The sequence below is a fragment of the Rutilus rutilus genome (genome assembly GCF_951802725.1).
Source record: "Rutilus rutilus genome assembly, chromosome: 2".
Lineage (NCBI taxonomy): Eukaryota > Metazoa > Chordata > Actinopteri > Cypriniformes > Leuciscidae > Rutilus > Rutilus rutilus.
Window position 1 is genome coordinate 36927415 of NC_140210.1, and position 69259 is coordinate 36996673.

Genomic DNA, 69259 nt, shown 5'->3' on the forward strand with positions numbered 1-69259 from the left:
GTTAAAAAAAAAAAAAAAAAAAAAAAAAAACTGTTATTGAATTGAAGATACCTAGGGTAGACAATGGTATTAAAACTGGCTTAATACATTCAAATATTCTATTATAATTATGGACTGAAGAAATTCAAGACATGTTTTGTGGAGCTTGTGCTTTCCATAACACAAGGGACACATCAAAAATAAGGATATAAATAGTCTTTCAGTTCAAAATAAAATGTAAAAAGTAGCACTTGTTAGAAAAATACAAATGATCATTGGCATATAAATGTATTTATTTCTTCCCATTCGCTGTGTAAATTTGACAACATTAGAACTGGATTCTTTAATTGTACAACACAATTACTATTTGCTAGCATAGCAACAAAATGAAACATATATATATATATATATTTATATAAAGGGGAAAATACGCTGTAAAAACCTTGGCACGAATGAATCAATAATGCCACCATGTTGTAAAACGAGGTAAATCTGACTTGTGCTGCGAAGCATCTCTCGGTGATTATTAATATCACGTAAACATATACATGCATTTTTTTTAAAGAATTATTAAACAGGTGACAGCGTTAAAATAGAAAAGACCAAAAAGCACGAATTAAAACAATTTTAAGTTCGAAAGTGGAGATAAGTGCAATACATTCCAGCTGTGCGTTTTACTGCCGCATTACAATGCAAGGTCGAGGTTGGAGCTGTTCCATAGTAAAAGTGCTGAACTGCAGTTCATGTGTTCTGCAAAACACGCTCCTCGATTAAGAAATATAATGGTCGAGGAGTTTAGAAATAAAATAAAAAACACTTGATTTAGGTTTATGCACTTGCTGCACACACCTCAAGCTGCACGCAAGGTTCATTGTGGAAGGTCCAGTATTAAAATTCTATCCCCTATTTCACGAAAAGGGGATCCGTCACCTCAGTGGACCTTTACACTCATGCGGGTCGCTTGATTCAGTTGCCACGACGTTCACTTGAGCTTTGGAGTTGTATTCTGTAGTAGCCTAAGCAACTGTTTTAGTAAGCTTGAATCTTCCAAGACGGTAAGATTTGACATCACGCACAACGAGCGCTCATTATCACAATTGTCGCTTAAATGGCCTCGGGTAAAGTAAACGGCCACGCGTTAACTACTTGTGGCTTCAGCTCCATCTTTTCTTTCTGTTTAAGATGCACCCGGCCGTGCCGTTTTCTTTCGTCGCTCCTGGCAAAGCGTTTGCCGCACACATCACAAGAAAAGGGTTTCTCACCGGTGTGAGTGCGGGTGTGTGTGGTGAGATGGTCGCTTCTGCTGAAGCTCCGCAAACAGATGCGGCACTGGAAAGGTTTGTGTCCCGTGTGGATGCGGATGTGCCTGTTGAGCTCATCCGACCGAGAGAAGCGCCGGTCGCAGGTCTCCATCGGACACGTGAAGGGTTTCTCCTTGGCCGGCCCGGTAGAAGAGGCAGGGCTCTTTCTTACGCGATTAGGCTTCTGAGCCCGAGTGTAAGTTTGACTGAAAGACTCGGGCAATAAAGATGAATACAGAACCGAGTCTATTGTGGAAGTCGAGTAGGTTGTGTCGCAACTGGACTGGAGTTCAATGTTTGGATAAATGGACGATTTTAATAGACTGGTGGGTGGGATATCCATAACTGGGGTGGAGTAGTTAAACATGGGAGCGTTGAAGCCCTGTGTGCAAGAATCTCCAAAGCACTGCTCCTGTTTTAAAGTGCTCTCCACTTTGAATTCAGTCTCTGGGTTTGAGCAAATGGGAGAATAAGAGTCTAAAAGTTCTTTCACGTCCACCTGTTGATCAGCTTGAAAACTATTCGACATGGAGAATGCCTCTGACTGGAAGCCAGCATCCAAGTATGACTTATTGAAGGTCCCCCACTCGTAACAACTGCTCTCGAATTCATTTTTGATGACCACCGGGAATGTCGCGCTCTCGGACAGCGGCTCTGCGTCTTGCGCAGAGGAGCGAAAGTTTAAATGCGATGCAGCGGAGTCTTGGGCCTGCGTGGTGGTCTGGGAGTCCGGGTAACTGTGGCTTGTCTGTCCCGGAGAATACAGCGGCGGGGTGGTGCACGTGGAGGCCTGCGTTTGTACCCCCTCGTCGCCAAAACTGCTACGACTTGCGTTCATCGTACCGTCAGCACACTGTTGCGCATCCGACACAGGGGTTGTTGAGATGCCAACGATTTCGGTGATCATGTTAAGCAATGTTTCCGTGCTGCAAGGTGTTCCTTGAGATGTTTCCACATAGAAGCTGCCTGAGTAAGCTAAGGAGGTTGCGTAGCTTTCTTTCGGCCCCTGACAAGAGTTATACTGATCTGTACTCGTGGGCTCCGTTTTGGGGGTAATAGGCGCACCTGATATGGAGAGAAAAAAAGCAGACATGCGTCAGTGCCTTCAGTGAAATGTGCAATCAGTTATACCTATACAGTTTCGTGAGTGCCTTGAATTAACTTGCACTATATATTATATTTCATGCAGCAGTACTGAAATCTGGTCTATAATTAACAGAGCTAGAATTTTTACAATCTGCCAGAAACTCACCGTGTGCAAACTGGGCAGGTGCTGTCCTTCCAGAATCCATGAAAACATCCTGGCTGTCTTTGGAGCCGTGAGTTTCCATCCCTATCGCAGAACTGTTACAGTTCTCAAACTGCGAGTAGAAAGAATCTTGAGAGTTCAAATCCATGTTGTTAAGCATCTTTCCGTAAATGGCTTTCCAATGGCTGTCAGTCCGAACAGGTTATTGATAAGGGGCTATTGCAAACACAAGAAAGAGCAAAAATACGGATCCGATAGTTAAGTCCGTAAAGGCGTTCGTCCAAAAAAGAAATGTAAATACTTTGGAATTCCCCCTTTTTGAGATCTGCGTCAAAGTAATATAGCTCTCCAGCTATCTGTAGTGTAGATCTGTTGATTCTCACACCAACGGCTTCCCTTCGCTCGGCTTTTATACACTCCGTCTCACCGATCAGCCCTCCTCCCCATTCATTGTCTCCAGTGAGAGGATTCCCCGCTGCGTGTCATCTTCGTGACCATATATGGACAGAGGATATGACGGGCTTCCCCAAAAAAGGAGAGTTACGGTTCTGACGCTTCAACAAGTCTTTCGTTAAGTGTAAGGGAACGAGGGAGAGCCATGGCTTCAGCTATGCATGTTTCTTTGCTAATTCAAAATTAAGCCCTATGCATTAGATTGCGTTTTTAAATAGCCAACATCTGCACGCGTTCATGACGAAAATAACGCAAAGTGTTTTAAGTCACAGAATATACAAGTGTCATTTTCAGTCTGTCAAACAAAGATCAAAAATCGACATCGAATTTCTGTCAATTTCCTTTGATTTCGTTTTATAACGTCTTGTAAAACTAATTTACCACTAGACATTTCACACACTGTACAAACTTTCAAGCATAACGAAAAATTAACTTCAGCAATTAACTGACTGTTAACGTATATATCATTCAGTTTGTCATGCAAATGAATTATGAGGTAAAAAGGCATGCGGTGATATAATATGTAGCATAACGCGAGGAAAGAAACACTCATTCATATCCCCGCTTTTATAAGCAAAATAGTTGGCCTATCACCTTTATTAACTAGCTAATGCTTTGTCATTCCTTTGACCAAGCTGTCAGCACCGCAGTTCCAAAATTCCTGTTTTCCAGAACTCGAGCAGGATATATTGTAGGCTATATCTGCTCGTAGACTAGATATAATTTGACACAGAAAAGGCCTACACTTGCTGGATCATAATAAAATGAACAGAAATGAAAACTAATTATAGTGTACAAAATGAAGTAAAATGGCCCTGAGTCGAAAGTAAATATTTACCCCAAACAAGTATAGGTTGTGGAGACGCTCTGGCATCCGTCGCGCAGAGCTGGCGGTAAGAAAAGTGCACGGCTGTCCAGCACCATGGAGAGCGCCACTTGAAATAGCAGGCTACTCCATTCTACAATTATAGTTCACGGCCTGCAGTCTGTGTACGAAGCCATAGTGGTGACATTCTTGCTATGGGTTTAATATAACAGTCGAACGGAAAACGGTTTCTTTTTCCCCTTGCCTATTTTTTTTTTTTTTTTTTTTTTTTTGTCCTCAAGAGTTAAACAAAATGTAAAAGAAATGCATACAAATATACTTACAAATTCCTATTCTGTGATTAACATGGTTTCAATTTATGAATGAAAAGTCATGCAGATGTTTTAGGTAACTAAATATACACACTACTCTGAAGAAAGGTATTAAGACCAAAAAAGGTATTTTTGTATTATTTGCTGTAGTGTGTCAGTAGGAAATATTAGTTTACATTTCCAAACATTTACTTTGCCATTAATTGTAATAATCCAGTATGTACAAGGAGTCTGACAACAGCCGGTATGATCCACACGGAGATCTGATCTCACCATCATCTAGTTTTTCTGGGATTACATGAAGAAACAGAAAAAATTGAGACAGACTAAATCCAGAAGAACTGAGGCAACGTCTCCAATACGCTTGAAGAAACCAACCTGCAAAGCTAAAGTTCTGTGAAAAGTTTTAGGCACTTGTGTAAAAATGCTGTAAAGTGAGGATGCTTTCAAAAATAATGTCATAAATAGATAATATTTATCAATTAACGTAATCAAATCAATATTTGGTGTGACCCCCCTTTGCATATTAAACAGCCTTTATCCTAGGTATGCTTGCACATAGGCTAGTTTTTCAGGTAGCTTTGCAGGCAGGTTTCTTCAAGCATTTTGGAGATGTTGCCGCAGTTCTCTAGCCTGGGTTTCTCCATGCTGCCTTGCGCGCAGCGCGATTTTATTCACACTGCTAGGCAGCCTGGATACCATGGACCAGATTTTCGCCTCAGCGAGGGGACCAATCACAGAACAGGGAGGGAGCAGCAAGACGATGACGACGTCTATATGCGACACACCGAAGCAGTTTGTTTATATCTATACATACCTTGTTATACCCTCATGTTTGTCTTGCACAAACGGCAATAGTCGCTGAACGCCATCGTGTACACATAAATCTCTGACCCATCGTCGTCTTCCTGGTCGAATTTCTGTCGCTCTACATACGTCATCTGGTATAATTGAAACGACTGGCTATAGGCTATGTACAGGCGCATTTGATAGACATTCGTAGCACCCAATAAACGGCTCTGGGCATTCGTAAACCACGCCTCAAATACAGGAAAATGAACAGTTCTCCTGGAATGTTTGGAAATGTAAACTGATATTTCCTACTGACATACTACAGCAAAAGATAGAAATAACTGGCTTGGGGGGATGACAAAAATCCAGAAAATAACATTGTATGAATAATTTTAAATAATTAATTTGCATTTTATTGCATGACATAAGTATTTGATCACCTACCAACCAGTAAAAATTCCGGCTCTCACAGACCTGTTAGTTTTTCTTTAAGAAGCCCTCCTGTTCTCCACTCATTACCTGTATTAACTGTACATGTTTGAACTCGTTACCTGTATAAAAGACACCTGTCCACACTCTCAATCAAACAGACTCCGACCTCTCCACAGTGGCCAAGACCAGAGAGCTGTGTAAGGACATCAGGGATAAAATTGTAGACCTGCACAAGGCTGGGATGGGCTACAGGACAATAGGCAAGCAGCTTGGTGAGAAGGCTACAACTGTTGGCGCAATTATTAGAAAATGGAAGTTCAAGATGACGGTCAATCTCCCTCGGTCTGGGGCACCATGCAAGATCTCACCTCGTGGGGCATCAATGATCATGAGGAAGGTGAGGGATCAGCCCAGAACTACACGGCAGGACCTGGTCAATGACCTGAAGAGAGCTGGGACCACAGTCTCAAAGAAAACCATTAGTAACACACTACGACGTCATGGATTAAAATCCTACAGCGCACGCAAGATCCCCCTGCTCAAGCCAGCACATGTCCAGGCCCGTCTGAAGTTTGCCAGTGACCATCTGGATGATCCAGAGGAGGAATGGGAGAAGGTCATGTGGTCTGATGAGACAAAAATAGAGCTTTTTGGTCTAAACTCCACTCGCCGTGTTTGGGGGAGGAAGAAGGATGAGTACAACCCCAAGAACACCATCCCAACCGTGAAGCAAGGAGGTGGAAACATCATTCTTTGGGGATGCTTTTCTGCAAAGGGGACAGGACGACTGCACCGTTTTGAGGGGAGGATGGATGGGGCCATGTATCGCGAGATCTTGGCCAACAACCTCCTTCCCTCAGTAAGAGCATTGAAGATGGGTCGTGGCTGGGTCTTCCAGCATGACAACCCAATAGAAAATCTTTGGAGGGAGCTGAAAGTCCGTATTGCCCAGCGACAGCCCCGAAACCTGAAGGATCTGGAGAAGGTCTATATGGAGGAGTGGGCCAAAATCCCTGCTGCAGTGTGTGCAAACCTGGTCAAGAACTACAGGAAACATATGATCTCTGTAATTGCAAACAAAGGTTTCTGTACCAAATATTAAGTTCTACTTTTCTGATGTATCAAATACTTATGTCATGCAATAAAATGCAAATTAATTACTTAAAAATCATACAATGTGATTTGCTGGATTTTTATTTTAGATTCCGTCACTCACAGTTGACTTCTACATGCTTTGTAAGTGGGAAAACCTGCAAAATCGGCAGTGTATCAAATACTTGTTCTCCCCACTGTATACGTATTTCCAGAAACAATCACTCCATCAACTACCTCAATACAGCTAACAAACAACATAAACACAAGAAATACAGTGGGAACAACGTTAAAATGAACACCAGAGGATACTGCAACATCAGTGGGTACTACTGTATAAAAAGTACACAACCACTGTAATGGATGGCTTAGATGCTCCAGAAGTAACAGGAACTGCCATTTCATCTGCAAATCTGCCAGCCACATCAGGAAAAGGAGTTCGTTTTGAAAGCTTAAAAACTACAATTGCAGTAGGTACAAGTGCTGAAAGAACATTGAGAACTGCAGCACCAGATTCCACTTCAACTTTATGGTCTACAGCGGCACCTGGAACAACAAGGGCAGCAACAACAACTCTAATACCTAAAACAGGTTTGACTAAATATGTTATGACTATGCACTTCTGTGCAAAAGTTTGGGGTTGGTAAGATTTTTAAAATGTTTTTGAAAGAAGTCTCTGAAAGAAGTTTCAATGGCTGCATTTATTTGATCCAAAAAAAAAAAAAAAAAAAGCAGCAATATTATGAAATATTATTACAATTTAAAATATTTTATTTTAATTTTAATATACTTTAAAATGTCATTTATTTATGTGATGCAAAGCTGAATTTTCAGCATCATTACTCCAGTCTTCAGTGTTACATGATCCTTCAGAAATCATAATATGCTGATTTGATATTATCAATGTTGGAAACAGTTGTGCTGCTTTATATATATGGAACCTGTTATACTTTTTCCAGGATTCATTGATGAATGAAAGTTAAATAAAATGGCATTTATTCAAAATAGAAATCTTCTCTAACAATATAAATCTTCACTTTTTATCAATTTAACACATCCTTGTTCTTTCAACAACAACAACTAAAAAAAACCCATTACTGACCCCAAACTTTTGAACGGGTATATTCAAAAGCATTTATATATAGTATATGAATATTGTTACAAAAGATTTCTATTTAAAAAAAAATCATGTTCTTTTTTAAACTTTTGTTTTTATTCATCAAAGATTCCTGAAAAAAAGTATCACAGGTTATTTAAAAAAATATTACGCAGCACAACTGTTTCCAACACTGATAATAAATCAGCAAATTAGAATGATTTCTGAAGGATCATGTGAAACTGAAGACTGGAGTAATGTCTGATGAAAATTCAGCTTTGCATCACAGAAATAAATTACATTTTAAACTATATTAAAATAGAAAAGCATTATTTTAAATTGTAAATTTAAAAGGTGCAAGAAAAGTGTTCTCTGCTTTCATTCTTAGAGTTATTAAAACGTTTGTTTGTTTTTTGTAGAAAATTATTGTGGACTTCTAAATTGTTGTTGTTTTTTTCCACTTTGGACATCCTAATTTATCATCAACCCATGTACTGTTGTCATATCCAAAAGTGTCGAATCAGGCTAATTTCTAGAATTTTGCCTCTTCATGCAAGAAATTAAAGCAATATTGAAAGTTAAAGGGATAGTTCACCCAAAAATGAAAATTCTGTCATCATTTACTCACCCTCAAGTTGTTCCAAACCTGTATGAGTTTCTTTGTTCTGCTGAACACAAAGGAAGATATTTGGAAGAATGTTTGTAATCAAACAGATCTCGGTCCCCATTGACTTCCATAGTAGGAAAAAAATATACTATGGTAGTCAATGGGGACCGAGATCTGTCTGGTAACAAACATTCTTCCAAATATCTTCCTTTGTGTTAAGCAGAACAAAGAAACTCATACAGGTTTGGAACAACTTGAGGGTGAGTAAACGATGACAGAATTTTCATTTTTGGGTGAACTCTCCCTTTAATGAAAAATATATTTTTTCTAAGAAGGCATTTAAACGAAAATGTAGCCTAGATTTTAGAATAATAATAATAATAAAAAAACCAATTTATGTTTTGAAGCTTCTTAGCCAAATTATTTTTTACCTGGATTACAGTTGCACATGCAGGGAACTCCTACAATGGTGGCTGTACTCTCTGCAGCTACAATTCCCTGTTGCAAAAATCCAGTTTAACCTAGAAGCTGTGTTGCTGAATGTGTAAGCTGGTTGACCAGCCACTATGTTCAAAAAACAGCTTGCACTGCTGGTTCAAGATGGTCTACCAGCTTGAAACCGCTAATGACCAGCTAAACCCCTGTGCAAAACACCTGTGAAGGAAACACAGAAGGGTGATGTCCACTTGTCCTGTAGCAGGTAGGCGGAAACTATGCGAGGTCTTCAAAATCACCAGAGAACTCTAGTTTGCCCCATCCAGCTGTGATTGCCACTCTTGTACACTATTACTTTGCACAGGCCACTGGAGCACCAATGAAAGAAAAAAATAAGACATGAGGAAGAATATCTTGAGCAGTGGGCTGCAAAAAGCGAGGCACTCATTATAGCACAAGCCTACTCAAGTATCCTTAGCTCAACCAAATCTATTTATGAATTTTTTTATGGCTTATTTTTTTGTATTTATCAGCATGTGCATTAAGTATTGGCAGTTGCAGTATTTTTCATTTATTTTGGAACAGGCCTGAGTAAATAGATTGGCATGTAGATGTAACCCATTTAGGAGTACAATAGGTTTCCATAAATACATATGCACGATGACAAAGAAGCATCCGCATGCATGATGGAACTGGGTTTGGTGGTGCACGAAATATCCCTCTTATTATGATGATACAAAATCGTACTTAACAACGAGTTTGACATTTTCTGGAGGTAACTGTTCGCATCACGCTACTTTCCCCTATTCGAGGCCCTAATATACCCCTCTCCAGTGGTCTCTCCCAGTTGACCTAAACCTATTAAAAAGCTCTTCTCTTAAAGAGTTCACAACACTGAGACGCTGTTGTGATAACTGCCGAGTAGCGCTCACCTCTCGCCTCTGCAAAATGCCACGGAGCTCAGTAATGGATTTATGTAATTCCTGCACTTACCAAGATTATTACACCAAAGAAATGCAATGAAGGTAAAAGTGTAATGAGACCATCGATGTGTCGGTATTTTCAGATCGGATGATCTGAGCTGGCACTGCAATATCGACATATATCTCGAGTCCATTCAGTCACTGATTTGAGAGCTTTAAACAATCGAATTGCAAAATATATGATGTCTATAGATCATATTGGTTGGTCAAAACAAGCTCCTGTCAGTGCAAAGCATGCGAAAATAAAATGAATGCTGCATGTCTACTAAGTCTTCACTCATTTTCTTTTCTGCTTGTGATCCATCTGTTCATAGCAGCATTTTTGTAGAACGCTCAACAACACCATTAACAAATGGTATAATCGTATCCACACATAATTTGACAAATTCCCAAGGCAATGATTGAGCTGAGGGAAGAAGCAGCACTGCAAAAAAGAAAGTTTATTGCATCTATAAAAAGAAAAAAGAAGGATTCATCTAAAATATTAAGATAAGATAACTGATTTACCAATTGTAAAAAGATCTAGCTTATGGGCTTGCCATGCATGAAGTACGTATTGAAAAGAGGGGCTTTGGAGTACTTTCAAAAACGTCTGGTATAGGGTTTCAAGAGGCAGAGGAATCATACGCCCTCCACATCACATTTATGCAGTATATGTCCCATATTACAAACCCCCAACGGCACCGGATGAAGGCTCATCTTCCTCAAACCATAGCAACAATGAGAAACCGAAAAAAGGGATTGGGAGCGCCAACATCAGAGATTCCACGACCGGAAACACGACTCAATGCAAGCTTGCATCACTCTGCCAAATCATTTTTGCTTTCTTTTTCCCTTTTCACTCGCAATCCCATGCATGACTTCGCTTTAGCGCCTGAACCCCTTTCAGAAAGCATGGCTCTTTTCAACCAGAGACTTATCGCTCTCCTCCGTCTACGGAGTGTGGGAGTGGGGTTAGGGAAGCCCGATTGCACAACCAAAACCCCACTCAGCGAGCTGCAGGTTTCCCTTGCAGTTCCAGAAATACACCCTTGTGCTCGCCCACCCTTGTCCCCGGACATCCATCCTCGCCTTTCAGGCTGGGAGGGGCCGGAGCTTCGGCTTTCTTCCTGATCGTGACTGCGGAGGGTTCCAGCAGTTCCCCGCCCGCTCTGACTGACTCCCCCACATTCCCAGCAACCTCTTCTCTACTCTGAGCCGCAGCTCCAGAAGCACACCAGCAGGCCAATCTGGCTCTCCTCCAGCTACCTAGAGTTATCTAATCACAATAAATGAGGATAAATTAGCGTAGCACCACAGCGACAGGGCTCACTTCATGTTACGCAGCAGGGTGCTAAATGTTTTAGCACCCTTGCTTGTTTTGGGGATGAGGCCCATTACTTTTTCCTCAACTCCCAAGCTGCAACCTAAACCATTTGGAGAAATCAACAAACTCCTCATGCACTCGCATGGCAGTTCTCTCCCTACTGTGCAATTCGAGCAGTTAGCACAGCGTATTTCTTCAACAGGCAGGCTTCATAACGACTGACCCCCATCAAGGTGATTCAATAAAAGCCTATAAAAGAATTCATCACCTTTTCTGAGGGACAACTACAGACTGAAAAGGGATGAGTCTATTCAAACAGATTGCACTGCTGCTGCTATGAGGAAACAAAATAAGAATGTGGCGTCTCTCTCTCTCCCTTTCCTCGCTAACATAAGTAACTATGGTAACAGGCGCACTGCATGGCACTGCTTCCACAAGCTCTCCAGAAATAAAACTGTTGGGCTAAGAGCGAGCAGGTAAAGACAAAAGATCCCGGGTGCCACTATTTATAGAGGCAGGCTTACATAATCTCCACACAGACCAGCGCTGGCTGAGGGAGGTTGGGTTTTGGGGTGAGTGGCACCGGGGCCCCGGCCCTAGAATCGAGTGCGCGAGAGTGGTGTCTGGAGGTTACACTGTCGATTATGAGCAAGCTCCAAAGGCTACAGGAGGGGGAGGAAGTAGGAAAGAAAGAATCTGTACAGAGAGGGGGAAAAGATGATGGCGGATTGGATTTGATGGTTGCATTGCTAAAGGGTGAAAGCTTTACGTGCGCTTGTTGATCAGCAACTCAAGCTCCCATGGGATGCATATCAGCCTGTGGTGGTGGGAGATGTTTGCCATTGAACGTCACTGTATCAGCGATTACATCACCAACCCGACTCACTGAGGTAACAAGTGCTTATGACAGTTGGAAAGAACGCTGTCAGGGATAACAAACACAAGACTTTACCCACTGGCACTGTGAGCCACACACAGCTGAAGGCCTGAGAAGACAATGTCACAGTCTGTTAGGCTAATGGTAGTGGAAGGATTGAAAGACAGTATAAATCTAAAGAGGTTTAACTGACAAGTATTCTATAGTTGATAGCTTGTTTAAAGGCAGAACTGTCAGACCTGGCATCACAAAATAAATTATTTTGACGCACAGAGCGTGACTAAATGGCTCCCCCTAGCAGTCATGTGCCATTATTACACTCGCCACACTGTAATATTGATTATTTTGAGCTTGACTGAACGAGGTGTGAATGAACAGCTCCGTTCTTATCCGTCAGTTGATATAATCAGCAAATGAAACCTTCACGCTGCATAAAACAGGAAGCTTTGAGAATTTAATGCAATAATTGTCCCATTACGGGGCAAAAGAAAGTGTGACTCACGTAAATATGCCCCAACTACTCTAACCAATGGATGCAAATAGAGGCTCATCTCAGGATCTCATCAATGCGCAAATGGAGGAACTCTGACTCATCTATTTATGCCTGTGCGTTAGATCTCGCTAATGCTGTTTTGGCTATTATCCCATTGTACCGTGGGTCTGAGGAGAGGGAGGGGGATTGCGCATTGAATGTTTTAGTCACACTGAACAACCAAAAACTAGGAGATGCATTTCAAATGGCAACACATGCTACAATGCCCAAGGGGAATGAGAATATAAAGGAAGATGTGTGTTTGTTTCCTCTCTGATCATTCGTCAGAATACTGACGTTGCCACATGGTTCTGAAAAGTTGATGAAGTAAAAAAAAAAAAAAAATACAACATGACTCATCAACAGGCTTAAGTCTCCCAAACACTGTTGACGCAACCGAGACTATGTAAACAGAGAGATGTCAACACTTTTAAACTTTTATCTTTAACAATATACTTAAACAATGATCCATCTACAAGCTAGCCTACCTTTCCTCTTGGAGGCCTTGAAACAGTATTGCTCCATTGAAAACCTCTGAATGACAATAATACTGAATGACAATAATATATTAAAAGGTAGACTCCTCAAATAAGTAACAATTGAATATACTAATATATATATATATATATATATATATATATATATACTAATATATATATATATATTAGTACAGGCCAAAACATTACTATTTATGGAAACATTACTATTTTTAATGTTTTTGAAAGAAGTTTTTTCTGCTCATCAAGCCTGCATTTATTTGATCAAAAATACAGAAATTTTTTTTTACTATTGTGATATATTATTACAATTTAGAATAATTGGTTTTCAATTTATTATACTTTAAATTATCATTTATTTCTGTGATGCAAAGCTGAATTTTCAGGATCATTACTCCAGTCTTCAGTGTCACATGTGACATCCAGTCTATCACATGCTCCTTTAGAAATCATTCTTATTCTGATTTATTATGAGTGTTGGAAACAGTTCTGCTGCCTAATATATTTGATGAATAAAAGGTTAAAAAGAACTGCATTTATTCAAAATTAAAATAAAAAGTCTAATAATATAAATCTTCTTTACTATCAATTTAACACATCCTTGCTGAATAAAAGTATTGATTTATTTAAAAAAAAGAAATATATATTTTTTACTGACCAGTAGTGTATATTGTTGTTACAAAAGATATCTATTTTTAAAACTTTTTTTTTTTTTTACTTTTTATTCATCAATGTATCCTAAAAAAGTATCACAGGTTATGAAAAAATATTAAGCAGCAGAACTGTTTCCAACTTTGATAATGAATCATCATATTAGAATGATTTCTAAAGGATCATGTGATAGAGTAATGATCCTGAAAATTCAGCTTTACATCACAGAAATAAATGATAATTTAAAGTATAATAAATTGAAAACCAATAATTTTAAATTGTAATAATATATCACAATATTACATTTTTTTTTCTATATTTTTGATCAAATAAATGCAGGCTTGATGAGCAGAAGAAACTTCTTTCAAAAACATTAAAAATAGTAATAGTTTCCAAATAGTTTCCTTTTGGCCTGTACTGTATGTATATGTATATATATATATTTGTATTAAATTATGTTGATACCTACAGGTACTGCAGTTCAGTTGAATGAAAAAAAAAAACCCACAGTGGTCATCAATAAGAACCTGATGTATTTTACACTTCTTTATGACATTACATTAGAGACAAATCTTCAGAATTTGTAAAAGAAATGTAGAGTACAGGGCATATAAACCTTAAAAAAATGAAAGTACCAGATCAATGAATGTGAAATTTTCAGTGGCAACATAAAACTGTTCAGAAAGGAAAACGAGTGATCTATCAACTGGCCTTAAAACGCTCTCACACTGAAACCGGCTCATCAGCCCATCCTTATTAAGCCCCTTTTAATATGGCACCATTAAGTACTCTGTAAAAACAGATTGAATTGACTTTTAGCTTCAGTGTACATGAAGCAATTCAGTGAACCTCACTCTATATGTAAAGGTGTAAACACTCGTCTTCATTTGGCATGAAATTCTGACTGGACTTCTACACACACACTTACCTTATGTTCACTAATCTCTATGATTCAATGAAAACTGAGACGGTCTGCCTGAAATAGAATAAAAATACATGTAGAGACACAGACTACTTGGCAAATGAACAGACTAAAATTGTAAATTTAATTTAATTAATTGTAATTGTAAAGACACTTTGAATGTTGGCTTGACAGAGCCTCGTTTAAAAGTTCTGAAGAAACAAATTACTTGAAGTTTAAATGTCTTTAGACCTAACAAACAGAAAGAATGATATATAGATTGCAATTCAGTATATTCCTGATTCAGTAGATTCTTAATTCAACTTCCTGTGAGGCATGGTCAGTTCAACTTATATTCCAACAGTCATAATCAGTAAAAAAAAAAAAAAAATCACACAATGCTTTTAAAGAAACACCATTCATAAAAAGATATGATTTGAATATTTAAGTATGAGATTCAATTAAACTGAAGAAATATTTTATAGAAGATTTCAATTTATTCTGTCAAATGAAGCCAAACAGCAATGGACCAAAAAAAGTCTTATGGCTCTTTAAACCTGAGGATATAGCCTAATCACATTAAACCAGACATAAAATTGAAATATTTAAACAAGGCTCTTAATTATTATATTAAATGAGCAAATAAAAATAAAAAAAATCCACCAATTATCTAAATTACGTAAAAATGAAATACACTTTGTAGTAGCAAACATATGGCACCAATTGAGCATCATGATTTATCATTCAGATTCTGGCTTGCTACTGATTTTCAATACTCTTCAGCCATTATCAGTACAGTCAGAGCTGACCAGCCAGTAAAGGGGTGGCTACCCTGCCCTCTTCCAGTGCTATCACTGTACTGCTCCCAGATGTATCCTGTTTCCAGATACTGCTTGTAAACATTATTGATAAGGTTAGTCCTGAGCTCTTGGTAGAGGGTAGCTGCCTTCTCTTTGAATGGCCCTTCTATGCTGCCATAGTGGTGCAGTGCTCTAACAGCCAGATAGTTGATGTTGATCCAGATCGGTCCTCGCCAGTAGGGGGCGTCGTGTTCCGTATTCCTCTTCATGTAGAGGGGATCTGTGCGTGAGAGTGAGCGCAGGCCATAGGGCGTCCAAAGGCGTTCAGGGTCTCGAATGTCTCTCAAAATATGCTCTATTTTTTGCGAGTCTGGTGTCAAAATATGAAGCAAGAATGGAAAAAGGCTAACGTAGCCTAATGCATTCACATACTGCAGCTTAGGGGCTCTGCGAACGGAGCGAACCAACCGTGAGACTGGGAACTGGTGCCGTGGTTGTCCAGGAGGCACAAACACTTTCTCCTGCTGAAGTGAGACCGCCTGGGTGTGATTACCATAATCACTGAAGGTGTGCAGATTCTCGGACCAGTGTAGTTCGTTTAACAGATCGTTATTGTTGAGGGTACGATGGGTGTTTTCATACACCTGGTGGGGTTCCCCGAGTATTCGTGCCACATTCGCCATGATGCCAGAGGCAAGGGTCATCCAGCAATACAAGTCTACATGCCTCTCATCAGCAGATGGGTGGGAAGCCCGTGGGTAGTCGTCCAGGCCAGAGGTCAGGGTCTTGGGGTTTAAGAAAAGGTTGGTGTCTTTGTCCCTGCCTCGCCAACGGTAGGAGTTGGCAATGGGTCCGGCTTGTGTGGTGTTAAACCACTCAAACCAAATCTGCAGTCTTGGGTACAACCTTCTCAAGAAAGGAAGCATGGTCTGAGAGGACAACGACTCTGGTTGAGCATCCCGCTTCTCCAGCAACTCCTGTAGGGCCAGGAAGAGCGTGGGAGGGTTTGCGTTTTCGTTGTGCTGCACTATAAACTCGGACGGTACTTTGCTGCGTGCTTCATCATCCAAGATTTGTTCACGTGGTATCCAGCCCTCTACGTTGATAAGATCGAGCCAGTGCGCAATGACCCCCTGAGTTAACTCACTGTCCCATTTGTTGAGGAGAAGTTGATGAAATCCTTCGTCCCAAAGAAAGCCCCTAGGAAAGAAAGATCGCGATGGAACAGCCGTAAACAGCGGCCCCTCAGGGTAAAGCACAGGGTGCTCATTATAAACCGACTGTACAACAGACTGTCCAAAGAAATATCCCATGCCCCCAAGCATGTTGCTTAAAGCTGCCTTGGCAAATTCGATCTGCGACGATGTGAATCCTTTTGCTTGGAGACCAAATGTACCCTCAAACTTCTCATCAAAAGCCATCTTTCGCTTCTCCAGTTCGTCCGTAAGCACCGAGCCCACAAGTTGATTCGGTCGTTCACGGAAGCTTCCAGATTCAAACAAAACTTCAATCTGGAAAGGGGTTTGAACGGTCACCTGATGCACCACAAAATCACTCTCCATCTTGGGATCTTTCTGTTGATTCTGGTGGTTAGTGACTTTGTAAGAATCCACGGCAAAATAAGATCTTTTTTCACCTTTGGGGGGACTGAAAATAAATTTGTGATTTAGGCTGTTTTTCACTATATCTGTCAGCTTATCAAGGCCAGGGCTCCTAGTTTGCAGGAAATTATATCTGAAAAGAAAAAGAGTAAAACAATATAGTAACTTGTTAAAATAACATCAGCAAACCTAAAATGTCTTTCATTTTCTACACACCCCTCCACTCTGTTCATCTGAGCATCATATGCTACTAATAATCCTTTGTGTTTGAGAAGCAATTGAAGATTTCCTATTTGTTGAAGTGCACTAAATTTCAAAACTAAAAATGTTTTCCATGTTTTATAGCTTTGTAAAAAAAAAAAAAAAATTAATTTATCAGTAAATAGTAAATATAATTAACTTACTAATATAATACTATAATACATATTGTTTTAATTTAATATTTAATTCGTTTTTTATTCTGAATAATTATTGATGAAAACCTACATTCCTCCCTACTTCTATTGTTCACAATTATTACTTATTTATTACATAAGCTTCTAGTGTATAATCAACATAAAATACCTGGCATATTTGCCACCAGCACCTTCCCCTGCAGTGGGTTTGCCAAATGTGATCTTGAAGTTGCCGAGCTCCTCAGAAGATCCTGTCACAGAGCTCAAGCGATTTTTCTCCTCTACGTGAGCCTGCAATGAACCTTGAATATCCGTGGCAGCGTAGAACATCAGCGAGATCACAGGAGCTGAGGAAGCAATGCTCTGCCAATCAGAAACAAAGACAGATTTGATGTTATGAATTTCGATAGTGTATTATAATTCGAAAAATTATATATAAAAAAAACTAATTATATATATAAATCAGAATTAACCACTTTAACTTCATATCATATTAAAAGAAAGCTGTGATGTTATGCTGAGTTGACATACTGTCTAGCATACTCTACAGTATCTGACATTTCCACTAAAAAATTTCCACATCATTTTATATTGGTAAGAAAAAGATAGTTTGGCCTTCAATCGGTGACTGATTTAAATACCTAAAACTGTACAAGTATCAAGGTCCCCACAACTTTTTACTTATTACATTTTCAGAAATGTTCAATCATTTCTAATTACTGGAAAAATATTTTATAGAGACTACGTCATAGTGGGCACACAACCTACATTTATTACATCTCCAGCACGAGCTGGGGGGAGAACTGATACTGTGGTGACAGTGTTTATGTGTAGAGGTGCGTAATACCCTCATAAGGAGCAATTTCTTGCCGATAAAATATTTCAGAGGTTAAACATTTAGTAAGTTCCATTACCTTTTTTTGTGAATACTTTTTGTGGATATTTTTAATTTTCATGACTTCCTTGAAAGCCACAATTTAATATTTACCTTGATATTACCAGGTTTTCCATGACTGTGAGAATTGTGACCTTAAAGGGTTAGTTCACCCAAAAATGAAAATTACCCCATGATTTACTCACCCTCAAGTCATCTTAGGTGTATATGACATTCTTCTTTCTTCTTTCAGATGAATACAATCAGAGTTATATAAAAAAAAATGTCCTGGCTCTTCCAAGCTTTATAATGGCAGTGAATGGCAGTTTATGTTTTAAAGTCCATCAAAGTGCATCCATCCATCATAAAAGTTCTCCACACGGCTCTGCAGGAGTTAATAAAGGCCTTCTGAAGTGAATCGATGTGTTTAAGAAAAATATCCATATTTAGAACTTCATCGACTAAAATAACTAGCTTCCGGCAGACGGCGGTACGCATACTACGCAAGTCAACTTAAGCCACAAGAGTAACCAGTGACGCATGTATGACGTAGGATGTAGGAGCATCGTTTAGACGCCTCTCGTAGTTCAAACAAACAGGGCTGGGCAACAAACTCAAGGTCCTCCGACATTTCTCTTTAAAAATTGTCGTTTTAGAATTCGTGACTGGTGTTTTGTTTTGCTCTATCATCTGCGCTTCCGCGTTTGTCATTATGTTGTACCCGTACGTTGGGTCAGGGGTTAGTCTCCCACCGTAAATCGATGTGTACAGCCGTCTGCCGGAAACTAGTTATTTTAGTCGATAAAGTTTTAAATATGGATATTTTTCTTACACGAACACATAGATTCATTTAAAAAGGCCTTTATTAACCCCCGCAGAGCCGTGTGGATTACTTTTATTATGGATGGATGCACTTTGATGGACTTCAAAACATAAACTGCCATTCACTGCCATTATAAAGCTTGGAAGAGCCAGGACTTTTTTTTTTATATAACTCCGATTGTATTCGTCTGAAAGAAGAATGTCATATACACCTAGGATGACTTGAGGGTGAGTAAATCATGTGTTAATTTTTATTTTTAGTTGAACTAACCCTTTAATGTATATTGATTGAAGTTCTTTTTATTATTTTTATTTATTAATAATTTCACATATATGTATTTGAAATCAAGCAATATCATTATGATTATACTAAATAAAAGTGTTCTTCATGAAACCAAGAAGTGCATTTTAATTATCAAAACTCCCCAGACTATGAGCACTGAAAACAATTCATATTTGTGTTGTACATTACCCCCATTATATTACAATAAAATATCCTTATATTTAACAATTTTATAATAATAAATCAGATAATGCTGGCTTTCAAACACATAAACTGTAAGAGCATTACTCTTACGTACATGTTGTTTTGCAGTAATCCTCCACGTCCAGTCTCCACCATGACCTCCACCCATACGCTTCACAAACTCTGTGGTCAGTGTAAAATCACGGTCATGGATCTCCTGGACTCCAAAAGATACTCCATCATGCATTATCCATCCGTAGCCCTGCAAATGGTCGCCTTGCTCACAAGTGTGCCTAAGATTTGCATCCATATCAGCGAACTGACGCATCCACATTAAGCCTAAATAAATCAATAGAAAAGGCAAAATTGTAATAGCCTAACAACATCAAAAAGACACATAAAAATATAGACAGAAAGTAACTGGTGCATAAAGACAGAGTGTGAATTTAAAGCACCCCACCTGTCACAACAGATCTAGGACTTCTTGTTTTCATCCCGAAGTACACCTGAGGCCGATAGGAGCCCCAATATCTTTCAGGAGACACAGCAGGACTTGAACTATTAGCATCCAAGACCCGTGGAGAAGGGTGTAAGGTCACGACCCTCTTGGCCAAGGATGAGCGCATATAAAGGGCATAGAAGAACCAGATGAGACTGAAGATACACAAACCGATGGATATATTGATAAACACCTTCCCAATGTCAGTTTTCTTTTTCTTCTCCTTGCGTGGTGGAGCAGGTGCTTTTTCCTCCTTTCTTGGGCTAGGTAACACACCATCACCACTTGCAACCCTCTTCCTCCGCCGACCCATCTTTCTTTTGACCTGACCAAGCCGGTCCGAGGATGACAATCATTCAAATGCACCTGAAAATCACCAAAAGTCAAGAGGTTTTGACTGTTGACACAGTGATTGCAGCATAAGCTCATAAACTATATCAGTCTTATAGTAATGCATTTACGGGAATACATGCCCCTAAAATATGATTATAATGTTAGACCACCTGTCTATGACAAGATTCTGCTAATTGAATTGGCTAACTGAAAAAAAGGAATGAGGAAATGAATGAACGAACGAACGAATGAACTGATGAATGAATGAATGAGATTTAGCTCGTCAGTGTCTATTTAACGCGTCTGCAATGATCATTCTTTCTGCACTAAATGTGGACGAAGCAATGAAAAAAATCGACTACAGCAAGGCACACACAAATTATACTAATAATGACGTTACCAGCTTATGTACGTGTCAGTACTCTACTGAACATTGTAGTCAGCAGCACGGTCACTTCCGCCTTTCTTTTCGAAGCTGTCAAGCTGACAACAAACATAGATGCACGTTCAAAATAAAAGTCCTCCAGAGATTTACTATTGCTGGCTAAAGACCAAACTGAAAATTCTGTCGTAGTTTACACCTCCCGCGTTAGTCGTCAGCATCATTTCGTTCAAATCATATGTGGCTTTCTTTCTTTTTAGAGAACAACATATTCTGAAAAATGTCTCGATGTTTTTGTCCATACTAATATTTTGGATGTCATTGAGGTCCAAACAACATTGGTCTCCCTTGACTTTATATATGTATGGACCATACATATATAAAGTCAAGGGAGACCAATGTTGTTTGGACCTCAATGACATCCAAAATATTAAGTGAGTCTCAATCAGCTCTCTAGCTCCCCAGGTCGTGAATCAGTATATCACGTGTAGAATTTTCCTGCACTGGTAAGGTAACTTTTTCATATAAAAAATAATAATCCCAAGAGAATTTACACAAACTGAGAAAGTCAAAAAAGTGTTAGGTTGTGCCCCGCTCTCCCCGACCCCTACAACTAATTATATGTGCAAAGTTTGGAAAAATTAATTTATGATCTGATAACTGACCATTTTACATTTTGTAAAATACTTTGGACCACTAATAACAGACCCTGATGAATTCAAGTAAATGAATGCCCTCCAACCGCATGATGGAGGGGACACACCAGAGCTCTGCCTGTTGGGACTCCGGGTATGGAAACACCAATTTGAATGTACTAAAATGCTATTTCAGAAGCATTTGTTTACACTATGCATTTGAATGATCTTGTATGGTATATTCGTGCACATTTACCCAAAACATAATATAAGTTGATCAACTTCTGCTGGATTATTTTTAATTCCTAGTTCCTACACAACAGACTATATATTTTTTCCAGCTGGCTCTGACTGGCTCATCTCAAAGACTAAGATATTTGTTTTCACAGATGCTGATGCAAAGGACAAAGAGTTAAAAAGTATTGTTTTGGCATTGATTGAAAGCACAAAGTCTGTAGTAGGCCTATGTGTTAAAAGTTTCTTTTAATATTCTGGTTCTGTCAATAGGCAGACATAGACATTTTGCCAATTAAACAAGCTGAATGCCTGCATCTCAAAATACTATTACCTGACAGCATCACCTGTCTGTCCATGATATTATATGCATGTTGAGTAAAAAAAAAAAAAAAAAAAAAAAGCGCTTACAGCACCAACAACTACAGCAACTTTCTCTCCCTCTATTAATGCCACAAACAACCGTTCTGGGCACCCTAACCCTTTTGCATTGGTTTATGTCTTTTCACCCATCACTACAACACTAATTCTGTGGTTTTACTTTGCCTATTGCAGATGATTCATGCATTGATTAATGAAATTTTATAAATACTTGTATGATTTAACATATAGTCAAGATAATTGTAATTATAGTGTTTTTTCTTTTTTTCTTTTTTTTTTCAAATGGTAATGGTATTACATATTAGACTGACAAAAGATAAGATCATAAAAACAAGTCTGGACAAGTCTTTGTGATACAAATTTGTAAGATTATATAAAAAAAAACACACACACACACACATATATATATATATATATATATATATATATATATATATATATATATATATATGTATACAGTGAGGAAAATAAGTATTTGAACACCCTGCTATTTTGCAAGTTCTCCTACTTGGAAATCACGGAGGGGTCTGAAATTGTCATCGTAGGTGCATGTCCACTGTGAGAGACATAATCTATAAATAAAAATCCAGAAATCACAATATATGATTTTTTAACTATTTATTTGTGTGATACAGCTGCAAATAAGTATTTGAACACCTGTCTATCAGCTAGAATTCTGACCCTCCAAGACCTGTTAGTCTGCCTTTAAAATGTCCACCTCCACTCCATTTATTATCCTAAATTAGATGCACCTGTTTGAGGTCGTTAGCTGCATAAAGACACCTGTCCACCCCATACAATCAGTAAGAATCCAACTACTAACATGGCCAAGACCAAAGAGCTGTCCAAAGACACTAGAGACAAAATTGTACACCTCCACGAGGCTGGAAAGGGCTACGGGGAAATTGCCAAGCAGCTTGGTGAAAAAAGGTCCACTGTTGGAGCAATCATTAGAAAATGGAAGAAGCTAAACATGACTGTCAATCTCCCTCGGACTGGGGCTCCATGCAAGATCTCACCTCGTGGGGTCTCAATGATCCTAAGAAAGGTGAGAAATCAGCCCAGAACTACACGGGAGGAGCTGGTCAATGACCTGAAAAGAGCTGGGACCACCGTTTCCAAGGTTACTGTTGGTAATACACTAAGACGTCATGGTTTGAAATCATGCATGGCACGGAAGGTTCCCCTGCTTAAACCAGCACATGTCAAGGCCCGTCTTAAGTTTGCCAATGACCATTTGGATGATCCAGAGGAGTCATGGGAGAAAGTCATGTGGTCAGATGAGACCAAAATAGAACTTTTTGGTCATAATTCCACTAAACGTGTTTGGAGGAAGAAGAATGATGAGTACCATCCCAAGAACACCATCCCTACTGTGAAGCATGGGGGTGGTAGCATCATGCTTTGGGGGGGGGTTTTCTGCACATGGGACAGGGCGACTGCACTGTATTAAGGAGAGGATGACCGGGGCCATGTATTGCAAGATTTTGGGGAACAACCTCTTTCCCTCAGTTAGAGCATTGAAGATGGGTCGAGGCTGGGTCTTCCAACATGACAATGACCCGAAGCACACAGCCAGGATAACCAAGGAGTGGCTCTGTAAGAAGCATATCAAAGTTCTGGCGTGGCCTAGCCAGTCTCCAGACCTAAAAGCTCAAACTCCGTGTTTCTCAGCGACAGCCCAGAAACCTGACTGATCTAGAGAAGATCTGTGTGGAGGAGTGGGCCAAAATCCCTCCTGCAGTGTGTGCAAACCTGGTGAAAAACTACAGGAAACGTTTGACCTCTGTAATTGCAAACAAAGGCTACTGTACCAAATATTAACATTGATTTTCTCAGGTGTTGAAATACTTATTTGCAGCTGTATCATACAAATAAATAGTTAAAAAATCATACATTGTGATTTCTGGATTTTTTTTTTTTAGATTATGTCTCTCACAGTGGACATGCACCTACGATGACAATTTCAGACCCCTCCATGATTTCTAAGTGGGAGAACTTGCAAAATAGCAGGGTGTTCAAATACTTATTTTCCTCACTGTATATATATATATATATATATATATATGTATATGTGTGTGTGTTTTATAACCACCTATACAAATCAACATGACTGGTTTTTATCAAAATGGGCAATTTTGGATGATTTATAGATGCATCTATTTTTCTGTATAAACTTTACCATGTATGGCAATTATATTAAATATACCATATCTAATTTTGCATTTTGCATCATGCAAAAATAATCTTGCATCATCATCTTGCATCAAATAAACATGTTATGTACTGTTAAATAAAAATGTTACTAATGGAGATAACCTTTCTCATTAAATCATTAAAATGTCTCACACTGACATTTGGGTTGAATATTTACTAGAACTTATACTATAACCAGCCTTGACCAGTCATAGCTTCTGTAATAATTTGGAATTCAAAGACCATTATTTACTGTAAATGGACAACTTTACATCACACAGCAGGTTTAGTGTAGACCAAGCAACCTTTACACAAATAATTTTTTGGAGAACCAGGTGTTGTTTTCTATGCAATGATCAGAAAGCCTTTGCTTGAAGGTGCATGACTTTATTAGTATTAAAGTTGCTGACATTACATAACAGCTGTTAACAGTCTTTTTAAGGTAAAATATATACAATACTCTTTCACATTTCTTCCAATTAATGTAGAGATATTTCAAACATTTTGAAAGGGAAATCTACTGCACACTGCATGCATACATACATGAAGTCAACATGAAACTGATAGTAACCCAGTTTACTTCAGAAATCTGATGTATTTCTCAGTGAAACAGGATATTCAATGAGAAAACAAAATAAGGTACTTGATTTTATCCAAAGGGAATTGTTTGGATAATCAAAATTGGCAGTTTCAGAATGTAACCAGGTGGTTAGTGGAAAGCGGTTGAAGGGGATTTGTGATGTTAACTAGTGAAAAGGAAATGTTTTCAGAAAGCGTCCAAAATCGCATACTCTCGAGTAAGTAATTATTTTGAATAAATAATTACTTCACGGCCGCTAAAAAAGCATGTTCTATATAGTATGAATGTGTATAGTATGAATGTAATCCGAATGTATTTGCCAACTTGTCATTATCGCGTGACCTACCAGCGTCAGTTACGTCGCTTCACTGCAATTCATAAATCCTCTACCGTGGCCTCATGGGATAGGGTAAAGTGTCCATTATATGCACATTTCAGAATCTCAGTGGGAGTAGTAGGTCATCCGGGTACATTTTGCCTACATGTGAATTCAGACATACTTCATTGTCACAAACAGTTTTTTGCCTACTATATAGTAGGAAAGTATGCGATTTCGGATGCAGCCAACAAAAATGCATCTATTGTGAGAGAGATACCATATTCTATCCACTTTATTTTTCAGCGCCCCAGCCATTTGTAAAATTGAATGCATCGGGCTCCAGGTATTTTAGCTGTACAAAACAGTTTGTTATGCTGCTTGACAATGCAAACTGTTATTTCTTACTATACTGTTTTAATTTATTATGATAATGATAAATACATTGGTCTGTAGTGCAAATTGTTTTTCCTGTATTTGTGTTAATATTCTCATTATTTCTGGATAGAGGCCAATGAGTCGGATGTCTCAGAAAGAAAATAGCTTACTTCCGCATTGAAAAATAAGGTGGAAGACTTGTTGTGAAGTCTACATTTGTCCAGTAGACACACACATTCTCTGTTGGTGTTTCACCAGAATGTACTTGTGTGCAAACATCCGCCCACATCGATCGCAACCGAAAGGCTTCTCACGTGTGTGGATCTTCATATGCGTTTTGAGGTTCGACGACTGGTTGAACATTTTTCCACAGAGGTTACAACCATAAGGCTTTTCACCTGTGTGAACAGTCACATGCTTTTTGAGGTTGCTTTGATCTGAGAACTGCTTGCCACAGTGCAGGCATCTGAATGGTTTTTCTCCTCTATGGATGCTGTGGTGTCTTTTGAGACTAGACGCCTGACTGAATCTTTTACCGCAGAGTGTGCAGTTGTGGAGCCTCTCCCTGGTATGAAGTTTTTGATGCAAGAGGAGAGTGCTGGGTTGAGAGAATGCTTTTCCACAATGTTTACACATAAACTTGTCTTTCCTTTGCATATGAGGAGAATTTGACTGTTTGAAAGAAAAGCACGATGTGAAAGGGGGCTGCTCGGATTGAGAAATGCTGTTACCGTCATCAGGCATAGATAAGCCATTAGAGTCTATTGGAGTTCCATAGGAACACATAGGATCTGCACTCCCTCTGTACATCAAGAACTGATTCACAGAAGGTCCTCTGTTGCATTCAGATTCAGTGAAGGATGAATGGTTTGTAGTTACGTCTAATCTTCTGGAAACCCATGAGGCATAGGAAGGGATAGGCTGTGGGTTAGTCTCTGCTTCTCCATCACAACCTCTCTCCATTCTGGTTTCACCTGTTATGAAATACAACATGCTTAAATGGAAATTACATAAAAAAGTGAGCAAATGTCTACTAATTATGTCCCTTAATTACAGGCTCACAACAAGAATGTGATAGATTCATTTGTAAAACAGACACTTCACATCCGGTGATCTATAAAATAACCCATTGAATAAATAAAACAAATTTCTAATTACCATTGAGTAAATGTGCGCCTTCACCTCTGTCATACATTTCAGGGTTTTCGTCCTCGAGTAGATCAGGTTGCATTCCATTGAGCTGCTAGAGGAACAAATCATTGACAGTGAATTTTGTCAAATTTAGCAGAAAATGTTGTCGTTTGTATTTTTGACATACTATCGCTATACTGTGAAATCTGAAATTTGATTTGTTGGTAACACTTTACAATAAGGTCCCATTAGTTAACGTTAGTTAAAACATTACAACTAACTAACTAAGAGCAATACATTTGTTACAGCATTTTCTAATCTTTGTTAATGGTAGTTATTGAAATACAACTGTTCATTGTTAGTTCATGTTTGCTCAGGTCCAATCCAATAAACCAGTCGAACCACGAACGCGGTGCTACGTGAGCTGAACTGTGACTTGAACCTATCGACCAGCTCACTTAGCACGGCGTTCGTGGTTCGACTGGTCGAGACTGTTTTCCAAAGATGGCTCCTGCCTGTATACGCGAACTGTACTGTCTTTATAAAGTATCCTCTTATTAAACTGTCTGTACACTTACAAAGTTCTCAATGCTTCGGTTTGCATGTAGGGACCCTCATTATTCTACTGTGTTAATGTGGGGCTATTTTGAGCCTTGTTAGTGGTATTAACTAGCGATTTCTTTTTACTTACTATATGCCCTATATACTAGCGTTATAAGCTAATCAGTTTTTAGAGATAAAACCGGGTACATTCAATTATCATGAAAACACATCCCAGAGAACGGTCGACTCGGTACCTATGTGTTATTAACCCCTAAGTTCATTTTGCGCCGGAAATGTCCTTTAAATGTTGAAATGAAGTCTTTCAGAGTATTTTTCATTGTTAGTTTGTTAAATGACAGTTATCTTATGTCAATAAATGAAACCTTATTGTAAAGTGTTATCAATTTGTCTTTTAATCTGAATATACTACTATACTAAAACATAAAAAAAAGCTTACTATGAAGTGAAACATTTTATCTGTTCCCGGGAGCAAACACTCTTTCAGATCCCTATATCAAACAAAAAAGCTGTGCTAATTTTTCCAAAAAATCATGACCCTAACCTACACCTCCTTTATCCACTCTGTAGTGTAGCTTTAATGTATCCTATAATTAAACAGTGTGCTTATAAATGGCTGTTGAGATTCTCAGTTGAAACGGACTGGAGGCTTGGACCTGGAAACAGTATTCCATACGTCACGACTTAACAAGCGAGAACAAAAATTATGAAAACAAAAAAAGGGCAGTAGTATGGAAATTGTCACAGCTGTAGAAAAGCAGTTTTTGTGTCAGGAGCCTGATTTGTAAACAAAGACAGGTATATTCAAAAGTTTACCATCTCTCATACTAACCTCTTGATGGCAGTGTTGGACTGTGTCCTGGTCTATGAAGTTTTCTCTATGAACTGCTACAAAGCTTCCTGCACTTCTGTACTGGGTGTCATCTAACCAGAAAAGAAAATAATTCAGGGTACACAAAGATTAATTTCCATTTTAAATCTGAATTTCCATTCAAAAGTTTGTTGCATTTTAATCGTTTTCTCTTGGAAAAAAAAAACACACAAACAACAGATAAAATAACACTATTATTAATAGTAACATTTCTTCGCATAATTGACATTTTATAAATCAATTCCATCATGCATATGTGTAATAACCCTTAAATAAGTTACAAATAACAAAACCCCACCATACTCACCATTTTCGGCAGTCTTTGTTTCTCCCAATGATTGTTCACACCTGATATTGTCAGGTCTCTCCTCTTTAATAATGAGAACATCTGGCTCATCATCCCCTACAGACTGACAAAAATGCACAATGCCACCATGATTCCTGACACATTATTAGTGGTCACCTGAGCTCACTGATGGAGACATGCAGTTTCCTACCTCTTGATGGCAGTGCTGGATTGTGTTCTGGTCAATGATGTTTTCTCTGTGGACTGTTACAAAGACTTCTGCACTCTGGCACTGGGCGTCATCTTCAACTGCAAGGTGGATGTACCAGTAATGCAAACTTTTTCATTTATTGGTGAATTGTATAACATTATTATTTGATTTGATCATTTCTTCTTGCAATCCTTACAAGCCATATTTTGTCTTCTTGTTGACTTGAATGACATGTCAACTGATCTCAGATCCGAGCTATACACTTAACCCCTACAATAAGTTACAAAGGACAAAACAATTACACAAATACATGAAAGGCCCTGTACTCACGATTTTCAGTAGTCTCTGTTTCTCTTTCTGACTGTTCACACCTCGTGTTGTCAGGTCTCTCCTCTTTAATAATGAAAACATCTGGCTCATCACTCCCTACAGACTGATACAAATGTTGCAATGAATACTGAGAGGAAATGTGTATGGAATAGAAAATCTGAACAGAATTAGTGGTGATACTATCAACTGATATTGGCTAAATATACTATCTTGATATTTAGAGATATGGGTGGCCAAGGGCTTATTAGTGTTCAAAAGTTTGGGGTCAGTAAAATTCAAATTAATACTTTTTTTTTTAATACTGAGCAAGGATGCATTACACTGACCAAAAGTGACAGTAATGAGATTTATAATATTACAAAAGTTTTCCATTTCAAATAAGTGCTTGGAACTTTGTATTCTTAAAAGAATGGGGAAAAGTATATCAAATTATTACACAAAAATATATATTACACATAAATAATAATAATAAGACATTTTCTTGGGCAGCAAATCTGCATATTAGAATGATTTCTGAGGAATCATGTGACTGCCATTACATGAAATAATTACATTTTAAAATATATTAAAGTAGAAAACATAAAAATAAGAGACTAATTTCAACATACACACTTACAAAATATGTATGCCACATCACTCTTAAAAATGTTAATCATCCTAAAGGGATCAAGTGTAGGTTATTTCAAAGTTTTTTTTTTTTTTTACTATTAGTTTTATAGGTAATTTCAGAGAATTGTTGAGATGCTTGCATAACACAAAAGATGAAATCGGTGATAAATGGGAAAATATAAGAATTGTTTGGAAAACTTTTTGAGTGCTTTGAGATAAAGATATTGAACACAGAGAAAGAGTTAATAGAGGTTTGCAGTTAAAGGGTTTGTTCACCCAAAAATGAAAATTGTCCCATCATTTACTCACTCTCAAGCCATCCTAAGTGTATATGACTTTCTTCTTTCAGCCAAACACACAATATGAGTTATATTAAAAACTATTCTGGCTCTTCCATGCTTTATAACGGGAGTGAATGGTACATTACATTTTGAAGCCCAAAAAGCACATCCATCCATCATAAAAGTAATCAATATGGCTCCAGGGTGTTAATAAAGACATTCATTATATTATATTCAGCCATATTTATAACTTTAGAAACTATAATCAGTGGCTTCAGGTAACGGCCGTACGCGAGTCTAGTTCCAGGGGAAAAGTGACCTCTGACCCGACATATGAAATAAGACGTAAAAGTAGTGTAAGCTTAGGTGAGAGTAGATATAAAAAAATTAAGAAATAAAAAAAAAATAAGCTCTACTTGGGCTTCAAAAAACAAGGTACCATTCACTCCCATTATAAAGTTTGGAAGAGCCAGGATCATTTTTTATATAACTCGCATTGTGTGAAGTAGAAGTAAATATGGGTTAATTTTCATTTTTGGGTGAACTAACCCTTTAACTGACGATTATCTGACAGTGTACGAGGACAAAAAATAATAATACGATGTTTCTTGATAAGATTAAGGCAATGAGATGCACACTCCATTCATTGTTTATGCAGACCTGGTCAAGTCTTTCGGGCTGAAGATGTGAGTCACCGCGGTGAACTGATCCCTCTTCATCACTACCAACATTATTACACACCGAAGCGACTTTCACGCTGATTCGCCCTGGAAATAAGCATAGTAGCCTACCTTCACCGTGAACAATGAAGTTACAATAGTGGCGTTCAAAATAGTGGAGTTATCCAAACCGCTGTCACCATGTTATAACTGAATGATTCCCATTTCAATCACCCTTACCTGACACTTTTTCGTGAACACTAGTTCTGGTCATAGCAGTTGATTCGTTCATCAGTTTATGTGCTCTTCGATAAAATGAATCCCGGATTTCTATCGTTTTCAATTTCTTTTTAAGGAGGTTATTCTCCTTTTTTGTTTGTGATATTTCAAGATGTAATTCGGCATAGCTGTCCTCAACAAGTTTGCAGATTTCTGCCACAGCGGCGTTTGCTAGAACTTCCATAACTGAAGCGATTTGCGTTTGAAACGTTAATATATTTGCCATTGTGTTGAAATCAATTTTTATGACGCTAACATTAGTGAGCCAGTTCAAATTAGTGTTTGTGTACTGGTCTGGAGCTCTTCCTCAAAACGCGAAGCTGGCCACGAGTCGACAACATCCGCTTAGGATTTTTAAAATAAAAGCTCATATCCTACTAAGAAATGTTCATGTCCGCATACGTCAGATATATGGACTATATGGACGGAATATTAAAGATTGAACCGAAAAGATTCTGTTGAAAATGAATTATGAATGTGTGGAAGGTATTAGATAAATGTCAAATTAAACTTAACTGGCTATTGCGAGATATAAGCTTATTAGGTAGAGTATTCTTGACTAAGATGGAAAGCATTTCAAGATTAATCGATCCTGCATACATAGCTATTTCAAATAGAGCCATTAACAAATCAATCAGGTTAACTTTGGTTACATCTGGAGGAAGAAAACCCATTACATTAGAAGGGTAGAGATGACAAAAGATTATAAAGACGGAGGGTTAAAGCCATTGATTTTGATTCTATAAATGGGACCCTGAAAATTAATTGGTTGAAATCCTTTTTAAACCACAATCATTTTTGTGATTTTAAAGGAAGCCAACTTTTTAAAACAAAACTGTTAGAAATAAATTCAACAACATTTCTTATCCTATATTAGCTTATAGAAACTCAATTTCACATTATTTCTCAAAAGATAACATTCACATACTTAGAACCAAATATTTAAAATTCCCTCTACCTCCCAAAGTTAAAGAATTTCATTTAAAAATTGTATATGGGATATATCCATCGAGTGAATATTCACGACTTAGATAGGGCTATGTATTTGACTCAAATAAATGTTTATTTTGTGATGATTTTGAAACCACGGAGCATCTTTTTTTTCACTTTATGTATGTGGAGGCCTTATGGTCTGATATTTATGACTGGCTTTACCCAAAGATACCTCACCTCGAAGACTTCACTGCAAAGGACATTATCTATGGACTTATAATGAACAATAACAAAGATAACTTCCCGGTTAACAATATCCTCATGCTTGGAAAATTGTATGTACACAAATCGAGGTGAAACCAATGTTCTGTGCATCTCATGGTGAATTTGTTTCTTATACAAAAGCCCTCAAAGTGATAAAAAAGAAATACGCAATTAGTCTTTTTTCCACCATAGAAGAATATGATTTAAAAGAAAAACCTTAGCCCCTTAATTTAATATTTATTATATTGTTTCTTTCATGCACCTGTTCTGTATGTTTTGATGTAAAGATTTACTAACATTGCCATATTGTTTGTACATGAATAATTGTTCAATAAAAAAAAAGTAAAAAAAAAAAAGATTGAACCATATTGAACTATGCCTTTAAGGCAAGAAACTACTGTCAGAAACATTATTGTTTTTATGCACAATTCAATATTAAGATATAAGTGTTTATTTTATTGCACTTTAAAGACTGTATATTATCAATATATATATATATATATATATATTTCAAATGCATTTATTCCTTCTTTTTTTTCTTCTTTTTTTTTTTTTGCAGAGGGGGTTGTTTGGTCATTTGCCTGATTTTATTTTAAAAAAAAATTCTGAAAATCAAGGTGACTTTTATTTTTTTATCTGGTTGTTGAAAGTATTTTCTGGTTTATGGAGTGATTAAAAAAGATATCCTAAATCCCCTCTGTAAAAACTCTAATGATAACAAAATGAAACAAGAATTTTGAACCTGCTTTATTCAATGTTCAGATTTCTGTTCTGAACGCTTGCTAATTTGATAGGTTAGGTAAGATGGATAATGCTTTATTTGCATATATAGATAAAGCGTTATTTACATATGTAAACATAAATAAATCTTGTCTTAAAATAAAACCATATTATCCACTCATAAAATACTTTAATACTTTAAATAGCTTTAAAGGTAGATACATTTATTTCCACCTAATGGAACAACTGAGAAACACTGATAAGTTTGGATAATATTGTCTACAGTATAAACTACTTTGATGTACAAGACTAAGGCCAATAATAAGCAATCTTTATATTTACAATACAAAGAGGAAAAACAAACTTTTGTATTGATACATCTAGTATTTTTATTCGTTTTTGCAGTTTAAAATGTCCATGCAAATACCTTGCAGAATCTTGCAGAAGCGCATGGAGTATGAATACATAAGCAACTGTAATTCAAATGTTCTACCTTTGTCCCTTTAAATTAAAGGGGTCATATAATGCCATTTTTGTACTAAGCTAATATGATTCTTTAGGGTCTAAATGAAAAGTTTGTAATATACTTTAATTAAAAATTCTCATTAGTATTATAAGAAAACACTCATTTTACCTGGTCAAAAACAGCTCTGTTTTCAGCATACCGTTTAAGTGCATGTGTCTTTAAATGATAATGAGCTTTGCTCACCCCGCCCCTCTGTTCTGTGGGGCGTTTTGACAACACAAGTGAAGTGTTGCCTTGACAACAGTTGAGGGTATATTTCGAAGAATGGCAGCGGGAGTCTCTGATGGCTCGCTTCCACTGAGCGGTACGGTACGGTACGGTACGGAACGGTATGCATTTATTTGCGTTTCCACTATCAAAAGTTGTGAATGGTACCAAAATGCAGAACCGTACCGTACCACTTTTTGGGTACCCTTCCGTTGTGGTACCTACTCACTGCAGGACGTTGATTGGTTGACAGAGAATCATCACTTGCGCGTGCTACAAGGGGAATGACAACATTAGAAGCGCCATTTTTTAATATACAGTTTAATATAATACTACTGTTACTGTGTCACGAAATGTAATTTTAAGAGTTTTTCAGGCGAGAATGTAGTTGTTTAAAGCTCAAATCTGTGGTTTATTTATAAAGATTTATGTAAATTTGAGATCCATGCAATCACCGGGCGCTCGGCGCTCATGTACCCCGCCTGGAACAGCCTTTCCTCGGCTGGTCCTTCTGACGTTTGCCGCTGACTCTGACGTCTCTGTAGTGGTTAAACGAGATATAATTCGTCTTGTGTAGACCTAACCGGCGATCTTTGGTCTTGGGAATCTATTATTTGTTCCCTGGCCGTACTGAGGGCTAAGTGAAATTTCATAACTTTATATTTAGGCTATTTAACTTTACCGTTGTATCGTTAGACTAGAGCGCTGACTTTGTATGTTTGACTGAATTGTTTGCTTTATTTCTTATAAAGCAAATTTAAACAAATGTAACATTTAAATTAAAATTTTAAAACATTTTTTTTTTTTTACAAAAAGAGACAGGGTTTAGTTTTGTAATTTTTTATTTTATTACATTGAAAATGATCACAGTACAAATTCACATATTGCCTGAACCATATTAATAAGTTTAATATTTTTTTAATTTAAATATATATATATATTGTTATAAATAGGCTAATGTTACATGCAGTGAATATAATCAATACGCGTTACCTGAACCACATTTGTGTGACTATAATGTTTAAGATTTCTTTAAATGAAAACGTAAAGAGGCAGTGTGGTGTTTTATAACATATTTCGTTTTATTGTTGCCTAAAATGTACATACAGAGATAACCGGAGTAACTTTAGCAGAGCGAGCTGACTGACGCTTTGAAGAACGCGCTGTTCCATCAGCAGAATTACCGGACTCGCATCCTCGGGAGTCATTCTCCTGAGCTGGACTTGGCAAGTCCGAACTTTGCGTAGGCCTACTTGCAATTGAGAAACGCCTAATGTCGGCGGCGGCGCTTGGCTTCTTGTGACAAACATGCCGAGAAGCAATAACCAGATCTGCTGTATGTCATCCATTGTTGTTTATGTCGCTTTCTTCTTCGCGCGAAAATGACGTCGATCGCTTCTTTCCGGCATAGGCTACACCACGCCTATCAAGTAAGGGTACTGTTGGCAGTGGAAACGCTAGCCGATTCATGGTTTGCCGACCCGAACCGAACCGTACTGTACCGTACGTACCGTACCACTCAGTGGAAACGAGCCATGAGGAAACATCTGTGCAACCATATCAATTTGAACCGTAGTCGGAAAACAGGACGTTTCTGAATGGTTGGTTACCGTAATGTCACTTTGATCTATCTTTGTATGTACTGGCAGGCAGGGTAGTGAGGTACGAACGCTATGTGTTTACTGATGTATACGTTAGTTCATTGACAGATTGATGTTACAGCTAATGGTCATGAAAACTTTCTTTCAGTAAATGTAGGCTTGTCCGTGATGCGTAACGTTATCTATGCAGTGTTAGGTACAACTGTCAGGGCTAGCACAAAAATTTTACTGATCTGTTTAAAAAATAACCAGTCTGTGAGACTATGACAGTCAATAGGCACATAAACAATACACTCAGACAGGAGCTAATACCTTTTTCAATGTTCTCGTTTATAAAGCAGTCTGGTGAAATGATTCGTGCAAACATAAAAGCATTGACGCTGATCGTGGGGAATATTCCCTTCGAAAACAAAACTCAGCCACTGCGTCTTCAGCGGTTCGGATTTAGGAACATCAAAATGACTGCTGTGTTCGTTATTACACCCAAGAACAGAACACCACAATCGCTTAGACGCCATTCTGCTCCAGCGTATCAACAATGCGGACTATGATGACAGCTCGCTCACGAGCGAGGGCGGGTCTGTGTTGAAATGCTGCTGTCAATCAACAATCGTGGGAGGGGTGTCCGACCGTGTGACGTCACAAGATCGAACGGCTCGATTTGAGACAGGGGAAAACATATAAACACTGGATGGATTTTTATCATTTTATGATGGTTGTGTACAGGCACTGCCAACACACATTTCAGTACAACCAACTTGTAAAAGTGCATGTACCATTATATGACCCTTTTAAAATTTTCACAAGATTATTATAAATAAATACAAATAAATAAAATCAATACATTTTCATTATACAGAGAAAGTGATGAAAAGTAATTTATTAAAATAAATAATTTATAAAATAAAAGATTCATTAATATAGTATTCATTCATTACATCAAAAATTCAATGTTTAAATTAATTATATTTATGTTTTCATTGGTGTTCAGTCCTGTTTTTGCTCTCTAAATATCTCTAGAAGAGGCTGTTTCGAGTTGTGTACTGTACGTTGTACGACTGTCTTCTGTGCCAACGTCTTCTGACTGCTGCACAGCATCCACAGAGTAAACACTAAAGACATAAACAGACAAAATGAGAGTTAACATCCTGAGAGAGAACACTTTACACTTTAAAACATTTTTATTCAGCTATACGATTATAAACCTCATTTAAAAGGCAGATCTATGGATAACACATCCCTGCTGTCATGAATCTCTTCACTACCTATGCACATATTTGACATTCAATCATCATAAAACTTACGCAAAGGAGAATCCAGCAAGGTATAAGCCCGAGGACAATAGCCACAGGGACAATGATCGCCACAATCCATGCTACGTTTGTGCTGTTGTTTGAGGTTGTAGTGTTTATAACTGTAGGGTAAACTGTGGTTGGAGCAGGTGTGGCGAGAAAAATGGAGACCAAGCCAAAACCATTGATATCATCGTCCGAAAAAACATACACAACATTGGCCTCAATCACGCTGGAATTACCCCTGTGGAGAGATAAAAATGTACAATGAGAAATGAAACAAATAAATCAACTGAATTTACAGTGCATCTTCCCTCACCCATGTACCAAAAGCTACCCACTGATATAAGCAGATCTCTTAAGAATTCCTGCTCAAAATAAAGGAAAAAATTACTGAGCCAGAACTTACTTGAAATTGATATTATTGAAATTAAACTGAGTAGTTATTGTTTTATTTAGGATCTTGGACACCTGAAGAGAGCAGAAATAAACACAGATTCATTTGTTTATTACTATGGTGTGGTTAATGCCATTGAAATAAAGCAATTTTAATTTCAGGGCAAGTTTTTTTTTAAGTGTCTCTAACTTACAAATGTGTTTATATAGGTCTCGATTACTGTGTGGGTTTCATTCCTGAAATCATCTTTCTCAGACATGGATACATTGCTGATTTCAAATCCAAAGTTCAGAGAGAAGGAGGTTTTGTCGATTTCTTTTGGAAAAAAAAGCAAAACAATAATTAGCTGTGTGGTTATATGTGGATGATAAAATTTCACATTAATTACTAGAGGGCAGTGCTGGTTTAAACATCTTCATTCAAATAAAGCTGTAAAAGCTTACTACATAATGCACACCCTTTGCATACAAATGATATATTCACAACATCAACAACAAAGGAACGTAAACTCACCATTATAGGTGACATTCACAGAGCTCACAAGGTCATCCAGCTTTTTTGCTGTGAGGTCTCGTTTACTTCTTAGTTTCATTCCAATTAACAGAGAGTTAGCCACTTGTAGAACCATACTCTGACTTGGTAAAGTGCCCCGTGTTTTAAACACAAGGCTAATGTGTATAATCACCTTCCCAAGCCTGCAAAAGATGGTACATTTATTGATTTAGATGATAAAATTCCATGTCACCATCTATAGTAGTTTTCACGGCAACAAAAAGGTAAAATCAGTTCAATACAATGTGTTTAACAGTAAGCGTTACAGGAGTGGCAAGATGGAAGTTTGCAAAAGATAAAATGTAATGACTGGAATTGCAAAATTGGACAGCAATTATTGCTCTTACAAGTTCGGTGGAGAGGTTGTGCTTGGCGTTAGAGTGCTGGCGGTCGTTAAGTCTGTAAAATAAAGTAATAATTAGTGGAGGACAATCCTGCTTTAAATTACAGTATTTGGTGCTTGTGGAGAAATGTATTTAAAACATGGCATAGCAGGTGTGGATGTGGTAATACCTCCAGTCAATTTGAGAAGTTCCTTGACAAAGGTGTTGTTTGTGTTCATGTGACTTTCTGAGAAAACATATTCAACATTGGCCTGAATCACGGTGTTAGCATCCCTGTGGGGAGATTTAAACATGCAATAAAGATCAAAAGTAAACAACACAAGTCATCTACTCGCATACTAAAAACTACTCACTGACAAATACAGATTGAGACATTTCTGCTCAAAATAAAGTAAAAAACAACAACAACAACAACAAAAAAACACTCAGAACTTACTTGAAATCAACTTCTTTGATATTAAACTGAGGAGCTGAGGGGTCATTTAGGATTTCAGTCAGCTGAAGAGTGGAGTAATAAATATAGAAATGAATGCATTTATTAATATATTAAGGTTAGAATAAGGCATATTCATTTTCAGGTCAAGTTTTTGTGAAAAATTACTGTATCAAAGTGTTTCCAACTCACCAACTTATTTATAGAGGTTTGGATTGAAATGTATGTATCATTCCTGAGTTGAATTTTCTCCGACATGGATACATTGTTGATTACAAATCCAAATTTGAGAGCATAGGAGGTATCATTAATTCCTTAAAATATATATAAAAAAATGTTTAAAAAAATAGTTGCGTGGTTATATGTGAGTGGTAAAACTGCATTACACATTCATTCTCAGAAGGGTATAATTGACTGAAACATTTATTATTTTCCCTGAAAGAAAGCTATTGTTACAGGTCAACACTATTTACACTATTTGCAATCAAATGTCAAATTTAGAACAAAAAGGAGCCTAAAGTGGAGAGAAATACTCACTTATAAAGGTGACATTATTAAAGCTCACATCCGAAGTTTGTGTTGAGCCAGCTTTAGCTCTTAAACGTGGGTTGATCAAAGAGTTGACCAGTTGTAGAACATTAGCCTCACTCGGTATTGGGCCCAGTGTTTTAAACACGAGGAGAATATTTATATAAACCTTCCCCATCCTACCAAAGATGATAAAAAAACAGGAATGTAAAACCATTCAGACAACAACTGTCTTTTAGAAAATTAAACTGGAATAATTGCTCTTACAAAGTAGGTGGAATAGTTGTGCTTGTTGTCAGAGTGGTGGCTGTCGTTAAGACTGTAAAATAAAGTTATGATTAGTTGAGGATGCATGCGGTTACACTATTTGGAGTCAGTGGAGCAATTCATTGTCAGTTTTGACATACCCATCTGTGAACGAAGCTCATTTAGGAAGCTGACTGGTTGAATGACATCTCCATCCTGGAAGGTGTATTCCATCCTGCCATCAGTCTGGTTTGAAGAGCGTCTGCAGGAAAAATCAAAAAGGTGTTTAGAATGAGTTTCAATTCATTTGTGCAATACAGATTTATTGACATTTTAAAGCAAATGTAATTATTTTTATCTTTTGCTTTTTTAATGTCCTGAAATCAGAAATTGAACACATTGAATTAATAGTTAGATTCCAAGATAGAAGTAAGATTGCATCTCACGTGAAGTTGGAGGACTTGGGTACAAAAACTTGTTTCCCAGGTTCATTCAGAAGAGTGTTCAGCTGCAGGAGAAAAATCAAACCATTCATCAAACTCTGGTGAAGATTGGCATTGGAACTAAATCTATTTACAGTGTTCATTTTTATATATTTACCGCATTATTGATAATATCCTGCAATCTCTGGTCGGTGTTGCCTCTGACATCAGAATCTGCTGGCATGCTGATGTTAATCAGGTTAAATGTAAAGACGACAGCATAGGAAGTTTCTGAGATTTCTGTTTGGAGAGAAATTTGACATTTTTTGGTTAAAAGATTTCCATTCATGAATCTTTGACTAAATACCATTTCAAAAGCATTTCAACCTTAAATGATGAAACTTACTTTGATATGTGACATTCACCACCTTTACTGATTCATTGAGCTGTGACTGTCTGGATTTCAGAAGAGTGTTGACAGCACTGAGGACCAGAGCTTCACTGGGGACTGGAGATGAGGAGTTGAACAGCAGCTTGCTCTTGACCACTGCTGAACCAGATCTGTAAAGATAACCTCTTTTGTTTAATACATTTCACATTTTTACAATGCAATTACTCCATGAATGATAGTGAGCTCTCAAAATGGTAAGTCAACACTAACATTAGGTTTGAAGGAGCCACAGAGGAACCGGTTGTTGATTCTGGAAACACTGTTGTAGTGATCACTTCTACAATTAATTGTAAAAACAAATAATTAGTCTTTTGTGATTTACAGAAACATTTTTTTGTTTGTTTGCCTTTTAGAATTGTGTATAGCCATAGATCATCATTATTGACATACCCAATTGTGAACGAAGCTCATTTAGGAAGCTGACTGGTTGAATGACATCTCCATCCTGGAAGGTGTATTCCATCCTGCCATCAATCTGGTTTGAAGAGCTCCTGTGGGAAAATCAGAAGATACTGTTTAAGGACTTTAATCCAAATTACAAAACAATTTATGAAAATGACCTAGAAAAAGTATTTTTCATTTTGGATTGCTTTAGTAAGCTAAAATATGCGGAGACAAAGTGAAGATTGCAAAGTCAGTTTGCATCTTACGTGAATTTGGATGAATTGGGCTTCAATGTTGGAATGTTAGGTTCATTCAGAAGAGTGTTCAGCTGCAAAAGAAAATCAAATACTTCATTCAACTCTGAAGAAGCTTTATATCAGATTCAGACTTCTGTATTTTTTACTGATAAATCTTTACCGCATTATTGACAACATCCTGCACTTGCGTGTAAGTGTTGTTTCTGAGCTCAGGGACTTCAGGCATGCTGATATTACTCAGATTAAACGTAATGACGACGGCATAGGAGGTTTCTGAGATTTCTGTTGGCAAACAATCACACGTTTTTATTCCGTCAAAGCTTGCCATTAAATCACTGGTTGAAAATTTATAGCTGAAATGCTTTTCAATTTAAGATGATGGAACTTACTCTGATAAGTGACATTCACCACCTTCACTGATTCATTGAGCTGTGACTGTCTGGATTTCAGAAGAGTGTTGACAGCACTGAGGACCAGAGCTTCACTGGGGACTGGAGATGAGGAGTTGAACAACAGCTTGCTCTTGACCACAGCTGAACCAGATCTGTAAAGATAACCTCTTTTGTTTAATATATTTCACATCTTTACAATGAAAGTAGTCCATGAATGATAGTGAGCTCTCAAAATGGTAAATCAACACTAACATTAGGTTTGAAGGAGCCACAGAGGAACCGGTTGTTGATTCTGGAATCACTGTTGTAGTGATCACTTCTACAACAAAATGGTAAAACAGACAATCAGTCTTTTGTGAATTACAGCAAAAGTCATTCTTTACATTATAGAATTGTGTATAGCCATAGATTATCATTATTGACGTACCCAAATTTGAACGAAGCTCATTTAGGAAGCTGACTGGTTGAATGACATCTCCATCCTGGAAGGTGTATTCCATCCTGCCATCAATCTGGTTTGAAGAGCTCCTGTGGGAAAATCAGAAGATACTGTTTAAGGACTTGAATCCATATTGCAAAACAATTTATGAAAATGACCTAGAAAAAGTATTTTTCATTTTGGATTGCTTTAATAAGCTAAAATAGGCGGAGACAAAGTGAAGATTGCAAAGTCAGTTTGCATCTTACGTGAAGTTGGATGAATTGGGCTTCAATGTTGGAATGTTAGGTTCATTCAGAAGAGTGTTCAGCTGCAAAAGAAAATCAAATACTTCATTCAACTCTGAAGAAGCTTTATATCAGATTCAGACTTCTGTATTTTTTAATGATAAATCTTTACCGCATTATTGACAACATCCTGCACTTGCGTGTAAGTGTTGTTTCTGAGCTCAGGGACTTCAGGCATGCTGATATTACTCAGATTAAACGTAATGATGACGGCATAGGAGGTTTCTGAGATTTCTGTTGGCAAACAATCACACGTTTTTTTATTCCGTCAAAGCTTGCCATTAAATCACTGGTTGAAAATTTATAGCTGAAATGCTTTTCAATTTAAGATGATGGAACTTACTCTGATAAGTGACATTCACCACCTTCACTGATTCATTGAGCTGTGACTGTCTGGATTTCAGAAGAGTGTTGACAGCACTGAGGACCAGAGCTTCACTGGGGACTGGAGATGAGGAGTTGAACAACAGCTTGCTCTTGACCACTGCTGAACCAGATCTGTAAAGATAACCTCTTTTGTTTAATATATTTCACATCTTTACAATGAAAGTAGTCCATGAATGATAGTGAGCTCTCAAAATGGTAAGTCAACACTAACATTAGGTTTGAAGGAGCCACAGAGGAACCGGTTGTTGATTCTGGAATCACTGTTGTAGTGATCACTTCTACAACAAAATGGTAAAACAAACAATTAGTCTTTTGTGAATTACAGCAAAAGTCATTCTTTACATTTTAGAATTGTGTATAGCCATAGATTATGATTATTGACGTACCCAAATTTGAACGAAGCTCATTTAGGAAGCTGACTGGTTGAATGACATCTCCATCCTGGAAGGTGTATTCCATCATGCCATCAATCTGGTTTGAAGAGCTCCTGTGGGAAAATCAGAAGATACTGTTTAAGGACTTGAATCCATATTGCAAAACAATTTATGAAAATGACCTAGAAAAAGTATTTTTCATTTTGGATTGCTTTAATAAGCTAAAATATGCGGAGACAAAGTGAAGATTGCAAAGTCAGTTTGCATCTTACGTGAAGTTGGATGAATTGGGCTTCAATGTTGGAATGTTAGGTTCATTCAGAAGAGTGTTCAGCTGCAAAAGAAAATCAAATATTTCATTCAACTCTGAAGAAGCTTTATATCAGATTCAGACTTCTGTATTTTTTAATGATAAATCTTTACCGCATTATTGACAACATCCTGCACTTGCGTGTAAGTGTTGTTTCTGAGCTCAGGGACTTCAGGCATGCTGATATTACTCAGATTAAACGTAATGATGACGGCATAGGAGGTTTCTGAGATTTCTGTTGGCAAACAATCACACGTTTTTTATTCCGTCAAAGCTTGCCATTAAATCACTGGTTGAAAATTTATAGCTGAAATGCTTTCCAATTTAAGATGATGGAACTTACTCTGATAAGTGACATTCACCACCTTCACTGATTCATTGAGCTGTGACTGTCTGGATTTCAGAAGAGTGTTGACAGCACTGAGGACCAGAGCTTCACTGGGGACTGGAGATGAGGAGTTGAACAGCAGCTTGCTCTTGACCACAGCTGAACCAGATCTGTAAAGATAACCTCTTTTGTTTAATATATTTCACATCTTTACAATGAAAGTAGTCCATGAATGATAGTGAGCTCTCAAAATGGTAAATCAACACTAACATTAGGTTTGAAGGAGCCACAGAGGAACCGGTTGTTGATTCTGGAATCACTGTTGTAGTGATCACTTCTACAACAAAATGGTAAAACAAACAATTAGTCTTTTGTGAATTACAGCAAAAGTCATTCTTTACATTTTAGAATTGTGTATAGCCATAGATTATCATTATTGACGTACCCAAATTTGAACGAAGCTCATTTAGGAAGCTGACTGGTTGAATGACATCTCCATCCTGGAAGGTGTATTCCATCCTGCCATCAATCTGGTTTGAAGAGCTCCTGTGGGAAAATCAGAAGATACTGTTTAAGGACTTGAATCCATATTGCAAAACAATTTATGAAAATGACCTAGAAAAAGTATTTTTCATTTTGGATTGCTTTAATAAGCTAAAATATGCGGAGACAAAGTGAAGATTGCAAAGTCAGTTTGCATCTTACGTGAAGTTGGATGAATTGGGCTTCAATGTTGGAATGTTAGGTTCATTCAGAAGAGTGTTCAGCTGCAAAAGAAAATCAAATATTTCATTCAACTCTGAAGAAGCTTTATATCAGATTCAGACTTCTGTATTTTTTAATGATAAATCTTTACCGCATTATTGACAACATCCTGCACTTGCGTGTAAGTGTTGTTTCTGAGCTCAGGGACTTCAGGCATGCTGATATTACTCAGATTAAACGTAATGATGACGGCATAGGAGGTTTCTGAGATTTCTGTTGGCAAACAATCACACGTTTTTTATTCCGTCAAAGCTTGCCATTAAATCACTGGTTGAAAATTTATAGCTGAAATGCTTTTCAATTTAAGATGATGGAACTTACTCTGATAAGTGACATTCACCACCTTCACTGATTCATTGAGCTGTGACTGTCTGGATTTCAGAAGAGTGTTGACAGCACTGAGGACCAGAGCTTCACTGGGGACTGGAGATGAGGAGTTGAACAACAGCTTGCTCTTGACCACTGCTGAACCAGATCTGTAAAGATAACCTCTTTTGTTTAATATAGTTCACATCTTTACAATGAAAGTAGTCCATGAATGATAGTGAGCTCTCAAAATGGTAAATCAACACTAACATTAGGTTTGAAGGAGCCACAGAGGAACCGGTTGTTGATTCTGGAATCACTGTTGTAGTGATCACTTCTACAACAAAATGGTAAAACAAACAATTAGTCTTTTGTGAATTACAGCAAAAGTCATTCTTTACATTTTAGAATTGTGTATAGCCATAGATTATGATTATTGACGTACCCAAATTTGAACGAAGCTCATTTAGGAAGCTGACTGGTTGAATGACATCTCCATCCTGGAAGGTGTATTCCATCATGCCATCAATCTGGTTTGAAGAGCTCCTGTGGGAAAATCAGAAGATACTGTTTAAGGACTTGAATCCATATTGCAAAACAATTTATGAAAATGACCTAGAAAAAGTATTTTTCATTTTGGATTGCTTTAATAAGCTAAAATATGCGGAGACAAAGTGAAGATTGCAAAGTCAGTTTGCATCTTACGTGAAGTTGGATGAATTGGGCTTCAATGTTGGAATGTTAGGTTCATTCAGAAGAGTGTTCAGCTGCAAAAGAAAATCAAATATTTCATTCAACTCTGAAGAAGCTTTATATCAGATTCAGACTTCTGTATTTTTTAATGATAAATCTTTACCGCATTATTGACAACATCCTGCACTTGCGTGTAAGTGTTGTTTCTGAGCTCAGGGACTTCAGGCATGCTGATATTACTCAGATTAAACGTAATGATGACGGCATAGGAGGTTTCTGAGATTTCTGTTGGCAAACAATCACACGTTTTTTATTCCGTCAAAGCTTGCCATTAAATCACTGGTTGAAAATTTATAGCTGAAATGCTTTCCAATTTAAGATGATGGAACTTACTCTGATAAGTGACATTCACCACCTTCACTGATTCATTGAGCTGTGACTGTCTGGATTTCAGAAGAGTGTTGACAGCACTGAGGACCAGAGCTTCACTGGGGACTGGAGATGAGGAGTTGAACAGCAGCTTGCTCTTGACCACAGCTGAACCAGATCTGTAAAGATAACCTCTTTTGTTTAATATATTTCACATCTTTACAATGAAAGTAGTCCATGAATGATAGTGAGCTCTCAAAATGGTAAATCAACACTAACATTAGGTTTGAAGGAGCCACAGAGGAACCGGTTGTTGATTCTGGAATCACTGTTGTAGTGATCACTTCTACAACAAAATGGTAAAACAAACAATTAGTCTTTTGTGAATTACAGCAAAAGTCATTCTTTACATTTTAGAATTGTGTATAGCCATAGATTATCATTATTGACGTACCCAAATTTGAACGAAGCTCATTTAGGAAGCTGACTGGTTGAATGACATCTCCATCCTGGAAGGTGTATTCCATCCTGCCATCAATCTGGTTTGAAGAGCTCCTGTGGGAAAATCAGAAGATACTGTTTAAGGACTTGAATCCATATTGCAAAACAATTTATGAAAATGACCTAGAAAAAGTATTTTTCATTTTGGATTGCTTTAATAAGCTAAAATATGCGGAGACAAAGTGAAGATTGCAAAGTCAGTTTGCATCTTACGTGAAGTTGGATGAATTGGGCTTCAATGTTGGAATGTTAGGTTCATTCAGAAGAGTGTTCAGCTGCAAAAGAAAATCAAATATTTCATTCAACTCTGAAGAAGCTTTATATCAGATTCAGACTTCTGTATTTTTTAATGATAAATCTTTACCGCATTATTGACAACATCCTGCACTTGCGTGTAAGTGTTGTTTCTGAGCTCAGGGACTTCAGGCATGCTGATATTACTCAGATTAAACGTAATGATGACGGCATAGGAGGTTTCTGAGATTTCTGTTGGCAAACAATCACACGTTTTTTATTCCGTCAAAGCTTGCCATTAAATCACTGGTTGAAAATTTATAGCTGAAATGCTTTTCAATTTAAGATGATGGAACTTACTCTGATAAGTGACATTCACCACCTTCACTGATTCATTGAGCTGTGACTGTCTGGATTTCAGAAGAGTGTTGACAGCACTGAGGACCAGAGCTTCACTGGGGACTGGAGATGAGGAGTTGAACAACAGCTTGCTCTTGACCACTGCTGAACCAGATCTGTAAAGATAACCTCTTTTGTTTAATATAGTTCACATCTTTACAATGAAAGTAGTCCATGAATGATAGTGAGCTCTCAAAATGGTAAATCAACACTAACATTAGGTTTGAAGGAGCCACAGAGGAACCGGTTGTTGATTCTGGAATCACTGTTGTAGTGATCACTTCTACAACAAAATGGTAAAACAAACAATTAGTCTTTTGTGAATTACAGCAAAAGTCATTCTTTACATTTTAGAATTGTGTATAGCCATAGATTATCATTATTGACGTACCCAAATTTGAACGAAGCTCATTTAGGAAGCTGACTGGTTGAATGACATCTCCATCCTGGAAGGTGTATTCCATCCTGCCATCAATCTGGTTTGAAGAGCTCCTGTGGGAAAATCAGAAGATACTGTTTAAGGACTTGAATCCATATTGCAAAACAATTTATGAAAATGACCTAGAAAAAGTATTTTTCATTTTGGATTGCTTTAATAAGCTAAAATAGGCGGAGACAAAGTGAAGATTGCAAAGTCAGTTTGCATCTTACGTAAAGTTGGATGAATTGGGCTTCAATGTTGGAATGTTAGGTTCATTCAGAAGAGTGTTCAGCTGCAAAAGAAAATCAAATATTTCATTCAACTCTGAAGAAGCTTTATATCAGATTCAGACTTCTGTATTTTTTAATGATAAATCTTTACCGCATTATTGACAACATCCTGCACTTGCGTGTAAGTGTTGTTTCTGAGCTCAGGGACTTCAGGCATGCTGATATTACTCAGATTAAACGTAATGACGACGGCATAGGAGGTTTCTGAGATTTCTGTTGGCAAACAATCACACGTTTTTTATTCCGTCAAAGCTTGCCATTAAATCACTGGTTGAAAATTTATAGCTGAAATGCTTTTCAATTTAAGATGATGGAACTTACTCTGATAAGTGACATTCACCACCTTCACTGATTCATTGAGCTGTGACTGTCTGGATTTCAGAAGAGTGTTGACAGCACTGAGGACCAGAGCTTCACTGGGGACTGGAGATGAGGAGTTGAAAAGCAGCTTGCTCTTGACCACAGCTGAACCAGATCTGTAAAGATAACCTCTTTTGTTTAATATATTTCACATCTTTACAATGAAAGTAGTCCATGAATGATAGTGAGCTCTCAAAATGGTAAGTCAACACTAACATTAGGTTTGAAGGAGCCACAGAGGAACCGGTTGTTGATTCTGGAATCACTGTTGTAGTGATCACTTCTACAACAAAATGGTAAAACAAACAATTAGTCTTTTGTGAATTACAGCAAAAGTCATTCTTTACATTTTAGAATTGTGTATAGCCATAGATTATCATTATTGACGTACCCAAATTTGAACGAAGCTCATTTAGGAAGCTGACTGGTTGAATAACATCTCCATCCTGGAAGGTGTATTCCATCCTGCCATCAATCTGGTTTGAGAAGCTCCTGTGGGAAAATCAGAAGATACTGTTTAAGGACTTGAATCCATATTGCAAAACAATTTATGAAAATGACCTAGAAAAAGTATTTTTCATTTTGGATTGCTTTAATAAGCTAAAATAGGCGGAGACAAAGTGAAGATTGCAAAGTCAGTTTGCATCTTACGTAAAGTTGGATGAATTGGGCTTCAATGTTGGAATGTTAGGTTCATTCAGAAGAGTGTTCAGCTGCAAAAGAAAATCAAATATTTCATTCAACTCTGAAGAAGCTTTATATCAGATTCAGACTTCTGTATTTTTTAATGATAAATCTTTACCGCATTATTGACAACATCCTGCACTTGCGTGTAAGTGTTGTTTCTGAGCTCAGGGACTTCAGGCATGCTGATATTACTCAGATTAAACGTAATGACGACGGCATAGGAGGTTTCTGAGATTTCTGTTGGCAAACAATCACACGTTTTTTATTCCGTCAAAGCTTGCCATTAAATCACTGGTTGAAAATTTATAGCTGAAATGCTTTTCAATTTAAGATGATGGAACTTACTCTGATAAGTGACATTCACCACCTTCACTGATTCATTGAGCTGTGACTGTCTGGATTTCAGAAGAGTGTTGACAGCACTGAGGACCAGAGCTTCACTGGGGACTGGAGATGAGGAGTTGAACAGCAGCTTGCTCTTGACCACTGCTGAACCAGATCTGTAAAGATAACCTCTTTTGTTTAATATATTTCACATCTTTACAATGAAAGTAGTCCATGAATGATAGTGAGCTCTCAAAATGGTAAGTCAACACTAACATTAGGTTTGAAGGAGCCACAGAGGAACCGGTTGTTGATTCTGGAATCACTGTTGTAGTGATCACTTCTACAACAAAATGGTAAAACAAACAATTAGTCTTTTGTGAATTACAGCAAAAGTCATTCTTTACATTTTAGAATTGTGTATAGCCATAGATTATCATTATTGACGTACCCAAATTTGAACGAAGCTCATTTAGGAAGCTGACTGGTTGAATAACATCTCCATCCTGGAAGGTGTATTCCATCCTGCCATCAATCTGGTTTGAGAAGCTCCTGTGGGAAAATCAGAAGATACTGTTTAAGGACTTTAATCCAAATTGCAAAACAATTTATGAAAATGACCTAGAAAAAGTATTTTTCATTTTGGATTGCTTTAATAAGCTAAAATATGCAGAGACAAAGTGAAGATTGCAAAGTCAGTTTGCATCTTACGTGAAGTTGGATGAATTGGGCTTCAATGTTGGAATGTTAGGTTCATTCAGAAGAGTGTTCAGCTGCAAAAGAAAATCAAATATTTCATTCAACTCTGAAGAAGCTTTATATCAGATTCAGACTTCTGTATTTTTTAATGATAAATCTTTACCGCATTATTGACAACATCCTGCACTTGCGTGTAAGTGTTGTTTCTGAGCTCAGGGACTTCAGGCATGCTGATATTACTCAGATTAAACGTAATGACAACGGCATAGGAGGTTTCTGAGATTTCTGTTGGCAAACAATCACACGTTTTTTATTCTGTCAAAGCTTGCCATTAAATCACTGGTTGAAAATTTATAGCTGAAATGCTTTTCAATTTAAGATGATGGAACTTACTCTGATAAGTGACATTCACCACCTTCACTGATTCATTGAGCTGTGACTGTCTGGATTTCAGAAGAGTGTTGACAGCACTGAGGACCAGAGCTTCACTGGGGACTGGAGATGAGGAGTTGAACAACAGCTTGCTCTTGACCACTGCTGAACCAGATCTGTAAAGATAACCTCTTTTGTTTAATATAGTTCACATCTTTACAATGAAAGTAGTCCATGAATGATAGTGAGCTCTCAAAATGGTAAGTCAACACTAACATTAGGTTTGAAGGAGCCACAGAGGAACCGGTTGTTGATTCTGGAATCACTGTTGTAGTGATCACTTCTACAACAAAATGGTAAAACAAACAATTAGTCTTTTGTGAATTACAGCAAAAGTCATTCTTTACATTTTAGAATTGTGTATAGCCATAGATTATCATTATTGACGTACCCAAATTTGAACGAAGCTCATTTAGGAAGCTGACTGGTTGAATGACATCTCCATCCTGGAAGGTGTATTCCATCCTGCCATCAATCTGGTTTGAAGAGCTCCTGTGGGAAAATCAGAAGATACTGTTTAAGGACTTGAATCCATATTGCAAAACAATTTATGAAAATGACCTAGAAAAAGTATTTTTCATTTTGGATTGCTTTAATAAGCTAAAATAGGCGGAGACAAAGTGAAGATTGCAAAGTCAGTTTGCATCTTACGTAAAGTTGGATGAATTGGGCTTCAGTGTTGGAATGTTAGGTTCATTCAGAAGAGTGTTCAGCTGCAAAAGAAAATCAAATATTTCATTCAACTCTGAAGAAGCTTTATATCAGATTCAGACTTCTGTATTTTTTAATGATAAATCTTTACCGCATTATTGACAACATCCTGCACTTGCGTGTAAGTGTTGTTTCTGAGCTCAGGGACTTCAGGCATGCTGATATTACTCAGATTAAACGTAATGACGACGGCATAGGAGGTTTCTGAGATTTCTGTTGGCAAACAATCACACGTTTTTTATTCCGTCAAAGCTTGCCATTAAATCACTGGTTGAAAATTTATAGCTGAAATGCTTTTCAATTTAAGATGATGGAACTTACTCTGATAAGTGACATTCACCACCTTCACTGATTCATTGAGCTGTGACTGTCTGGATTTCAGAAGAGTGTTGACAGCACTGAGGACCAGAGCTTCACTGGGGACTGGAGATGAGGAGTTGAACAACAGCTTGCTCTTGACCACTGCTGAACCAGATCTGTAAAGATAACCTCTTTTGTTTAATATATTTCACATCTTTACAATGAAAGTAGTCCATGAATGATAGTGAGCTCTCAAAATGGTAAATCAACACTAACATTAGGTTTGAAGGAGCCACAGAGGAACCGGTTGTTGATTCTGGAATCACTGTTGTAGTGATCACTTCTACAACAAAATGGTAAAACAAACAATTAGTCTTTTGTGAATTACAGCAAAAGTCATTCTTTACATTTTAGAATTGTGTATAGCCATAGATTATCATTATTGACGTACCCAAATTTGAACGAAGCTCATTTAGGAAGCTGACTGGTTGAATGACATCTCCATCCTGGAAGGTGTATTCCATCATGCCATCAATCTGGTTTGAAGAGCTCCTGTGGGAAAATCAGAAGATACTGTTTAAGGACTTGAATCCATATTGCAAAACAATTTATGAAAATGACCTAGAAAAAGTATTTTTCATTTTGGATTGCTTTAATAAGCTAAAATATGCGGAGACAAAGTGAAGATTGCAAAGTCAGTTTGCATCTTACGTGAAGTTGGATGAATTGGGCTTCAATGTTGGAATGTTAGGTTCATTCAGAAGAGTGTTCAGCTGCAAAAGAAAATCAAATATTTCATTCAACTCTGAAGAAGCTTTATATCAGATTCAGACTTCTGTATTTTTTAATGATAAATCTTTACCGCATTATTGACAACATCCTGCACTTGCGTGTAAGTGTTGTTTCTGAGCTCAGGGACTTCAGGCATGCTGATATTACTCAGATTAAACGTAATGATGACGGCATAGGAGGTTTCTGAGATTTCTGTTGGCAAACAATCACACGTTTTTTATTCCGTCAAAGCTTGCCATTAAATCACTGGTTGAAAATTTATAGCTGAAATGCTTTTCAATTTAAGATGATGGAACTTACTCTGATAAGTGACATTCACCACCTTCACTGATTCATTGAGCTGTGACTGTCTGGATTTCAGAAGAGTGTTGACAGCACTGAGGACCAGAGCTTCACTGGGGACTGGAGATGAGGAGTTGAACAACAGCTTGCTCTTGACCACAGCTGAACCAGATCTGTAAAGATAACCTCTTTTGTTTAATATATTTCACATCTTTACAATGAAAGTAGTCCATGAATGATAGTGAGCTCTCAAAATGGTAAATCAACACTAACATTAGGTTTGAAGGAGCCACAGAGGAACCGGTTGTTGATTCTGGAATCACTGTTGTAGTGATCACTTCTACAACAAAATGGTAAAACAAACAATTAGTCTTTTGTGAATTACAGCAAAAGTCATTCTTTACATTTTAGAATTGTGTATAGCCATAGATTATCATTATTGACGTACCCAAATTTGAACGAAGCTCATTTAGGAAGCTGACTGGTTGAATGACATCTCCATCCTGGAAGGTGTATTCCATCCTGCCATCAATCTGGTTTGAAGAGCTCCTGTGGGAAAATCAGAAGATACTGTTTAAGGACTTGAATCCATATTGCAAAACAATTTATGAAAATGACCTAGAAAAAGTATTTTTCATTTTGGATTGCTTTAATAAGCTAAAATATGCAGAGACAAAGTGAAGATTGCAAAGTCAGTTTGCATCTTACGTGAAGTTGGATGAATTGGGCTTCAATGTTGGAATGTTAGGTTCATTCAGAAGAGTGTTCAGCTGCAAAAGAAAATCAAATATTTCATTCAACTCTGAAGAAGCTTTATATCAGATTCAGACTTCTGTATTTTTAACTGATAAATCTTTACCGCATTATTGACAACATCCTGCACTTGCGTGTAAGTGTTGTTTCTGAGCTCAGGGACTTCAGGCATGCTGATATTACTCAGATTAAACGTAATGACGACGGCATAGGAGGTTTCTGAGATTTCTGTTGGCAAACAATCACACGTTTTTATTCCGTCAAAGCTTGCCATTAAATAACTGGTTGAAAATTTGTAGCTGAAATACTTTTCAATTTAAGATGATGGAACTTACTCTGATAAGTGACATTCACCACCTTCACTGATTCATTGAGCTGTGACTGTCTGGATTTCAGAAGAGTGTTGACAGCACTGAGGACCAGAGCCTCAGTGGGCATGGATGATAAGGATGAGAATACCAGTTTGGTAGTGACTATTGCTGTACCGGTCACATTAGTTGACGATGGATTTGTTTTGGGAATGTTTGAAGTTTCTGGTTGCAAACTTGTAGAACTTTCAAATGTTGCAGATGCAAATGGTGTTGTTTTGATTGATGTTTTACCTGGAATTGTAGATGCTGTATTCTGGACTTCTAGACCTGGTACTGTTATTGGAACCACTATTGGAAATTCTACTGTATTTGTAATAATTCCATCTGTAGTTGTTGATGCAGTTGTAGTTTCTGAATTCAAGTTTGCCCAAGACACAGTTTTGGTTGTTGGACCTGAAGTTGAAAGTGCCACTGTAGCTGGAGCAGGAGATGTGCTGGTAAATGCTACAGTTGTGCTTAACAGACCTCCTGTAGTTGCTTGAAATACGGTTGTTGAGACATCAGCTGCAATTGTAATGGTGGGAAGAGCAGTCATGGTTGTCATGGATGCAGTTGGGGTTCTTGGAGGTTCAGTTGTTTTTGTTGGAGTAGAAGTTGGAGATGTAGTTACATGCATTGTGGAGATAGGCATAATTGTAACAGCAATAGTTATGTTTTCTGGAGATACAGTTGTGATTACTGGAGGTAAAGCTGTTGTGGTAAGTATTGTTTGGCTTGGAGCAGGAGCTGTATTAGTAAAAGCAATAGTTGTGCTTGATAGAGGTGCAGATGTTATTTGGAATGCAGTTGTTGTTGCTGCTATAGGTGTCTGCTGTGTTGTACTTTGACCTTCAGAGAATGTTAAAGCTAATGTAGTAGTGGAAGGTTCAGTTGGGGTTATGGATGCTGCATTTGTTGTTTTAGTTGCAGTTTCTGAAGATGTAGGCATGGTTGTCAAAGCAAGTGTTGTTTCTGAAGTTATAACTGTTGTTGCAACTGGAGATTCAGATGAAGTTGGAGCTGATGTTGTTGTAGTGGGCAATAAAGTTGAGGTTGTTGAAGCTGTAGCTGTGGTTTCTGCTGTTTTTAAAGTTGTAGGCACCACTTTTGAAGTAAGAGGTGATGTTACAGTACTAACAACTGTGGGAGCTTGACTTTTTGTAAGTCCAAGTGATGTTGTGGGCTCAGCTGTAGTTATGGTCGTGGGAGGTGCAGTTGAAGTTTCTGAAGTTGTAGAAATTGTAGTTGAAACAACAGTTGAGGTTTCTGGACTAACATTTGTTGTTGTGACAGCTTCAGTAGTTGTGGTTACAGGTGGCATTGTGGTCGGAGTTGTTGTTGTACTGGGTGCTTCAGAGGACGTTGGAGCTAATGTAGTAGTGGAAGGTTCAGTTAGGGTTGTTGATCCTGTATTTGTTGTTTGAGTTACAGTTGTTGTTTCTGAAGTTGTAGGCATTGTTGTTGAAGCAAGTGTTGTAGTTTCTAAAGTTATAACTGTTGTGGAAGTTGGAGATTCAGATGAAGTTGGAGCTGATGTCGTAGTAGTGGGCAATGAAGTTGTGGTTGTTGAAGCTGTGGTTTCTGATTTTGTACTTTCTGAAGTTGTAGGCACCACTGTTGAAGTAAGAGGTGTTGTTTCTGTAGTCACTACTGTGGTTGTGGAATCTTGAGTTGTTGTGAGGCCAAGCGATGTTGTGGGTTCACCTGTAGTTGTGGTGGTTGGAGGTGCAGTTGACGTTTCTGAAGTTGTAGAAATTGTAGTTGAAACAACAGTTGATGTTTCTGGACTAACATTTGTTGTTGTGGGTTCACCTGTAGTTGTGGTGGTTGGAGGTGCAGTTGACGTTTCTGAAGTTGTAGAAATTGTAGTTGAAACAACAGTAGAGGTTTCTGGATTAACATTTGTTGTTGTGACAGCTTCAGTAGTTGTGGTTACAGGTGGCATTGTGGTCGGAGCTGTTGTTGTACTTTGTGCTTCAGAGGACGTTGGCACTAATGTAGTAGTGGAAGGTTCAGTTAGGGTTGTGGATGCTATATTTGTTGTTGAAGATGCAGTTGTTGTTCCCGAAGTTGTAAGCATTGTTGTTGAAGCAAGTGTTGTAGTTTCTAAAGTTATAACTTTTGTTGAAGTTGGAGATTCAGATGAAGTTGGAGCTGATGTCGTAGTAGTGGGCAATGAAGTTGTGGTTGTTGCAGCTGTTGCTGTAGTTTCTGATGTTGTACTTTCTGAAGTTGTAGGCACCACTGTTGAAGTAAGATGTACCGTTTCAGTAGTCACTACTGTGGTTGTGGAATCTTGAGTTGTTGTGAGGCCAAGTGATGTTGTGGGTTCACCTGTAGTTGTGGTGGTTGGAGGTGCAGTTGAAGTTTCTGAAGTTGTAGAAATTGTAGTTGAAACAACAGTTGAGGTTTCTGGACTAACATTTGTTGTTGTGACAGCTTCAGTAGTTGTGGTGGTTGGAGGTGCAGTTGAAGTTTCTGAAGCTGTAGAAATTGTAGTTGAAACAACAGTAGAGGTTTCTGGACTAACATTTGTTGTTGTGACAGCTTCAGTAGTTGTGGTTACAGGTGGCATTGTGGTCGGAGCTGTTGTTGTACTTTGTGCTTCAGAGGACGTTGGCGCTAATGTAGTAGTGGAAAGTTCAGTTAGGGTTGTGGATGCTATATTTGTTGTTGAAGATGCAGTTGTTGTTTCTGAAGTTGTAGGCATTGTTGTTGAAGCAAGTGTTGTAGTTTCTAAAGTTATAACTGTTGTTGAAGTTGGAGATTCAGATGAAGTTGGAGCTGATGTCGTAGTAGTGGGCAATGAAGTTGTGGTTGTTGCAGCTGTTGCTGTAGTTTCTGATGTTGTACTTTCTGAAGTTGTAGGCACCACTATTGAAGTAAGATGTGTCGTTTCAGTAGTCACTACTGTGGTTGTGGAATCTTGAGTTGTTGTGAGGCCAAGTGATGTGGGTTCAGCTATAGTTTTGGTGGTTGGAGGTGCAGCTGAAGTTTCTGAAGTTGTAGAAATTGTAGTTGAAACAACAGTTGAGGTTTCTGGACTAACATTTGTTGTTGTGACAGCTTCAGTAGTTGTGGTGGTTGGAGGTGCAGTTGAAGTTTCTGAAGTTGTAGAAATTGTAGTTGAAACAACAGTAGAGGTTTCTGGACTAACATTTGTTGTTGTGACAGCTTCAGTAGTTGTGGTTACAGGTGGCATTGTGGTCGGAGCTGTTGTTGTACTTTGTGCTTCAGAGGACGTTGGCGCTAATGTAGTAGTGGAAAGTTCAGTTAGGGTTGTGGATGCTATATTTGTTGTTGAAGATGCAGTTGTTGTTTCTGAAGTTGTAGGCATTGTTGTTGAAGCAAGTGTTGTAGTTTCTAAAGTTATAACTGTTGTTGAAGTTGGAGATTCAGATGAAGTTGGAGCTGATGTCGTAGTAGTGGGCAATGAAGTTGTGGTTGTTGAAGCTGTAGCTGTAGTTTCTGATGTTGTACTTTCTGAAGTTGTAGGCACCACTGTTGAAGTAAGATGTATCGTTTCAGTAGTCACTACTGTGGTTGTGGAATCTTGAGTTGTTGTGAGGCCAAGTGATGTTGTGGGTTCACCTGTAGTTGTGGTGGTTGGAGGTGCAGTTGAAGTTTCTGAAGTTGTAGAAATTGTAGTTGAAACAACAGTAGAGGTTTCTGGACTAACATTTGTTGTTGTGACAGCTTCAGTAGTTGTGGTTACAGGTGGCATTGTGGTCGGAGCTGTTGTTGTACTGGGTGCTTCAGAGGACGTTGGAGCTAATGTAGTAGTGGAAGGTTCAGTTAGGGTTGTTGATGCTGTATTTGTTGTTTGAGTTACAGTTGTTGTTTCTGAAGTTGTAGGCATTGTTGTTGAAGCAAGTGTTGTAGTTTCTAAAGTTATAACTGTTGTGGAAGTTGGAGATTCAGATGAAGTTGGAGCTGATGTCGTAGTAGTGGGCAATGAAGTTGTGGTTGTTGAAGCTGTGGTTTCTGATTTTGTACTTTCTGAAGTTGTAGGCACCACTGTTGAAGTAAGAGGTGTTGTTTCTGTAGTCACTACTGTGGTTGTGGAATCTTGAGTTGTTGTGAGGCCAAGCGATGTTGTGGGTTCACCTGTAGTTGTGGTGGTTGGAGGTGCAGTTGACGTTTCTGAAGTTGTAGAAATTGTAGTTGAAACAACAGTTGATGTTTCTGGACTAACATTTGTTGTTGTGGGTTCACCTGTAGTTGTGGTGGTTGGAGGTGCAGTTGAAGTTTCTGAAGTTGTAGAAATTGTAGTTGAAACAACAGTAGAGGTTTCTGGACTAACATTTGTTGTTGTGACAGCTTCAGTAGTTGTGGTTACAGGTGGCATTGTGGTCGGAGCTGTTGTTGTACTTTGTGCTTCAGAGGACTTTGGCACTAATGTAGTAGTGGAAGGTTCAGTTAGGGTTGTGGATGCTATATTTGTTGTTGAAGATGCAGTTGTTGTTCCTGAAGTTGAAGGCATTGTTGTTGAAGCAAGTGTTGTAGTTTCTAAAGTTATAACTTTTGTTGAAGTTGGAGATTCAGATGAAGTTGGAGCTGATGTTGTAGTAGTGGGCAATGAAGTTGTGGTTGTTGCAGCTGTTGCTGTAGTTTCTGATGTTGTACTTTCTGAAGTTGTAGGCACCACTATTGAAGTAAGATGTGTCGTTTCAGTAGTCACTACTGTGGTTGTGGAATCTTGAGTTGTTGTGAGGCCAAGTGATGTGGGTTCAGCTGTAGTTTTGGTGGTTGGAGGTGCAGCTGAAGTTTCTGAAGTTGTAGAAATTGTAGTTGAAACAACAGTTGAGGTTTCTGGACTAACATTTGTTGTTGTGACAGCTTCAGCAGTTGTGGTGGTTGGAGGTGCAGTTGAAGTTTCTGAAGTTGTAGAAATTGTAGTTGAAACAACAGTAGAGGTTTCTGGACTAACATTTGTTGTTGTGACAGCTTCAGTAGTTGTGGTTACAGGTGGCATTGTGGTCGGAGCTGTTGTTGTACTTTGTGCTTCAGAGGACGTTGGCGCTAATGTAGTAGTGGAAAGTTCAGTTAGGGTTGTGGATGCTATATTTGTTGTTGAAGATGCAGTTGTTGTTTCTGAAGTTGTATGCATTGTTGTTGAAGCAAGTGTTGTAGTTTCTAAAGTTATAACTGTTGTTGAAGTTGGAGATTTAGATGAAGTTGGAGCTGATGTCGTAGTAGTGGGCAATGAAGTTGTGGTTGTTGAAGCTGTAGCTGTAGTTTCTGATGTTGTACTTTCTGAAGTTGTAGGCACCACTGTTGAAGTAAGATGTATCGTTTCAGTAGTCACTACTGTGGTTGTGGAATCTTGAGTTGTTGTGAGGCCAAGTGATGTTGTGGGTTCACCTGTAGTTGTGGTGGTTGGAGGTGCAGTTGAAGTTTCTGAAGTTGTAGAAATTGTAGTTGAAACAACAGTTGAGGTTTCTGGACTAACATTTGTTGTTGTGACAGCTTCAGTAGTTGTGGTTAGAGGTGGCATTGTGGTCGGAGCTGTTGTTGTACTTTGTGCTTCAGAGGACATTGGAGCTAATGTAGTAGTGGAAGGTTCAGTTAGGCTTGATGATGCTATATTTGTTGTTTGAGATGCAGTTGTTGTTTCTGAAGTTGTAGGCATTGTTGTTGAAGCAAGTGTTGTAGTTTCTAAAGTTATAACTGTTGTGGAAGTTGGAGATTCAGATGAAGTTGGAGCTGATGTCGTAGTAGTGGGCAATGAAATTGTGGTTGTTGAAGCTGTAGTTTCTGATTTTGTACTTTCTGAAGTTGTAGGCACCACTGTTGAAGTAAGAGGTGTTGTTTCTGTAGTCACTACTGTGGTTGTGGAATCTTGAGTTGTTGTGAGGCCAAGCGATGTTGTGGGTTCACCTGTAGTTGTGGTGGTTGGAGGTGCAGTTGAAGTTTCTGAAGTTGTAGAAATTGTAGTTGAAACAACAGTTGAGGTTTCTGGACTAACATTTGTTGCTGTGGGTTCACCTGTAGTTGTGGTGGTTGGTGGTGCAGTTGAAGTTTCTGAAGTTGTAGAAATTGTAGTTGAAACAACAGTAGAGGTTTCTGGACTAACATTTGTTGTTGTGAAAGCTTCAGTAGTTGTGGTTACAAGTGGCATTGTGGTCGGAGCTGTTGTTGTACTTTGTGCTTCAGAGGACGTTTGAGATAATGAAGTAGTGGAAGGTTCAGTTAGGGTTGTTGATGCTATATTTGTTGTTTGAGATGCAGTTGTTGTTTGTAAAGTTGTAGGCATTGTTGTTGAAGCAAGTGTTGTAGTTTCTAAAGTTATAACTGTTGTTGAAGTTGGAGATTGAGATGAAGTTGGAGCTGATGTCGTAGTAGTGGGCAATGAAGTTGTAGTTGTTGAAGCTGTAGTTTCTGATGTTGTACTTTCTGAAGTTGTAGGCACCACTGTTGAAGTAAGAGGTGTTGTTTCTGTAGTCACTACTGTGGTTGTGGAATCTTGAGTTGTTGTGAGGCCAAGCGATGTTGTGGGTTCACCTGTAGTTGTGGTGGTTGGAGGTGCAGTTGAAGTTTCTGAAGTTGTAGAAATTGTAGTTGAAACAATAGTTGATGTTTCTGGACTAACATTTGTTGTTGTGGGTTCACCTGTAGTTGTGGTGGTTGGAGGTGCAGTTGACGTTTCTGAAGTTGTAGAAATTGTAGTTGAAACAACAGTAGAGGTTTCTGGACTAACATTTGTTGTTGTGACAGCTTCAGTAGTTGTGGTTACAGGTGGCATTGTGGTCGGAGCTGTTGTTGTACTTTGTGCTTCAGAGGACGTTGGCGCTAATGTAGTAGTGGAAAGTTCAGTTAGGGTTGTGGATGCTATATTTGTTGTTGAAGATGCAGTTGTTGTTTCTGAAGTTGTAGGCATTGTTGTTGAAGCAAGTGTTGTAGTTTCTAAAGTTATAACTGTTGTTGAAGTTGGAGATTTAGATGAAGTTGGAGCTGATGTCGTAGTAGTGGGCAATGAAGTTGTGGTTGTTGAAGCTGTAGCTGTAGTTTCTGATGTTGTACTTTCTGAAGTTGTAGGCACCACTGTTGAAGTAAGATGTATCGTTTCAGTAGTCACTACTGTGGTTGTGGAATCTTGAGTTGTTGTGAGGCCAAGTGATGTTGTGGGTTCACCTGTAGTTGTGGTGGTTGGAGGTGCAGTTGAAGTTTCTGAAGTTGTAGAAATTGTAGTTGAAACAACAGTTGAGGTTTCTGGACTAACATTTGTTGTTGTGACAGCTTCAGTAGTTGTGGTTAGAGGTGGCATTGTGGTCGGAGCTGTTGTTGTACTTTGTGCTTCAGAGGACATTGGAGCTAATGTAGTAGTGGAAGGTTCAGTTAGGCTTGTTGATGCTATATTTGTTGTTTGAGATGCAGTTGTTGTTTCTGAAGTTGTAGGCATTGTTGTTGAAGCAAGTGTTGTAGTTTCTAAAGTTATAACTGTTGTGGAAGTTGGAGATTCAGATGAAGTTGGAGCTGATGTCGTAGTAGTGGGCAATGAAATTGTGGTTGTTGAAGCTGTAGTTTCTGATTTTGTACTTTCTGAAGTTGTAGGCACCACTGTTGAAGTAAGAGGTGTTGTTTCTGTAGTCACTACTGTGGTTGTGGAATCTTGAGTTGTTGTGAGGCCAAGCGATGTTGTGGGTTCACCTGTAGTTGTGGTGGTTGGAGGTGCAGTTGAAGTTTCTGAAGTTGTAGAAATTGTAGTTGAAACAACAGTTGAGGTTTCTGGACTAACATTTGTTGCTGTGGGTTCACCTGTAGTTGTGGTGGTTGGTGGTGCAGTTGAAGTTTCTGAAGTTGTAGAAATTGTAGTTGAAACAACAGTAGAGGTTTCTGGACTAACATTTGTTGTTGTGAAAGCTTCAGTAGTTGTGGTTACAAGTGGCATTGTGGTCGGAGCTGTTGTTGTACTTTGTGCTTCAGAGGACGTTTGAGATAATGAAGTAGTGGAAGGTTCAGTTAGGGTTGTTGATGCTATATTTGTTGTTTGAGATGCAGTTGTTGTTTGTAAAGTTGTAGGCATTGTTGTTGAAGCAAGTGTTGTAGTTTCTAAAGTTATAACTGTTGTTGAAGTTGGAGATTGAGATGAAGTTGGAGCTGATGTCGTAGTAGTGGGCAATGAAGTTGTAGTTGTTGAAGCTGTAGTTTCTGATGTTGTACTTTCTGAAGTTGTAGGCACCACTGTTGAAGTAAGAGGTGTTGTTTCTGTAGTCACTACTGTGGTTGTGGAATCTTGAGTTGTTGTGAGGCCAAGCGATGTTGTGGGTTCACCTGTAGTTGTGGTGGTTGGAGGTGCAGTTGAAGTTTCTGAAGTTGTAGAAATTGTAGTTGAAACAATAGTTGATGTTTCTGGACTAACATTTGTTGTTGTGGGTTCACCTGTAGTTGTGGTGGTTGGAGGTGCAGTTGACGTTTCTGAAGTTGTAGAAATTGTAGTTGAAACAACAGTAGAGGTTTCTGGACTAACATTTGTTGTTGTGACAGCTTCAGTAGTTGTGGTTACAGGTGGCATTGTGGTCGGAGCTGTTGTTGTACTTTGTGCTTCAGAGGACGTTGACACTAATGTAGTAGTGGAAGGTTCAGGTAGGGTTGTGGATGCTATATTTGTTGTTGAAGATGCAGTTGTTGTTCCTGAAGTTGTAAGCATTGTTGTTGAAGCAAGTGTTGTAGTTTCTAAAGTTATAACTTTTGTTGAAGTTGGAGATTCAGATGAAGTTGGAGCTGATGTCGTAGTAGTGGGCAATGAAGTTGTGGTTGTTGCAGCTGTTGCTGTAGTTTCTGATGTTGTACTTTCTGAAGTTGTAGGCACCACTATTGAAGTAAGATGTGTCGTTTCAGTAGTCACTACTGTGGTTGTGGAATCTTGAGTTGTTGTGAGGCCAAGTGATGTGGGTTCAGCTATAGTTTTGGTGGTTGGAGGTGCAGCTGAGGTTTCTGAAGTTGTAGAAATTGTAGTTGAAACAACAGTTGAGGTTTCTGGACTAACATTTGTTGTTGTGACAGCTTCAGTAGTTGTGGTGGTTGGAGGTGCAGTTGAAGTTTCTGAAGTTGTAGAAATTGTAGTTGAAACAACAGTAGAGGTTTCTGGACTAACATTTGTTGTTGTGACAGCTTCAGTAGTTGTGGTTACAGGTGGCATTGTGGTCGGAGCTGTTGTTGTACTTTGTGCTTCAGAGGACGTTGGCGCTAATGTAGTAGTGGAAAGTTCAGTTAGGGTTGTGGATGCTATATTTGTTGTTGAAGATGCAGTTGTTGTTTCTGAAGTTGTAGGCATTGTTGTTGAAGCAAGTGTTGTAGTTTCTAAAGTTATAACTGTTGTTGAAGTTGGAGATTCAGATGAAGTTGGAGCTGATGTCGTAGTAGTGGGCAATGAAGTTGTGGTTGTTGAAGCTGTAGCTGTAGTTTCTGATGTTGTACTTTCTGAAGTTGTAGGCACCACTGTTGAAGTAAGATGTATCGTTTCAGTAGTCACTACTGTGGTTGTGGAATCTTGAGTTGTTGTGAGGCCAAGTGATGTTGTGGGTTCACCTGTAGTTGTGGTGGTTGGAGGTGCAGTTGAAGTTTCTGAAGTTGTAGAAATTGTAGTTGAAACAACAGTTGAGGTTTCTGGACTAACATTTGTGGTTGTGACAGCTTCAGTAGTTGTGGTTACAGGTGGCATTGTGGTCGGAGTTGTTGTTGTACTGGGTGCTTCAGAGGACGTTGGAGCTAATGTAGTAGTGGAAGGTTCAGTTAGGGTTGTTGATGCTGTATTTGTTGTTTGAGTTACAGTTGTTGTTTCTGAAGTTGTAGGCATTGTTGTTGAAGCAAGTGTTGTAGTTTCTAAAGTTATAACTGTTGTGGAAGTTGGAGATTCAGATGAAGTTGGAGCTGATGTCGTAGTAGTGGGCAATGAAGTTGTGGTTGTTGAAGCTGTAGTTTCTGATTGTGTACTTTCTGAAGTTGTAGGCACCACTGTTGAAGTAAGAGGTGTTGTTTCTGTAGTCACTACTGTGGTTGTGGAATCTTGAGTTGTTGTGAGGCCAAGCGATGTTGTGGGTTCACCTGTAGTTGTGGTGGTTGGAGGTGCAGTTGAAGTTTCTGAAGTTGTAGAAATTGTAGTTGAAACAACAGTTGATGTTTCTGGACTAACATTTGTTGTTGTGGGTTCACCTGTAGTTGTGGTGGTTGGAGGTGCAGTTGAAGTTTCTGAAGCTGTAGAAATTGTAGTTGAAACAACAGTAAAGGTTTCTGGACTAACATTTGTTGTTGTGACAGCTTCAGTAGTTGTGGTTACAGGTGGCATTGTGGTCGGAGCTGTTGTTGTACTTTGTGCTTCAGAGGACGTTGGCGCTAATGTAGTAGTGGAAAGTTCAGTTAGGGTTGTGGATGCTATATTTGTTGTTGAAGATGCAGTTGTTGTTTCTGAAGTTGTAGGCATTGTTGTTGAAGCAAGTGTTGTAGTTTCTAAAGTTATAACTGTTGTTGAAGTTGGAGATTCAGATGAAGTTGGAGCTGATGTCGTAGTAGTGGGCAATGAAGTTGTGGTTGTTGAAGCTGTAGCTGTAGTTTCTGATGTTGTACTTTCTGAAGTTGTAGGCACCACTGTTGAAGTAAGATGTATCGTTTCAGTAGTCACTACTGTGGTTGTGGAATCTTGAGTTGTTGTGAGGCCAAGTGATGTTGTGGGTTCACCTGTAGTTGTGGTGGTTGGAGGTGCAGTTGAAGTTTCTGAAGTTGTAGAAATTGTAGTTGAAACAACAGTTGAGGTTTCTGGACTAACATTTGTTGTTGTGACAGCTTCAGTAGTTGTGGTTAGAGGTGGCATTGTGGTCGGAGCTGTTGTTGTACTTTGTGCTTCAGAGGACATTGGAGCTAATGTAGTAGTGGAAGGTTCAGTTAGGCTTGTTGATGCTATATTTGTTGTTTGAGATGCAGTTGTTGTTTCTGAAGTTGTAGGCATTGTTGTTGAAGCAAGTGTTGTAGTTTCTAAAGTTATAACTGTTGTTGAAGTTGGAGATTCAGATGAAGTTGGAGCTGATGTCGTAGTAGTGGGCAATGAAGTTGTGGTTGTTGAAGCTGTAGCTGTAGTTTCCGATGTTGTACTTTCTGAAGTTGTAGGCACCACTGTCGAAGTAAGATGTGTCGTTTCAGTAGTCACTACTGTGGTTGTGGAATCTTGAGTTGTTGTGAGGCCAAGTGATGTTGTGGGTTCACCTGTAGTTGTGGTGGTTGGAGGTGCAGTTGAAGTTTCTGAAGTTGTAGAAATTGTAGTTGAAACAACAGTTGAGGTTTCTGGACTAACATTTGTGGTTGTGACAGCTTCAGTAGTTGTGGTTACAGGTGGCATTGTGGTCGGAGTTGTTGTTGTACTGGGTGCTTCAGAGGACGTTGGAGCTAATGTAGTAGTGGAAGGTTCAGTTAGGGTTGTTGATGCTGTATTTGTTGTTTGAGTTACAGTTGTTGTTTCTGAAGTTGTAGGCATTGTTGTTGAAGCAAGTGTTGTAGTTTCTAAAGTTATAACTGTTGTGGAAGTTGGAGATTCAGATGAAGTTGGAGCTGATGTCGTAGTAGTGGGCAATGAAGTTGTGGTTGTTGAAGCTGTAGTTTCTGATGTTGTACTTTCTGAAGTTGTAGGCACCACTGTTGAAGTAAGAGGTGTTGTTTCTGTAGTCACTACTGTGGTTGTGGAATCTTGAGTTGTTGTGAGGCCAAGCAATGTTGTGGGTTCACCTGTAGTTGTGGTGGTTGGAGGTGCAGTTGAAGTTTCTGAAGTTGTAGAATTTGTAGTTGAAACAACAGTTGAGGTTTCTGGACTAACATTTGTTGTTGTGACAGCTTCAGTAGTTGTGGTGGTTGGAGGTGCAGTTGAAGTTTCTGAAGCTGTAGAAATTGTAGTTGAAACAACAGTAGAGGTTTCTGGACTAACATTTGTTGTTGTGACAGCTTCAGTAGTTGTGGTTACAGGTGGCATTGTGGTCGGAGCTGTTGTTGTACTTTGTGCTTCAGAGGACGTTGGCGCTAATGTAGTAGTGGAAAGTTCAGTTAGGGTTGTGGATGCTATATTTGTTGTTGAAGATGCAGTTGTTGTTTCTGAAGTTGTAGGCATTGTTGTTGAAGCAAGTGTTGTAGTTTCTAAAGTTATAACTGTTGTTGAAGTTGGAGATTCAGATGAAGTTGGAGCTGATGTCATAGTAGTGGGCAATGAAGTTGTGGTTGTTGAAGCTGTAGCTGTAGTTTCTGATGTTGTACTTTCTGAAGTTGTAGGCACCACTGTTGAAGTAAGATGTATCGTTTCAGTAGTCACTACTGTGGTTGTGGAATCTTGAGTTGTTGTGAGGCCAAGTGATGTTGTGGGTTCACCTGTAGTTGTGGTGGTTGGAGGTGCAGTTGAAGTTTCTGAAGTTGTAGAAATTGTAGTTGAAACAACAGTTGAGGTTTCTGGACTAACATTTGTTGTTGTGACAGCTTCAGTAGTTGTGGTTAGAGGTGGCATTGTGGTCGGAGCTGTTGTTGTACTTTGTGCTTCAGAGGACATTGGAGCTAATGTAGTAGTGGAAGGTTCAGTTAGGCTTGTTGATGCTATATTTGTTGTTTGAGATGCAGTTGTTGTTTCTGAAGTTGTAGGCATTGTTGTTGAAGCAAGTGTTGTAGTTTCTAAAGTTATAACTGTTGTTGAAGTTGGAGATTCAGATGAAGTTGGAGCTGATGTCGTAGTAGTGGGCAATGAAGTTGTGGTTGTTGAAGCTGTAGCTGTAGTTTCCGATGTTGTACTTTCTGAAGTTGTAGGCACCACTGTCGAAGTAAGATGTGTCGTTTCAGTAGTCACTACTGTGGTTGTGGAATCTTGAGTTGTTGTGAGGCCAAATGATGTTGTGGGTTCACCTGTAGTTGTGGTGGTTGGAGGTGCAGTTGAAGTTTCTGAAGTTGTAGAAATTGTAGTTGAAACAACAGTTGCGGTTTCTGGACTAACATTTGTGGTTGTGACAGCTTCAGTAGTTGTGGTTACAGGTGGCATTGTGGTCGGAGTTGTTGTTGTACTGGGTGCTTCAGAGGACGTTGGAGCTAATGTAGTAGTGGAAGGTTCAGTTAGGGTTGTTGATGCTGTATTTGTTGTTTGAGTTACAGTTGTTGTTTCTGAAGTTGTAGGCATTGTTGTTGAAGCAAGTGTTGTAGTTTCTAAAGTTATAACTGTTGTGGAAGTTGGAGATTCAGATGAAGTTGGAGCTGATGTCGTAGTAGTGGGCAATGAAGTTGTGGTTGTTGAAGCTGTAGTTTCTGATGTTGTACTTTCTGAAGTTGTAGGCACCACTGTTGAAGTAAGAGGTGTTGTTTCTGTAGTCACTACTGTGGTTGTGGAATCTTGAGTTGTTGTGAGGCCAAGCAATGTTGTGGGTTCACCTGTAGTTGTGGTGGTTGGAGGTGCAGTTGAAGTTTCTGAAGTTGTAGAAATTGTAGTTGAAACAACAGTTGAGGTTTCTGGACTAACATTTGTTGTTGTGACAGCTTCAGTAGTTGTGGTGGTTGGAGGTGCAGTTGAAGTTTCTGAAGCTGTAGAAATTGTAGTTGAAACAACAGTAGAGGTTTCTGGACTAACATTTGTTGTTGTGACAGCTTCAGTAGTTGTGGTTACAGGTGGCATTGTGGTCGGAGCTGTTGTTGTACTTTGTGCTTCAGAGGACGTTGGCGCTAATGTAGTAGTGGAAAGTTCAGTTAGGGTTGTGGATGCTGTATTTGTTGTTGAAGATGCAGTTGTTGTTTCTGAAGTTGTAGGCATTGTTGTTGAAGCAAGTGTTGTAGTTTCTAAAGTTATAACTTTTGTTGAAGTTGGAGATTCAGATGAAGTTGGAGCTGATGTCGTAGTAGTGGGCAATGAAGTTGTGGTTGTTGAAGCTGTAGCTGTAGTTTCCGATGTTGTACTTTCTGAAGTTGTAGGCACCACTGTCGAAGTAAGATGTGTCGTTTCAGTAGTCACTACTGTGGTTGTGGAATCTTGAGTTGTTGTGAGGCCAAGTGATGTTGTGGGTTCACCTGTAGTTGTGGTGGTTGGAGGTGCAGTTGAAGTTTCTGAAGTTTTAGAAATTGTAGTTGAAACAACAGTTGAGGTTTCTGGACTAACATTTGTGGTTGTGACAGCTTCAGTAGTTGTGGTTACAGGTGGCATTGTGGTCGGAGTTGTTGTTGTACTGGGTGCTTCAGAGGACGTTGGAGCTAATGTAGTAGTGGAAGGTTCAGTTAGGGTTGTTGATGCTGTATTTGTTGTTTGAGTTACAGTTGTTGTTTCTGAAGTTGTAGGCATTGTTGTTGAAGCAAGTGTTGTAGTTTCTAAAGTTATAACTGTTGTGGAAGTTGGAGATTCAGATGAAGTTGGAGCTGATGTCGTAGTAGTGGGCAATGAAGTTGTGGTTGTTGAAGCTGTAGTTTCTGATGTTGTACTTTCTGAAGTTGTAGGCACCACTGTTGAAGTAAGAGGTGTTGTTTCTGTAGTCACTACTGTGGTTGTGGAATCTTGAGTTGTTGTGAGGCCAAGCAATGTTGTGGGTTCACCTGTAGTTGTGGTGGTTGGAGGTGCAGTTGAAGTTTCTGAAGTTGTAGAAATTGTAGTTGAAACAACAGTTGAGGTTTCTGGACTAACATTTGTTGTTGTGGGTTCACCTGTAGTTGTGGTGGTTGGAGGTGCAGTTGAAGTTTCTGAAGTTGTAGAAATTGTAGTTGAAACAACAGTTGAGGTTTCTGGACTAACATTTGTTGTTGTGAAAGCTTCAGTAGTTGTGGTTACAAGTGGCATTGTGGTCGGAGCTGTTGTTGTACTTTGTGCTTCAGAGGACGTTTGAGATAATGTAGTAGTGGAAGGTTCAGTTAGGGTTGTTGATGCTATATTTGTTGTTTGAGATGCAGTTGTTGTTTGTAAAGTTGTAGGCATTGTTGTTGAAGCAAGTGTTGTAGTTTCTAAAGTTATAACTGTTGTTGAAGTTGGAGATTGAGATGAAGTTGGAGCTGATGTCGTAGTAGTGGGCAATGAAGTTGTGGTTGTTGAAGCTGTAGTTTCTGATGTTGTACTTTCTGAAGTTGTAGGCACCACTGTTGAAGTAAGAGGTGTTGTTTCTGTAGTCACTACTGTGGTTGTGGAATCTTGAGTTGTTGTGAGGACAAGCAATGTTGTGGGTTCACCTGTAGTTGTGGTGGTTGGAGGTGCAGTTGAAGTTTCTGAAGTTGTAGAAATTGTAGTTGAAACAATAGTTGATGTTTCTGGACTAACATTTGTTGTTGTGGGTTCACCTGTAGTTGTGGTGGTTGGAGGTGCAGTTGACGTTTCTGAAGTTGTAGAAATTGTAGTTGAAACAATAGTTGATGTTTCTGGACTAACATTTGTTGTTGTGACAGCTTCAGTAGTTGTGGTTACAGGTGGCATTGTGGTCGGAGCTGTTGTTGTACTTTGTGCTTCAGAGGACGTTGGAGTTAATGTAGTAGTGGAAGGTTCAGTTAGGCTTGTTGATGCTATATTTGTTGTTTGAGATGCAGTTGTTGTTTCTGAAGTTGTAGGCATTGTTGTTGAAGCAAGTGTTGTAGTTTCTAAAGTTATAACTGTTGTTGAAGTTGGAGATTCAGATGAAGTTGGAGCTGATGTCGTAGTAGTGGGCAATGAAGTTGTGGTTGTTGTAGCTGTAGTTTCTGATGTTGTACTTTCTGAAGTTGTAGGCACTACTGTTGAAGTAAGATGTGTCGTTTCTGTAGTCACTACTGTGGTTGTGGGATCTTGAGTTGTTGTGAGGCCAAGTGATGTTGTGGGATCAGCTGTAGTTGTGGTGGTTGAAGGTGCAGTTGAAGTTTCTGAAGTTGTAGAAATTGTGGTTGAAACAACAGTTAAGGTTTCTGGACTAACATTTGTGGTTGTGACAGCTTCAGTAGTTGTGGTTACAGGTGGCATTGTGGTCGGAGCTGTTGTTGTACTTTGTGCTTCAGAGGACGTTGGAGTTAATGTAGTAGTGGAAGGTTCAGTTAGGCTTGTTGATGCTATATTTGTTGTTTGAGATGCAGTTGTTGTTTCTGAAGTTGTAGGCATTGTTGTTGAAGCAAGTGTTGTAGTTTCTAAAGTTATAACTGTTGTTGAAGTTGGAGATTCAGATGAAGTTGGAGCTGATGTCGTAGTAGTGGGCAATGAAGTTGTGGTTGTTGAAGCTGTATCTGTAGTTTCTGATGTTGTACTTTCTGAAGTTGTAGGCACCACTGTCGAAGTAAGATGTGTCGTTTCAGTAGTCACTACTGTGGTTGTGGGATCTTGAGTTGTTGTGAGGCCAAGTGATGTTGTGGGTTCACCTGTAGTTGTGGTGGTTGGAGGTGCAGTTGACGTTTCTGAAGTTGTAGAAATTGTAGTTGAAACAACAGTTGAGGTTTCTGGACTAACATTTGTTGTTGTGACAGCTTCAGTAGTTGTGGTTACAGGTGGCATTGTGGTCAGAGCTGTTGTTGTACTGGGTGCTTCAGAGGACGTTGGAGCTAATGTAGTAGTGGAAGGTTCAGTTAGGGTTGTTGATGCTGTATTTGTTGTTTGAGTTGCAGTTGTTGTTTCTGAAGTTGTAGGCATTGTTGTCGAAGCATGTGTTGTAGTTTCTAAAGTTCTAACTGTTGTTGAAGTGGATGCTGTATATGTTATTTCAGTTGCAGTTGTTGCAGAGTCAAATGAAGTTGGAGGTGATGTTGTAGTAGTGGTTTCTGCAGTTGCTGAAGCCCTGATTTAAAACAAAATGATATTATTTTATATTATATTGTATATAAAACAATAAAATATATATGATATATCTATATATTTCATGTATAAAATTATATGTAGTTATAATTTAGAGAACGTCTCGGGTTACGACTGTAACCCTTGTTCTGGGTTGCAATGGCAGCCACGTACACCTTGAGTGTGGATGAGGTAAGACCAACCGAGAAGCGATCTTGGAGGAGCTCCAGCACTGAAGCCAACCGGGCAGTTAACTGGGCCCACCTCACGCTCTCTACACCAAGTGGAAACACATTCCACTTTAGGCCGTACAATCTCCTCGTGGAAGGAGCTCTGGAACTGAGTATGGTCTCAACCACTCCAACCGACAGGCCAGCCT

At 38.5% G+C, this 69259-nt stretch overlaps 5 protein-coding genes and 6 long non-coding RNA genes across 15 annotated transcripts in view; all 11 read right to left on the bottom strand.

Moving 5' to 3' along the window:
* Window positions 1-37: 37 nt before the first annotated feature.
* LOC311286716 (uncharacterized protein) lies at window positions 38-2888 on the bottom strand. Its single transcript, XM_084402970.1, has 2 exons — window positions 2533-2888; window positions 38-2345 (listed from the first exon to the last, which is right to left on the bottom strand). Exons 1-2 carry the CDS (start codon window positions 2687-2689, stop codon window positions 1084-1086), a joined length of 1419 nt encoding a protein of 472 aa, XP_084259096.1. The 5' UTR covers window positions 2690-2888; the 3' UTR covers window positions 38-1083.
* Window positions 2889-14446: 11558 nt separating this feature from the next.
* Window positions 14447-20582, bottom strand: mogs (mannosyl-oligosaccharide glucosidase). 2 transcript variants are annotated; one of them, XM_084403300.1, is made up of 5 exons: window positions 20511-20582; window positions 19739-20143; window positions 19394-19617; window positions 17286-17479; window positions 14447-16854 (listed from the first exon to the last, which is right to left on the bottom strand). In XM_084403300.1, exons 2-5 carry the CDS (start codon window positions 20088-20090, stop codon window positions 15090-15092), a joined length of 2535 nt encoding a protein of 844 aa, XP_084259426.1. In that variant the 5' UTR covers window positions 20091-20143; window positions 20511-20582; the 3' UTR covers window positions 14447-15089. The 2 variants fall into 2 exon arrangements, with proteins under 2 accessions (XP_084259426.1, XP_084259427.1); XM_084403301.1 differs by lacking the exon at window positions 20511-20582 and having other exon boundaries at window positions 14453-16854; window positions 19739-20222.
* A 3725-nt stretch (window positions 20583-24307) lies between these two features.
* LOC311285997 (uncharacterized protein) lies at window positions 24308-30773 on the bottom strand. Of its 4 annotated transcripts, none has more exons than XM_084401954.1 (8): window positions 30392-30773; window positions 30153-30259; window positions 28603-28705; window positions 28273-28370; window positions 28083-28185; window positions 27737-27828; window positions 26371-26455; window positions 24308-26186 (listed from the first exon to the last, which is right to left on the bottom strand). In XM_084401954.1, the coding sequence occupies exons 1-8, from the start codon at window positions 30654-30656 to the stop codon at window positions 25423-25425; spliced, it is 1617 nt and encodes a 538-aa protein (XP_084258080.1). In that variant the 5' UTR covers window positions 30657-30773; the 3' UTR covers window positions 24308-25422. The 4 variants fall into 4 exon arrangements, with proteins under 4 accessions (XP_084258080.1, XP_084258079.1, XP_084258078.1 ...); XM_084401953.1 differs by having other exon boundaries at window positions 30153-30283; window positions 30392-30763; XM_084401952.1 differs by having other exon boundaries at window positions 26371-26452; window positions 30392-30751.
* A 4904-nt stretch (window positions 30774-35677) lies between these two features.
* LOC311279328 (uncharacterized protein) lies at window positions 35678-36998 on the bottom strand (the record flags this gene model as incomplete). Its single annotated transcript, XM_084390746.1, has 5 exons — window positions 35678-35793; window positions 35986-36217; window positions 36383-36444; window positions 36564-36685; window positions 36884-36998. 5 exons carry the CDS (start codon window positions 36996-36998, stop codon window positions 35698-35700), a joined length of 627 nt encoding a protein of 208 aa, XP_084246872.1. The 3' UTR covers window positions 35678-35697.
* A 277-nt stretch (window positions 36999-37275) lies between these two features.
* Window positions 37276-37765, bottom strand: LOC311280518. The gene is made up of 3 exons (XR_014625693.1): window positions 37703-37765; window positions 37436-37539; window positions 37276-37321 (listed from the first exon to the last, which is right to left on the bottom strand). It is a non-coding gene; the product is annotated as an uncharacterized lncRNA (long non-coding RNA).
* A 486-nt stretch (window positions 37766-38251) lies between these two features.
* LOC311280524 lies at window positions 38252-38712 on the bottom strand. The gene is made up of 3 exons (XR_014625695.1): window positions 38635-38712; window positions 38495-38546; window positions 38252-38406 (listed from the first exon to the last, which is right to left on the bottom strand). It is a non-coding gene; the product is annotated as an uncharacterized lncRNA (long non-coding RNA).
* Window positions 38713-40806: 2094 nt separating this feature from the next.
* LOC311280497 lies at window positions 40807-41339 on the bottom strand. Its single transcript, XR_014625688.1, has 3 exons — window positions 41218-41339; window positions 41067-41128; window positions 40807-40907 (listed from the first exon to the last, which is right to left on the bottom strand). It is a non-coding gene; the product is annotated as an uncharacterized lncRNA (long non-coding RNA).
* A 1625-nt stretch (window positions 41340-42964) lies between these two features.
* LOC311280503 lies at window positions 42965-43435 on the bottom strand. The gene is made up of 3 exons (XR_014625689.1): window positions 43361-43435; window positions 43210-43271; window positions 42965-43050 (listed from the first exon to the last, which is right to left on the bottom strand). It is a non-coding gene; the product is annotated as an uncharacterized lncRNA (long non-coding RNA).
* Window positions 43436-45106: 1671 nt separating this feature from the next.
* Window positions 45107-45577, bottom strand: LOC311280508. The gene is made up of 3 exons (XR_014625690.1): window positions 45503-45577; window positions 45352-45413; window positions 45107-45192 (listed from the first exon to the last, which is right to left on the bottom strand). It is a non-coding gene; the product is annotated as an uncharacterized lncRNA (long non-coding RNA).
* A 3306-nt stretch (window positions 45578-48883) lies between these two features.
* LOC311279338 (uncharacterized protein) lies at window positions 48884-52260 on the bottom strand (the record flags this gene model as incomplete). The annotated part of the gene is made up of 16 exons (XM_084390758.1): window positions 48884-49100; window positions 49201-49267; window positions 49376-49476; window positions 49636-49697; window positions 49787-49908; window positions 50017-50171; window positions 50272-50338; window positions 50447-50547; window positions 50707-50768; window positions 50858-50979; window positions 51088-51242; window positions 51343-51409; window positions 51518-51618; window positions 51778-51839; window positions 51929-52050; window positions 52158-52260. The coding sequence occupies 16 exons, from the start codon at window positions 52258-52260 to the stop codon at window positions 48884-48886; spliced, it is 1686 nt and encodes a 561-aa protein (XP_084246884.1).
* Window positions 52261-65161: 12901 nt separating this feature from the next.
* LOC311280491 overlaps window positions 65162-69259 on the bottom strand; it is a 10409-nt gene continuing 6311 nt past the window's right edge. Inside the window, exon 4 of the long non-coding RNA XR_014625687.1 lies at window positions 65162-68884. This is a non-coding gene — a long non-coding RNA (uncharacterized lncRNA). The remainder of the gene's footprint in view (window positions 68885-69259) is intronic.

What these genes read in the sequence shown, in the direction of transcription:
- LOC311285997 (XM_084401953.1), bottom strand. Translation starts at nt 30,656, where the DNA reads ATGGCAAATATATTAACGTTTCAAACGCAAATCGCTTCAGTTATGGAA. An exon ending in TGTTCACGAAAAAGTGTCAG is followed by an intron (nt 30,284 to 30,391) that starts GTAAGGGTGATT and finishes TTCACGGTGAAG; the next exon opens with GTAGGCTACTATGCTTATTT. An exon ending in AGGCGCACATTTACTCAATG is followed by an intron (nt 26,187 to 26,370) that starts GTAATTAGAAAT and finishes ATTTCATAACAG; the next exon opens with GTGAAACCAGAATGGAGAGA.
- LOC311286716 (XM_084402970.1), bottom strand. Translation starts at nt 2,689, where the DNA reads ATGCTTAACAACATGGATTTGAACTCTCAAGATTCTTTCTACTCGCAG. An exon ending in ACCTGCCCAGTTTGCACACG is followed by an intron (nt 2,346 to 2,532) that starts GTGAGTTTCTGG and finishes TCTCCATATCAG; the next exon opens with GTGCGCCTATTACCCCCAAA.
- mogs (XM_084403300.1), bottom strand. Translation starts at nt 20,090, where the DNA reads ATGGGTCGGCGGAGGAAGAGGGTTGCAAGTGGTGATGGTGTGTTACCT. An exon ending in TCCTAGATCTGTTGTGACAG is followed by an intron (nt 19,618 to 19,738) that starts GTGGGGTGCTTT and finishes TGATTTATTTAG; the next exon opens with GCTTAATGTGGATGCGTCAG. An exon ending in GCTGGTGGCAAATATGCCAG is followed by an intron (nt 16,855 to 17,285) that starts GTATTTTATGTT and finishes TTTTCTTTTCAG; the next exon opens with ATATAATTTCCTGCAAACTA.